This window comes from Topomyia yanbarensis, chromosome 2 (assembly GCF_030247195.1).
Source record: "Topomyia yanbarensis strain Yona2022 chromosome 2, ASM3024719v1, whole genome shotgun sequence".
NCBI classification, from domain to species: domain Eukaryota; kingdom Metazoa; phylum Arthropoda; class Insecta; order Diptera; family Culicidae; genus Topomyia; species Topomyia yanbarensis.
The window spans coordinates 121,126,323-121,197,852 of record NC_080671.1 but is presented as its reverse complement, the minus strand read 5'-3'; the positions used below and the strand labels follow the sequence as shown (position 1 = coordinate 121,197,852).

Below are 71,530 nucleotides of genomic sequence, written 5' to 3'. Positions count from 1 at the left end.
TTTGTATAGGAGTTTCAAAGTAGAACTGGAACTGAAACATTCACATCCCCAGCAGAGCGTTTTGTTTTATAATTTCGAACAGTTTTGTTTTAAAATTTAAAACTGTTATACGACGCTGTTCTATTTGTTACTCTTTTTAAAACACGTTCAGAACTGTGTTTTAAATACATGCAAAGCTTTCAGCACAGACATATAGACCCGATAGGCTGGGGTAAAATAAATTTGAATGCAGTAACGCTGAAGGCAGGGCGAGACATGAATTTTAAACTGAATAGAACATCCGCTGAAACTACTGCTGCCCGGATAGAATTTTACAATAGCATTCCCTACAAACAATCATAAAACAATAAATATTATAGTTATTACTGTTTCAACATTGTTCGATGCCAAGTTCTCACAGTAGATTTACAATAAAATTTCATGTAACAATACATTTCACTGTTCGGCAAAAAACTGATACAGTGCGTTCACATTAAATTTTACTGTTTTCGAGAAAAAAATGTATGGAGAAAAATTTATTTTTTTGATGTTAAGATACATAACTACCCCCCTTTTTCACTGTAAAAGTCTATTTTACATTGAAATTTACTGTAAAAACGTTAAAGTTTATTGTTTTTGTATTGTAGCATAACACTAAAACTTACTGTAAATTATTGTAAAATTACTGTACTGTCACAGTGAAAATCATGGTTTAGTTACTGTACATTTCTATTCGGGTGGGGACAGCAAGTTCTAGTTCTAAAATTTTCAGTTGTATATTATAGAACTGTCAAAATTATGAATCTAGAACTGAAGCACTCCTGAACATGCTCTAAGAACTTTGTTTTTCCAAAAATGATCTAGACTGTCTTTTGAAAAGGGCCAAACTTTCTTTACCAGTGATTTTCACAAAATTAGTAAAATTTTTGAATAAAATTATTGTCTATCCCCAGATAAACTAGCATTTCGTCGATTTGTTGCTATAAGTTTCACACATGAGTACGAACGCAACAAAAATAAACGTCAAATCGTTTTTTAGCTTGCACTAATGCAAAGTGAATCTCCTCATTCGACTGTTGTCGTGCACAGAGCTTCAGTGCGATTCTTCGATAAAATCAGAAATTCTTTTGTCAATCGTTCTACATATCGGTATGGAATCTGAATCTGAAGAACAGCTATTGAGTCCAGATCGCCTCGTTTCGAAGCGCCCTGCGAAGTCGCCTGCTTTCGGAGTAGACAAACGCTTGAAAATTAAAAGCAGGAATGAGTTGAAACTCATAGTGAAAAGAGCACGTGGGGACGTGGACGATTTCTTCTTCGGAAAGCTTTCGTTGGAGCTGAGTACTCTCCAGCTATCAATCCCAATTGACGATCCGCAGCCGAGATTTTACGGTTCTGGATATACTTTTGGTATCGCATGGTTTTATGCCATTGACGTCATGAGCTTTGATTGGCTTAAATCAGCTCTTTGCATCTTGAAAGAAGAAAGCGTTGTACCAGAATTCAACATTATTCCGCACACACCTTTACCATCATTACGTAGAGCAATCATACACCTCGATTGGGAAATAGAGATGCATTCGTGTCTCTACAAACGATTTCACGATTGAATAAAAACCTTTCAACTAAGTTCTGGAAGGTCGTGAAGATCTTTCCAATAGAAAATAGGATGCACTCAATTATTCTAGCCATCGATGAAAAATCTGTGGCCCAAATTGAGCAACAATCAAATCAAATTTATTATTCTTTGTCACAAATTCGAGTTAAAATTTACCCTAAAGCTAAACAATCCTGATTCTGTAATGCACCATTCAATATATTGTGAATTAAAGATTCTTATATCACAATCTACTTTGATAACTGCTATCATTCAATATGACGGAAAATATGCTGACCTAAATGGAAAATTAAGCAACTGTTCACATAGTTGTACGCAACATTTTGGTAGTGCGATGTCTAGTGTAGAAAAACTCTACACGCCACCGAAAAACTACCTAAAATTCAGTACTTTTGACTCAATCTCGTGGTATCGTGCAGGAAGGTAAAATTAGGTAAACCGTGTTGAAGGTACTTTCCATTTAATTACGGCAAAAATAATAACTCAACCTTGAGTTTAATTTACTTAAATTTAAGTTGAATTTACCTAATTTTGAGTATCCCCCAAACAACTTAAAAGTACCTTACTGCACGGAAGACCTCGACTGAGTCGAATCTTTCGTTTTGTTTTTGACAACAATAATAAGTGCGAAAGCGACGCACAGCTCAAAAGTACCTAAATTTAAGTTAAAAGAACTTATTCTGTAGGTTATTTTACGGTTGCGTGTAGTAAGAGAACTGCGGAGAGAAAGACAGCATTTTTGGCAACGTATGCCCCGGCATTGTATGGCAACACGTCCAATGTTATAAGGATAGGCAATGTTCGATTGGATTCGTTTTTTGACAGCTAAACGCGAATCCAATCGATCCAAAATGGAGTCTCCGTAGTTCTCTTTCTAGAGTTTTTCTAGTCTAGTGCTAGTAACGCAGCTTTGCTTCCACTTTTGAGGGTTTACATTTTTAAAAAAACATTCGGTTGCCAATTTCCATTGGCTTGGGAACGTCGGTCGGTTCCTTGAGAGTGGTTTTCTGCTTTTCGGGGGCAGAAATGCCTCATATTTTAATGTTTGTGTTGTGATTTCCTTGCACTTGTTTTTCACCTTTCCTCTCTTCTGCTTCCTAATCCCTTTCCTCATTTCCCCACGGGAAAATGATGAGAGGATACGGCAAGGCACAAATCTCCGAATAATCTGGGGAACGTGCCGTTTAAGCCAATCTAAACTGATTCCTGATTCCTTTCACACATGAGTGCGAACGAAACAAAAATAAACGTCAAATCGTTTTTTCGCTTGCACTAATGCAAAGTGACTAGGCGCATGATTCGGCGCACGGCTTGGCGGCGCATGGCTGATATGTCACGATGTGGATTTTAGAAAAGATTCGTAATATTGAAAAAAGTCTTCATCGACACATACACTGAAACAAATCGATTTTAAAAATTTAAAGTCGATTTACAAAAAAAAACATTTTTAATTTGGATGAAATTTTGTTCCAAGATAGGTAATTATGTTCCCTACCTATCGTCAAAAATTCAATTTGGGCACTTTTAAGGAAAAAAAGTTATTTGAAAAATTATTTTATCTTGTCCAAACTGATTTTTTTCAGTGTATTTTTATCGAAAACTAAACCAATGAAAGCCATAATCATCTCAGAATGGACTCTGAACTATGGTCTCTAGGGTCATGATTCTGGACTCTGGAATCTGCACTCGGGACTCTGGATTCTGGACTTTTGGCTGTCCCCTCGGGACTGGGTTCTGGTCTCTGGACTATGGACACTGAACTTTAGATTCTGAACTCTTCACTCTCATCGCTGGATGATGGACTCTTGGCGCTGGCCTCGAGTTTCTGTACTTTGCACTCTGGACTCTGAACCATGGGCTCTGGTATCTGGGGTCTTGATCCTTCACTCTGGAGTCTGAACTCTACAGAGTCTATAGACTCTGGACTCTGATCTTTTGGCTCTGCACTCGGGTCTCTGAATTCTGGACTGTGGGCTCTCTCCACGGGACTCTGGTCTGTGGACTCTGAACTCTTGTCTCAGGAATCTCGTCTCTGGACTCTGAGCTCTAGATTCTGGATTTTGAACTCTGGATGCTGCACTCTTCACGCTGGGTTCTGGAGTCTGGACTCTCGCCTCGAGATTCTGTATTATGGGCTCTGGATTCTAGCCTGTGGGCTCTGGATTCTGGTCTTAGAGCTCTGGATTCTGGTATCAGAACTCTGAACTGTGAATTCTGGACTCTAAACTCTGGACTATACACTCTGCACTCGGGACTCTGGATTCTAGACTCCGGACTCTAGGATCTTTCCTCGGGACTTTGGCTTCTGGTCTCTGGACTCTAGGTTTTGGACTCTGGGCTCTGGCATCGGAATTCTGAACTTTGGGCTCTGAAGTCTGAACTCTGCGCTCTGGACTCTGAATTCTGCACTCGGAACTCTGGATTCTGGACTCTGAGCACTGTCTTCGAAGCTATGAGTTCTGATCGCCGCGCTATCGTCTCTGGACTCTGCATTCTCGACACTGAACTCTGGATTTTGGACTCTACACGCAGAAAAAAGATTTGTAGCTTCAATAATAATATGGATTAAATTCAATAAATAAAATTATTGGTCGGGAGACAAATTTATTTATTGAATTCAATAAAATTATTGTTCACTTCTTATTGTTCAGTTCTTTAACAATTTTTTCTATTGAAGCTAAAAGAAAATTATTGAAACTAAAAACGTTTTTATTGAAAGCAAAAATTTATGGTCGTTCTAATAAAAAAATATTTTCGAAACAATAATTTTGTTGGCTAAGTGATAAAAACAAAATTATTGGATTCAATAACACATATTTTAGGTTTAAACAGGTTAATTTTTTCTGCGAAGATAGATTCGCCTCAGTATTTTGGGTTAAGGACTCGCGTCTCTGGATTCTGGTCTCTCTCCTCGGGACTCTGGGCTATGGAATCTGGAGTTTGGGTTCTCTCCTCGGGATTCTGGGTTCTGGTCTCTGGGCTATGGACCCTGAATAAAAATACGCTGGAAAAAATTCAGTTTGGTCAAGGAAAAGTGTTTTTCAGATAACTTTTTTTCGTTGAAAGTGCCCAACTTGAATTTTCGACGGTAGGTAGGGAACATAATTACCTATCTTGGAACAAAATTTTATCCAAATCAAAGATGGGGTATTTTATAAATCGACTTTAAAAATTTTAAATCGATTTTGTTCAGTGTAGGAGTCGATGAAGAATTTTTTCAATATTTTTATTCAAAAATTTGACTATTTTTGTGAAAATCATTTGTTGTAGGTTTGGGCATTTTGAGACTATATCCATTTGAAAACAAAAAATGGTAAAGAAAGTTTGACCCTTTTCAAAAAACAGTCTAGTCTTCATGTACAGCAAGTTTCATTGAAATCTGCAAGGATGCTGCCAACTCTGAATACGATTTAACGCGAAATTCTTCACGTAATTTTTTTTATCTTCACCTTCTTCCTTTTGCTCTAAAAATATGACAAGCGCACTCACACATAGACAAATGTGCCTTTTTTTGGTCAAATGCAGCCAGTCCATTAGGCAATCCATGAGACGTTTCGGATCAGCTGATTATTTCTTGTTTACTTATTCTGACGTTACTCCGAGGGGTGCGACGTCCGACAATATCGTTGATTCGATCCAACATCAAACGAGTCGGACTAACAAAGTTGTTTGTCGGACGAGTTTTTCTGTTCGCAGGAGTAGACTTGTTGACAGAACCCACCGCTGAATTGTCAAACAAACGTCTAATGGATTGCCTAATTGAAGGGGGGCGTCTGGTGTAAATATTCAAACAGAAAGTTTTTTTGTTTTGCGATTTTGAAGACAAGGCAACAATGGATCTTTTGTGTCATGTTAAATGTGTACCATATGCCAACCATTGAATCAAACTTTGAAAAACCATTTTCAATATGGTTCGTTCAACAAAAGATTAACCACTGCCTGGTATAATATCGAACATAACCAGTGTCGTTTTTCCATGCTCGACCATACAAACAACGGGTCGTTAAGAACAGTCACCATACCAAAATATGCTGTTTTCCATATATATTTGGACAGCATACCATTCAAGAACTATACAGATAATGGTAACATGAATATTTTAGATCTAGCGATGCATAAAATATTAGGTGGAGAAAAAAACTTCTGAAGAGAGTTTCGTTGACACTAAGTGGACGTCATAATATTGTAAGACGAGGATTTTTGATCATGTTAAGCTACAGGTTTTTGGAGCAGCGTAAACAGATATTCGCATAACAAAGACCACCAGAGCAATGTTAACCTTTGGCGTAAAGGTACAACGTAGTTTACAAATCTCTAATATAGGATACACGGAATGTATTGGAAATGGTAAATAAAATGAGTATGGTAGTATAATAGTTGAATTATAATGGTGGAATATATCAGTAGTATTCCCAATATGGTGAGTATTATGTGAATAGTTTGGAAATGGTTCCGAAGATTTCGGGAATGGTATTTATTTATACGGGTAGCTAATACCCATCGCGCGTTGCTGCGACTTTCGACAAAATAGGAGGAAAACACAATTTGATCCAAAGCGCTATCTGGCGGGCAGATAATTCCCAACCAATAGCACACAAACACGCTCCATAACAAATGCCTCCTATGTATGTGAACAAATTGGAGGCAGAAGGTGACATTTATATTTTCGAACATAAGTGAACTGTGTAATCTATGCCTGGTGTATTTTTGCAATTACACTCATAGCCAGCATGGGAGCAAAATTCAGTTTGTATTGTCCGTGCTTTTCCAAAGGAGACGCGACGATTACTTTACGTCGCAGCAAGATTCGTAGCGCTATTCGGCGCACGATTCGTCGCAATGTATTTCTTATGGGATGAATGACACTTTAATGAAAGGTGGTGCAATTTTGTGTAAAAACCTTATTGTAAATAAAACATACGAAAACCTGACACTTTAGAAGCACAGTTTTCAGCCAGTTTTATTGACAAATACAGGTAAAGTAAATAATTAGCACACATTAAACTTGGGTAATACATATTTTTCGACGTTTTTGAGCATTTATTATCAAATGCGCCAATTCAATTTGTCGCATTAAAATGAAAAAAAAAAACGTTATTAATCCACCTAACAGTGTGATGAGACATTTCTTATAACTCTTATCACTCTCTTCGGATATTATATCGTTTGAGAACATTTAGAACTTGATGCTTCGCGATGTTTTTGATAACACATACTACATGGGATAGTGGCAGGACTCAGAGAATCACTCAAATCAGCATAGGACAACATCAGTGCTAGAAATCTCAAACCAAATCAATGGGAAGGCGAAAAAATGGCCCATAAAATAGACATACAAACGAATTATTGCTAATGCTCTGTTAATAAAATATCTAAATTCCTCAATCAATGCATTGTGGTGGGAAAACTGATTTTTCTAAAGGGGTTATGTATATTGTACTGAGCCAAAAAAAAATCGATTTGTTTTAATCGATTTAAAGTTTATACTTTACTCAAATTTCCAACGCGACTGAGAATTAAGAAATCAACGCTTTTTCTTGAAAAAACCCACCATTCAAAGAAAATCAACAGAGCATATTTTTAGACTTGGTTTTATTTCCTATTTAAGAACTATTGTGTTTTTTACATCCTAGATTGCATGATTCAGTGATCGAAACCCAAAACTTCATGAAGTATTTGAAATTATTAAATTAAAATTTGTGTTTGCTATTGAAATTGACAAAATGATTGTATATATAGTATATAGTCCCTTTGGCGATTGTTTACTTTTTTGGTCCCACCTATCAGCATTGAAGTATCGCCCTTACGTTTTTTTACAATACCAATTTTACAATTGGTGGGGGTTTGGTGAAAATCGATCTTAATGTCTAAACGGCATAATTCCGAAACCGTAATTTTTGAAATTTTAAAATTATGCAGAATTAATTTTTCAGAAAATAGTAACAAGCAAAAAAGTACCAAAGTCCAAAAAAATCAATTTTTGTCAAACGTAATTTTTTCGAGTTTACATCAAATCTCAATGTTTCATGCATTATAATGTCATTTGGCATCAAAAATACAAATTTGATTTTGAAAATTTTTCATTTCAGTTTATATTGGAATTTGCTGTGTGATTGCACTCTTCAACTCGTAACTCCGGATCCGGAAGTCCAATCAATAAAAAAAATCAATTACAGCCGATGGGAAGATTGTACCTTTCATTTGAGACTAACTTTGTGCAAATCGATCCAGCCATCTCTGATTAACAGAGGTCATATTTTTTTTTCCACATACACACATACTCACACATACATACAGACATGCATACACACACAGACATTTTCCGATCTCGACGAACTGAGTCGATTAGCATATGACACTCGGCCCTCCCGGTCGGGATTAGATCGACGAATTTTAGAGTGAATGAGAAAGGCAAAAACATTTTTAGCAAATGTTGAAATTTATGCATTTTTTGGTGAGCAGTTCTATGTTTCATAGACATTAAATCAATTTTAACTTCGCTTCCTATTAAATAAAGACCCTTATTACAGTACATCTCTACAAAAACGAGATCAATTTGAAAATAAATCTGAGGATTATGATTGATTACAGAACTCTGGAATTTTCTATTGGAATGTTTTCAGGCAGAAATTTGATATTGATGCTATTAGATAACTGTGAAATCAAGACCAAGAGATCAGTTACATATCAGGACCCCATTCCGACAATTTGTCAAAAGTCCTCATGATGTTTACAACAACAGGTTATAAATCTACGGATCAGATAATTGTTATTGTAATATTGAATTAAATCAGTCTGCATCAAGGGGTGAGTCGCTTAGAACAATGTGCCATACACACGGTATCACTTACGATAACACGATATAAGATTACGATTCACAGTGATACACGATCATTTCACTCGTTACCACAATGTGTGGCACACTGAGACACACTTCTGACAACTCAAAAACTGTCAACAAAGTGTAGTTAATTAATCATAGCAACCATTGCTTTTGTTTTACCGAACACCATGGTACATCGTGGCACATCGTTGCACATTGCGGCACAAGCTACCACGTTGTTTGTTTGTGAGCACAATTCGATTTGTGTTAAGCGACTCACCCCTTGGTCTGCATCAATAAATTTTCAACTTCAATCCAATATTTTTTTTGGGTGTGGGGGGGGGGGAGTTGTATGGTGTTAAACCCCAAAACCTTCTCTTGGCTACGCCGTTGCTTGGAGTTATTTATTTCGCTTTTCATCTTCCGATATGTTTCAGATCGATCCGATGGTTATAAGTTGGAAAAATTACAGTCAGAAGGTTCGCACAAATGAACATTTTTGTACTGATAAGTTATCAAGTTCCTTCCAGACAACTTGGAAGTGTTCGGTGATTATTTCTAGCGGTTGTAGATAGTAAAATGAAATACAAAATTCGTTTTATCGAAATAATGTTTGGCTTATTTCAATGGATTATTACTATATTGAACAATAAATAGGCGACAAAGAGTAATCAACAAACAACAAGCCATAACTTTTAAAGTATTCAAAATAGATATTTGAAGTCTTCAGTAAAGTTATTCGCAAAAGTAAGAGCTACAAATTTGCTGAAGGCATCATTTCGATATAATCACTTCCAAAAAAATTTGTGAAAATATCTCACTCATAGGGGGATTAATCAGCAAAAACACAATACCAAAAGAAAGGGCATATTGCCTCCATTAAATTCTCCGAAGATACTATTGACCTAAAATAAGCCGTTTTGGCGTTAATAATAGATTACATGTTTTTGGTCATATTTCTGGCTATGGGAAATGATAAAAATCTTTCGTCCGCATTTAATGTTAAATATCTCTTTTGATAATAGTCCGATTTCAACAATCTATAGCTTGTTCGAAAGGTATTCGTTAAAGCTGTCTAAAAACATATAAATTGTTAATCTATATTGTCAATTTCGGCAGATAATTCAAAAAAACTGCAAAAAACGCCATTTTTGCGCATTCAAACATTCATATCTTGGAAACTAAACATCAGAATCAAAAACAAATTAATAGCGTTCATACTGTTTTTTAGTTCTTTCATTTAAAATTGGTTTGGATAAGATCGGTTCAGCCATTGCTGAGAAACACGAATGAGAATTTGTCCGTTACATACACACACACACACACAGACACACACACACACACACAGACATTGTCCCAAATCGTCGAGCTGAGTCGATTGGTATATAAGACTCGGCCCTCCGGGCCTCGGAAAAAATCTTGAAAGTTTGAGCGAATTCTATACATTTCTTTTATAAGAAATGTAAAAAATGTATCAAATGGCTCGTTTCCAATGAAACGTACAATAACTGCACCAAAGATCGATCGATTAGACGAAAGACCGAAGCATACTTTCCAGCGCATTGACTAGGTGTCATTATAAAACCTCTCCAGTGCGATGAAACTATGTAAGGTTTTCACGCTTCTAATTCTGCTATTACTCGATGGATTTATTTATACTCCAGTCGTTTCAGAAACGCCTGATTTAAATATTGGTAAAAATTTATTATCTGTGCGATTAAAGTATGTAAAATTGAAAAGTTCACGAAAAAAAGAAAATTACCATTCATGAAGTAGCTTTTTCAGGCAGAGCCGTCAGCAGGATGCGTCTAAGTGGCTCTATCAAATATGAGAGGTTATAAATAGAGGTGCCACCATGCGGTGCTAGCATGCCAAACGAGCAACATCATGACTATATCGTCTGGATGCTACTATAAACGGTACACGCTATGGAATTTTTCTGGTACTAGTCCCACTTGCACCCGTTTCCTCGCTGTATGCAAAGTTTATCGTGCGCTCTTCACCCTGCTATTCGATTTGAAACTTTGCATAAATGTTGGAGTATAGAAGTGTGCGAGTTTTGTACACACGACGATTTGCTACGTGGGTAGGATAGGTTGGGTTTGAGTTTAGTTCAACACTGCAGGGTACGATGTGTGTGCGCTGCTTGTGATTTTAGGTGGGTACAAATTAATTTCTTTTTGTGTTTGTATGTGCGTTGGGTTCACTATACAGGTAATGAGCCATAATGCGTTTTATAAGCCATCTGACAGCATGCTCCTCTAGGTTTTTCGAAAGCACGGGCGAGCCCAATTGGGTTTGTGCCTACTGAAAGTCGGGGATTATTTGGAGATTTCGGTGGACGAGCAGATTCAGTTATGTTAGAGCAGTTTCAGTTTTGTTTTCAAAAAGTTGTGTACCTAATCTATAGCGATACTTAGGAAGCGAAGTAATATTTTCGTCACAGAAAGTACCATCAAAGGTGTATTTCATAAGACAGAATCTCCCCAAAAGCGTGTTTCGCTACTTGTGGAAAAACACATTAAAAATGGAATTTTCGCCGGATTTAAATTCTTGACACTAATCTAAGAGCGTGTAGGATTGTATAAGGCCAATTCGGTGCATTTTGTTCCTAAGTACAAAAATTTTGTCTCCAAAAATTTCGATGCAGAATAGTAGACACCAACGCTAACATTCTGGAAATTTCTCAATCGCTAGAAACCGGTTCAATTCGCTAAGTGTCACTCTTCGTAAGTTCCATTCCATTACGCCTGAAAACTTTCCTGTTCTACCCCTAGTGAAAAATTAAACAGGTGTACGAAACTTACGAAAATTTCAGTTCCTTTTGCACGGGTTGAATCCTGCGTCGTTTTCGCGTCAGGTTGGCAGTAGGAAAAAAAGGCTTGACGCTATTAAATTTTAAACAACTTTCACTCTCCTACAAACCACCCGCACGTAAACTATGTGGATGCTCAAGCTGGCTTGTGTGGCTGTCGTAGGCCTTCCCATCCTACGAAGTCGAAGCACTTTCGATCTTGCACATGACTCCGTTTGAGCCGGGAGGCGCCAAGCGGCTTATACGCAATCGAGAAGCTTCGGATTCCCTTTCCATTTCGCATCGTGGTTTACTGCTTTTATCAATACAATATTTATCTTTTCTACTCGGTGCCTTGTATGCCTAACGAAACGTGCTGAAGGTTGAACTGTGTGCTGTATGCTATTTTGAGGAATTCTTTGTGGGTGTTTCGTGTTCAAAGAGGAATTGGAGAGTAAAAATGTTAACAATTAATGCAGTAGCTAATGGTATATTTGGGGAAATTGAACATATTTTATGTTTTTGTTCTTTAAGCGTTTTATATATTTTTAAATAATAAATTTACATACTTTAAAAAACAGTAAAAATTATTACAATTTATATATCTTTAAGTACAAACTACCACTCGTCCACATCGAGCTATCAGTTGCTGGAATCGCATTGCAATCCTTCGGTCCCAGCTATCTAGTCCGAATGTATTTTGGTTAAACGAATCAGGTGACAGAGCAAATCAACGGCAGCATTGAAAACTTTACACCGCCACACTATGGGATAGAAATCAAGTAGGGTGCGGGCATAGCGCAGTTGGTAAATCGATTGCATTGTACGCAGCTCAGTAGGCTGTTAAAATTTGGATGCTTTTGGCAGTGTAATTTGCTGTTAATAGATTTTTAATTTGCAAGTCATCTGAACTACAAAGTTAACCCTTCCATGCCCATGTGGTTTAGAAACAACAATGTTTTCATCTATTATTTCAGGTAAAATCAAGTAGGGTTAATGGCAGGGGCTATTACTTTTCATTCGATCACCAATGGGTCTGGGTTATTTCGGCGACTGGTTTCTTTGATTATTTAATATTAAAGGTGAATTGGTATTGAAATTTAGTTTTATTGAAGGATCTATAATGATAAAGTATAGTGTCAATGTTCAATAATTTTGCTGCATATAAAAAAACTGAGATTTTGTTTAACAAATATATATATTTTAATGTTGCAACTACTTCGTAGATTGCAGACTGATGACTCTCATTTCCAGCCAGACTACTTGAGGAGCATTGTTTGGGAATAACAATTGATCCAGTTTAAACTCTGGGTAATCGTTTATCGAGATTGTTTCATCGAAAACAACTTGAACTCCGGACAGCCGGCTGTCGGGAGTGTTGTCGACAATGTAAAACGGACCGTAAACAATGAGTTTAAAAGTGGTATTGTGGAACATTCATAAATTATGTAACGCAAAGATTACCCAACACTAACTAACTCTCTGTCATATTACTACGTTAGTTTTCCCCTTGGTCTAATACAAATCAAATGATTTTAGTTTTTTCTTCATTTTGTAGAAGCACATTAATGCTGCTACTCGCAAAAGTGTTCATGTTCTATGGAATTTCCTATATACATGGCTCAATCGTGCGTAAAATGGCCGATTGCGTCAAAGCACCTGACGTGCTCCCCTCCCATTTATGTCACAATTAGTCATATCTCTTCCTCCTAATAGCGTGGCAGAATTTATAAATGGTCCTTATTGGTCACAAGCGTTGCCAATGAAGACGCGAAACAGAAAAATATAAATGCTGCGTTTCTAAACGATATTAACATCATGCACGAATCATACACCCCTCGTTTCCAAATAGTACGTACCTATTCTTAGCTAGTATAATTGACTGATGAGTTAATGGACTTAAATTAAACCATTAAATATGACCATAAAACATTTGTTTTATTTTTTTTGTTGAAATGATTGCTGCAAATTGGTAATTGGATTTGAATTGATCTTGCGAATTGTCAATTTTCCACCCTCATACATAATTCAAGTCATTCACTCAGACAAAACCATGCGTATTTCCCACACTCATTAAAGACCCAGTGGATTCGTTTCCTAGTTGGTCAAATAAACACTAAACAAACAAATAAATTAGTTTGCTCAGTCTAAAGAAATGTCAGCTCGATTGGCATCAACCGGCGGATACGTGTTCCCGTACAATGCTATCAAATGAAAGTACATTTAAAATTACATATGACAAAATATGTGCAATTCAGAATATAACGAAATGAAGATTGCTTAATTATTTGCATTTAAAAAAAGATCGGAAAAAATTAGTTGCATAACCAAGGTGGTTCATCTACAAAGATAGCACTGCTGATGAATCACTATATAAATTGGTGATAAGGGACGCGGACGAAAATAGCTGACCACCGCCAGTTCGTCGCTGTTGTGCTATCTTATGACAAGCGCCATTTAGCACTTTTCGAGAAAAACGATTTTTAAAGTTTAAGATTGAATATCTTAAAATTTATAAATGCTACAAGCTTTTCGGAGAAGACATTCGACGCTTCTATCTTTTCTGAAGTAATCTCTCGATTTGTGTGATGATCGGTTGACTACACTTACAGTTTTTGCTTAAAATGTAAACCAAAGTCGCTCGCATACGTGTCATAGGTGTGTATTCATGATAAAATATGTAAGACGTGTCACAAATGTGCATAGAAGAGTTCAGATAAAAATGAATCATAACTGATTTGTAAAATTATGCGTTATAGATAGCTATGTCCAATATTATACTTTTCCATGCGATAGCAACAATATCAGGTTACAAAATGATAGTATTGGAACACAAAGTTTTCCCAGTTTTCCTCCTTTATTCGGGAAAAACAATAAACAAAAGATGGTTCCATTAACAATTTAGAGACAATATATATCAAACAATGTTTGTGTTGATAGGCGACTAGACGAAACAAATAGTCTTCTTGCATAATCCATCACTACATTTTGGTATACTTTCTAAAACTAGTGGAAATTTCAATAGGAAATTTGTTCAATAATGTTGAAAATATAAGCCAACCATTCCCAGAAAAAACTATGGTAGGAAAAGTTTTGCTCCCGAGACAAGAACCTAGCTAATTGTTATGGTTTATCTGCATAGAAATTACCTATGTCATGAGAGACATCTATTGGCTTGCTATAAGCTTTTTGGCTTATAGCAAGCCAACAAACTGGGTATGTTGTCTGATATTTCTTTGTCATAAGATAGCACAACTCGATCACTCGAGAAACTGGCGCTTGTCATAATCGTGTTTCGCTATATCTCAGTAACCCAGCAGAATTTCAAACTTTATAGAGATTTTAAAATTTAGTAACCTGGCATATCTAACTCAGTTCACCCCAAAATGGCGTTTGTCATAAGATAGCACAACAGCGACGAAATGTCCGCTTCGGGTGGCTTTAACTAAAGAAGCCACTGCTACGGATTGCTGCAGGACTGTGCGTGCGATGGTTCAGTAGGGACGCGGGGAAAAACCTTTTTGCTTTTAGATCTGTTCAACTTTTTCCTTGGGCGCATTACGGAAGGTTGCATAGGGAACTAGTTTCGGGTGGGTTTCAAGGATAAATGTATGCTGTAAGGTTGGTTTGAAAGTTTTTGTTTTGGAGTTTGTTTTTTTTGTGAATACAGTGATCGACATTCGTTTAGTTGCACCCAAAATGCCATGATAATATTTTTTCACTAAGGTACTTTTTGTCATAGTGTGATTGATGCACTTACATAAAGGGTGAGTTGATAACGACACTAAACGAATCGTTAGTCTCGTTTTTTAAAAAGAACCAACCTAAATGTTAGAACCTATAAATATATGAGCCACAGTTTTTTCTCAAAGTCAGATGTGTGTAAGACACAGCAGAACACACGTGCGTGGTAGGTGTTCCGCTCACTGAGAAGCTGCATCGGAATAATTTGTTTGTTTCGTGCGAGTTAGTAGGAAGGATTTGCTTGTCCGGATTCTTAACACATCTCGTGACGGGGGCAATTTTGAGAGCGCTTTTCGTGGCTACTGCTAGCTTTCCTTCTAGAACCTAACAAAGCGGGCTACCGGCGGCGAAATGATTGTGGCTTCTACGACGTTCAAACGTAAACTGGAGAATTTTTGCTGTAGACAGTTGGTTTTACCTGCCTCAACGATGCTGCATCGTCAAATGGGAGGAGCTAACAATAAAATAAAATTTATGCTCGTTGAACGTACGCACTTAGTTGAGCTCGGTAATTTTCCGCACAGCTTGTATAATTACTCAGTAAATGTTTATACTGATAACTCGGAAAAGTTTTTTTTTATTTCGATGATAGAGGTTTTAACCTTAAGGTTCGTTCTAAATTTAACTAACATTGACTTGATTTGGCTAACTGTTCATTTTACTTCCCTTGTTTATTTTACCCACAATTCCGCTAACAAAAATAATTTAAATGAAATGTTAGGAATGTTTTCTTTCAAAAGGGTAAAAAACTGTAATTTTTCGAGTGCTACTTCAAAAGTTATAGCATTTAATATATTTTTCTTCATATTTTCCCATAGTGCCAATGTCAAAAGCTTCAAGCGAAGTGGTCGGAAATCGAAAATTGTCCAAATCTCGACAAACATATGATTGCGGCTGTCAAACCGTTACTGGTTGAACACAGTTCACAGCAGTTAATGAAAAAGAAAACGGTTGTTCCACTCAATAATGACGGAAACTTAGTCTATTTTCTGCTTCTGCCCGAGTTGGATCTACAAACGAGCAAAGTGAACGGCAACTAGCATTCACTTGATTAATTTGTGCACTCTGCATTGTATCAAAAACAAAAGAAACATTCTATTTATTTTTACCAGCATTGGTGAAATTGGCGTAATAACGTTGTTCAGACTAAACTTCGTTTTTCGTGAGGTGGAATATTTTTTGACGGTAGAACTGGAGGTTAGTCTTACAACGGTCACTTATATTCAGATTTATCACATGCGCTATTCAGTATTGATATCATTTGCAAAACAACTTTCAACATGGAATAACGACTCCCGTGTGTATAAACGGTAATAATTCGATTGTGATTCTCATCAGCTTAAACAGAACATTTGTTCTTGCGGGACATCAAATTCCAACCTTTAGACAGCAAACCCAAGAATTTCGAGTTAAAAATCGATCTGTCAACACTTTAGAAGAATAGCATTTTCTTTGTGATCTGAAATGGAAGCTGCCTTACAAAATACTTTTTGTGAATTTGTTTTGATTTTTTTATGCGACGGTGCGGTTAAAATACTCTTTACCCCAATTTCATATTTTTAGGATATCATAATTAATTTGATTTTTTTAACGAAAACATCAAATTTATCGTTTGAAACTAAAAAAGATAAATATTCTGTTGTTGAGTCACACAGAGAAGTAAAAAAGGGCGCGCATAAAAAATGTCAACTACTGTTGTTAGAATAGAGGCAGTGGAATGTATCTGAAACAAGAAGTTGCTCAGTGCTTTTTACCAAAACCATGCGATTAATTATTAATGTCGGTTGAATTAGGGTTAAAGTTATCTTTGGAACATTTCAAGCCTATTCTTTTCGTGTGGTGTTTTCAACGATTAACCTTTGCAGAAGTGATATTTCATTTCCTTTCCTTAACGACTATAATTAGGTGATGTCTTCGACATATTTTTGTAGTAAATTTCATCGAAGACACTAATACTGCACAGATCAATACAAAGTTAACTGTGGCTTCCTGATAATGGCAGAAAAATGCTATTTAATACGATATTATAACGAGAAAAGTATTAACAGCATCTTGGTCCCTGTAGTTAATGGGAGGAAACAATTAGAATTAAAGAGCAATTCAATATATACTCGTCCATTTTGAAGATATCCCGCCTAATTTTTTTTTTCGATTATAGAGGTTTTAACCTTAAGGTCATTCACCTCTTCGGGTTTAAAAAATCTCTTATGTCTTATCTCTTAATTTCTAATCCTATGTGCGGGGTCGGGACTCGAACCCAGGTGCGCTGCGCACAAGGCAATTGATTTACCAACTACGCTACGCCCACCCCCTCTAAAAGTTTTGTATCCCATTACAGATCGAACAGTATGGTCTCTCAAACTCTACTGTTGTTTGAACTGCTTACTTTCGGAACACGTGTATTCTACTTATTCTGATCCATTGGCGACAACAAAATTGAAGTGTTCCAAACAGAAGTTTAGAGAAGTTTAGTTTGCAACAATGGAGGTGGCGTCGTGCGGTTCTACTTTGGATATGCGGATACCTGGCACACCTTAGTTTTTCTAAATTTTCTAACAGACGCAATTTTAAAAATTTTATTATACTTTTGAAATTTGTAGAGGCATATCTTTTAACCATGCTGCATATGCATACCTAAAATAAATCACGGGACGACAAAAGTGATTAAAAGCTCGTAAAATAAAACTGCTCGACAAAATAAAACATCCTGAGCGTACTTAGACCACATATCATTTTATCGGAAAGTAGAATGTGATGAAAAATGGCGTTTTCCCCGGATCGGTTTTCATGAGCATTTGAAGATTTTCGTGTCTTTAAACAGGTTGTTCATAATATGATTCTCAACAACTTTATTGACGTTATCAAACCTCAAAATATTTTTAGTTTATTCTTCATAAATTCTTCATTCTAGAAGAATTAATCAACAAAATATTTGTTTTCGAAAGATGCGCACTATTATGTTGTAAAACTTCTTCGAAGAAACTAAACCTCCAAAGTTGACGGGTGCGAAATTATGTGATCTTGACCGTAGAAAAGAATTGATTTTGAACATTTCAGTATTCTTGACTTCAAAAGTGTATAACTTGAGAAGGTGACCTTCTGTACAAGTTACGCCATGAAATTAGCACTGAAACAAATGTACGCCATATATAGTCACTAGCTTCATTTTATTATTTTACGAATTTTTTAATCCCATTGGCTATTTTATAATTTATAATCCAAAGAATCTTGAAATACTCTTAGAAACCGATTCTGACTTACCAGAGATTAACGGAAAACGCCATTTTTCATCACTTTCCTATCCTCTATCCGAAAAAAGAACGATATCAACCCTCTCAAGTTGTTTGATTTAGACGAATAATGGTAGAAATGTTATAGAGACCCTTTAAACCCTCTGATAAGAGTATGCATTTATGATATTTAAATAAAAGTAAATAACGTTGGTTATTTTTCATTTATGTTAGCTCATATTTGTCATAAATAATACTTACATGTTGACGATTTATCTATGTTAATATGATAAAAGCAGCTTGAGTTTAATTTTTTTGCTAATTTGATTATTTTTTCAATTTTAAAAACGAACGGTTCGACCTGTTATGTAAAGAATCGCACAATCTAATCCATTCCTATATGTTTTTAATCAGTTGTTCGTGGAGAGCTTCATTATTGTAAAAGCAACACCAATGTTTTTGTCTTTCTCCTACATAAAGGCTATACAATCACTCTGAAAATCGACAGTTTAAACGAGGTCCGGAGGGCTGAGTTTCTTATACCATTCAACTCAGTTCGTCGAGTTCGCCAAATGTCTGTGTGTGCGTTTTTAGTAAGGTTTAAAAAGCTTCAAAAGCCTGGCCTGTAGTGTATTGGCACTGTGTGGGTCTCACGACTCACGTTCGTGCCTAACCACTAAAAACATTCCTTACTCTTGACGCCCTTCTTGCCCCATTACATCATAGTAATACTTCGTGGGGGCTCGTTGTGCTTTCGTCACACCTCTTTCTTCTGCTCTATCTCGGAGTCTCTCTTGGTTTATGAAATAGCTCTTCGGGAGCCGGTTAGGTGCTGATTCTTTGAGTCATGTTTCCGTGAGTCATTCAGCTCCCGGCCTTATCACGATCTACTTGGATAGTCCCGACGCTGAGCTCGCTGTACTCCGACCGATAGTTCCCCGACGGAGGAATTTCCTCCGACACCGATACCCGCTTCCTTGAGCCATTAAGCTCCTAGCTATATCGAGCTCAACTCAGATATTATCCTACTGCGACTATGAGTTCCCCGAAAACGGCGGGAAACTCATAGTCGCAGTCGTTTCTTTCGTTACCGGTTTTCGCTTCGTGAGGCACTGTGAGTACTGTGTCTGTATGAAAAGTACTAGGTTCCCATAGGCTGCAATTGAATTTCATTGAATTCAGACTTACGATTCCGGAGTTACGGGCTAAAGAATACGGTCACGCATGAAATTCGGAATCGGAAATAGCATATAAATCGGAATTAGCATGTTATCTAAAAGATGCAAAACTTCATAAAATGTGTTCCAAGTTGCTTGGATTTATAGCTTTAGCTCTCTGGTGCCCCATAAAATCCACATTTACCACTTTGGACACTTTCACGAAACCGGAAGCTTCGGGAAGGCAGTTAGTTTCTGAATTGAAGTCACAATTTCCTTCTCAGAAATATCTGACTCGATTTTCTTAAATATCCCAAGTGAAAGCTACAGCATTCAAATTGCCTGCTATTAAATTCAATTGGAATCGGACTTCTGGTTCCTGTGTAGCACGTTGAAGTATGCAGCCACATGCGAAATTCCCATATAAACTGGTATAATGATTATATAAATAATGCAGAATTAATTAAAATGAATTCTAAATTAATTAAAATTGTTGGCCCAGATCACTAATAGCAAATAAAAGTCTCTTTGATCACATTAAGAACTGTTGAGGATTCCGGAAATTTGAGGAAATGGCCGAGTTCCGCAATTAGATTCACACCTGTTTCTCATATATTACTGACTCGATTCTCACAATCTTAAATGGCTGATGTAGTATTCATATTGATTGCTACCGAATTTTATTTAAACAGAGTGTTTGTTCCGGAGTTAGGGTAAAAGAATTCGATCACACATGACTTTCCCAATTAAACCTTTTTGCCTTTCTGCTACAGAAAGGTTATGCAATCGCTCTGAAAATCGACTTTGTAACAGAGGCCCGGAGGGTCGAAACTCTTATACCATTCGACTAACTGCATCGAGCTCCGCAAATATATGTGTGTTTTTATGTATGTGACCAACATTGGCCCATCGATTACTCGGAGATGACCCAACAAATTCTCTCAATCTTAGTCTCAAATAAAAGGTATAGGATGCTATTGAATTTAATTCTTTTACTCCCCAACATATCGCACAACCATCCCCTCAACAACCCCCCCACCCATGAAACGCACTCAGATTTCTCTTCATAACACTCCCCTCAGACTACCACCCCATCTCATCTCATACAGACCCATAACTCTCTCATTCCCATCACTTTCACTCACCATGCATACCAAAATAAGCTAATGGTGGTGGCTCTGGGTTGCAGGTTTTTCATCTCCTCACATACCCACCCTTGCATGCCAAAATAAGTTAGCAAGAAGACACCATTGAACTAATGCTGATTAAGCTAATTAAGTATGGTATATTTTTGTTACAAGTATTTCAGCCTCGACACGTAGCTCAACAAGTTCGTGGATGGCAAGCCATTGTATATTGTCGCTGTTGTACTATCTTATGACAAACGTCATTTTGGGGTAAACTGAGTTAGACATGGCTCACTCCACGCGAAGTGATCAAGCCACGTGTAATCGACCTTCACGGATTGGAACCAAATTTGGAGGAATTGATCATCTAGAGCCAATATATAAAACCCAAATTTTTGTATCAATTGACCCACCCCTCGGGTCATGGGAGCACCCCCCGTTTTGGCAAATTACTAAAACCGCGAAGTTGTTCCCTTCAAAACGGTATATCTCAGAATGTGCTCATATTATATTGAGATGATAGGTGTTTTTATGTAAAAATGCCTGAGGAACGCGATGGCATTAGAATTTTCAAAATTGAAATATATGTATTGAGAGAAAAATTAACTTTTAATATTTAACTGAAAAAATCGCATAGTTTGCAGCACTGCCGCCAAAAATTCATATTTTTTCTAGACTCCTTGAACAATTTTTTTCGAAAACCTTCTTGCGGTTTGATTCTAGAGAAATTAGAACCGGTGATATGATCAAAAGAAAATCAAGGGTTTTGGCAATTTACCAAAACGGGGGGAGTTCCCATGACCCGAGGGGTGGTTCAATTGGCACAAATTTTGGGTTTTTGTATATTGGCCCTAAATGAACAATTCCTCCAAATTTGGTTCAAATCCTTGAAGGTCGATTTCAAGTTTGCATCTTTTTTGATCACTTCGCGTGGAGTAAGTATGCCACATTACTTGTCCAAAAGATTTTAGAGAACTTTGACATTCTGCTTGGTTACTAAGATATAGCGAGAAACGTGTTGAGAAATTATGAGTTTTTTTGCTTAAAATGACTGTGTCTGGGGATTGGCACAAATTACCTTGATGTATTAGATGTTTTTCTATCTGAGAGACAAAATTACATTATAATTTTCAAAATAAAAAAACAGAATTATGAGAAAAATGCAGTTAAATTTTTAAATTGGAAATATGGCATATTTGGCAACACTGTAACTAAAAATTACTTTTTTTAGATTCCCTGACTCATTTCCTTCAAAACGTGTATCACCGATTGGTTATAAACCAAATTAGGCCAATGATATTTGTTGACTACGCCCCGTCAACAACTACCGCTTCGTTACCCCCACTAAATGTTGCGCCACTGCACGCCGCACCCGACCTGATGAAAGGATCGGGAGCAACCTGAAGGACGTAAATATAAACAAATCGCCATCGTAAATCTACTCTATACTATATTCTACTGCTATATAAAAATCAAAAGTGAACTAAACTATTGCCTAAATTGAATTTCTGCGTTAAAATTATAAATCTACTACTATTGCTAGTGCTATTGTTCAATCTACTTAGTGAATAACCTAGTAAATAGCAACATAAGCTAGGTAAGACATAGTGTTTGGGGAAAATAATGTATTCTAATTTCTGCTCGTTTATGCTACCTTATTCTAGACGAAAACAGTGAAGTAGTGATCATAACCGCGTTCATTTGACTAAAAGCTATTATTGGCATAGGTCAGTGTAAGCATTGAGGTAAGACTTTATACATAAATTCGACTGGGATAACAACATCAATCATATACAACATACAGGGTACGATCGTTCGGAATAGACAGTGTTGCCAGAGAATTTTAGCCGAAGCTAGATCGCTAAAAGTATGTAGAAAAGTTGTTGAATTATTGAACACTGAATTAGAAATTACATTTTGCAGGAATTTTATAATTGCATTCTACCACGGAATAAATTGTTTTATTTAGATCCAGCTTCGTTGTCTCCGCAACAGTTTATAAAATTCTTTTAAATGTCGAAGAAATCGTCAAGGTCTGTACCCAACATGCAGGTTCCAGCACCCGGGCATACAGGAGGAGCCGGAAGTAATTTCGTTGCACTGACGGCGGCGAGAAATGTGGCCAGCATGCCCACTGGTTATTTCCTCCGCCCTCCTAGCGTCGGAAGACAGGTAAATGTTGACGTTGCCAATAATATTCAATCCCGAGGATACGGGCAAATCAATGCAGTCAATGTCGGACAGCGTAACATTGGTTCGGCGAATAGTGTTAGGCGAAATCCGTTACGCGAAACTCGAAGAGTTCGGGAATATCAGTGCCAGTTGTGTCAAGAGCGTGATAATGAAGAAATGGTGCAGTGTGATGGCTGCGATAAGTGGTTTCACTTTGTATGTGTGCAGGTTACGGAGGACATCGCTAACGTCAGTTGGGTTTGCCCGTTCTGCAAGACCACATTCGTCCCCCCCACCAGTTCCACCAAGCGAAAGACCGAACAGCATCAAAACCATCCAACGGGAAACAGGACGCCATCGGTTGGATCCAAGAGCAAGGTTGGATCTGCTCGAAGTGAAACAAGGCGGTTGAGGGAACTCGAACTTCGAAGGCTCGAGGAAGAGTTCGAAATGGAGAAGCGGTTTCTTGAACAAAGGTACAAGGTTCTAAAGGAATACGGTAGCGAATCATCGTCAGTGGCGGAGATCAATGAATCAGACCACGCGGCGAAAGTAGAGGAGTGGTTAGCTGAAACGGAACGTGCCGGCGAAGCTGAAGATTCCGGATTAGATGCAGAGGAGGCAAATGGGCACATACCGAACGTCTCGGATAAGCTCGAGGAGCACCAAGCTCTGGATGTCGTCCAGCAGATTCGGAATCCATCAACTATTCATACCAAGCAGCGTGATGCGCGCTCCCAGGTATGTCTTCAGGCGCAGTTGGCACAACAGCAAGATCAAGTGGTTCAGCCGTTCGTATCTCCATCGGCACAAGATGCACAGCAGCACCAGGGCCTTATGTACCAGCTTCGATTGACTTCAACTCGTTCTGGTCCATTTGCCCATCAGCAACGTAACAGCAGAGCGACGGTCATGCCTCCTTCAATCCCAGAAGCTTCCTTCCAGCAGCCAACACGAGAGCTGCCAGCTCTAGAGTTCGCCCAAATGAGCATCCACGCCCGACCGATGTTTCCAGCGGAATTAGGCGATGGCTTCCCGCAACATGCGTCGCATCATTCTTCACGGAATCGACCTCAGACAAATCCAAGGCCGGCGTTCATCTCTTCGACGATGTCCGGTATCCGGATAGGTCACAATACCGCAACTCGTACTCAGCCGCAAATTGATAGCCAAGCGACGGATATACCTTCTGCAATTCCAGCAGCATACTTCCACCAGCCAGCACGAGAGCTGCCAGCTCTCCAGTTCGCCCAAATGAACGTTCAAGCTAGACCGTCATGCCCAGCGGAATTTGGTGATGGCTTCTCGCATCGACCACAGACCATGAATCCAAGACCGGCGTTCATCCCTTCGACGAATCCCGGTATCCAGACCATGAATCCAAGACCGGCGTTCATCCCCTCGACGAATCCCGGTATCCAGACGGGGCACAATACCTTCATTCCAGGTCAGCAATCAACACCGATACGACCTGATCACTCGCAACAAGGTGAAGTAGCGACGATCCCCTACGAGACAGTGTGCGTTCTCAACCGAAGTCAGATTGCGGCGCGTCAGGCGGTTTCAAGAGATCTGCCCGAGTTTGACGGTACATTGGAGGACTGGCCGCTATTCTACGCCATGTTTAACTCGTCTACGCAGATGTGCGGATTCACAAACGAGGAGAACATGTTAAGACTGCGGAAGTGCCTGAAAGGAAAGGCATTGGATGCTGTTAGATGCGAGTTACTTCACCCGTCGAATGTAGCGGATATACTGTCTACACTTAAGATGCTCTTTGGACGATCAGAAGCGATCATTCTATCCATCGTTAAAAGAATCAGAAGTCTTCCATCACCGAACATGGAGAAGCTCGAAACGGTAGTCAATTTTGCATTGACAGTGAAGAACATGATCGCGACGGTCCGAGCGTGTGAAGTTGAAGATTTTATTTTCAACGCGTCTCTCCGGTATGAGCTAGTGGAACGTCTGCCGGCATCTCTGAAGCTGGACTGGGCGAGAATTGCTCGTGGTATCCCAAACCCAAATCTCGCCGACTTCAGTGCATGGTTATATACCGTAGCGGAAGATGCTAGCACGGTGATGCCTACTTCAGGTCATGATCAGCGAAGTCGAAATGTCAAGAAGGACGGGTACCTAAATTTTCATTCCGAATCGGACTCAAGCGACGCGAAACCATCTGAGTTACTCAGTGAACCAATACGGGTTGTAACAGATCCCGAGAAAAACCTGTGTGTGGTGTGCAAGGGCAACTGTTCGACGGTTTCACGGTGTAACAGATTTGAGGGTTTCAGCTACGATTCGAAGTGGGCAACAGTTAAGGAATGCAAGCTATGCCGAAAGTGTCTTCGCAAACACAACGGCTCCTGCAAACAGCAAAAACAATGCGGCATAAATGGGTGCATATACTTGCACCATCCTTTACTCCACAATCAGAATAGCCACCAGGATAAGGCGTCAACATCAAAGCTACCGATGTTTCCTTCTGAACCGAAACACCCGGAACAAAGTTGTAATCTGCATCAAGGACAGTCGGCAGTATTATTTCGCATTCTCCCTGTCATACTGTATGGACCGGAGAAGGAGGTGAAGACTTATGCATTTATCGACGATGGATCCGAGCTAACTTTGATGGAACAAAGCCTGGCAGAAGAGCTTGGTGTCGAAGGACCTAGAAAGCCCCTGTGCTTGAAGTGGACGGGTGGTACGCGGAAGGTAGAGAATAAATCGCAGCAGGTGAATCTACGAATCTCTGGGGCAAGAAGCTCGACGAAGTATGAACTTTCAGGGATTAACACGATCTCCTCTCTACAAATACGACCGCAAACATTGCTAACTTCTGTTCTACAGGAGAAATACGCGCATCTGTCTGGGCTTCCACTTGAGGACTACCACGACGTCAGTCCACGAATTCTAATTGGCTTGGACCATGCCAATCTCGGGTACGGAATGAAGAGTCGCGAAGGTGATCGAAACGAACCGATCGCGGTGAAGACTCGTTTGGGATGGACGGTTTACGGTAACTGCACCGGGAAGGAAGAAATCGGTAATCACGTGAACTTCCACGGCGTCCAAAGGTGCGACTGTACACAGGAGTATGATGATGGCCTGCACAGAATAATGAAATCATACTTTGCGTTGGATAGCATGGGAGTTATCAAACCGAACAAACTTCTCCTCTCTCAGGAAGATCAGCGTGCCCATACGTTGTTAGAGTCCCTCACCCGTTCAACAAATAAGCACTACGAGTGTGGTTTACTCTGGAAATACGATCACGTCCGACTTCCGGACAGCGAAGCGATGGCTTTTAGGCGATGGAAGTGTCTAGAAACCCGATTGAGCAAGGATCAAATATTAGCAGACTATCTTGAGACGAAGATCCAGGAACACGTCAGTAAGGGCTACGTAAGGAAGTTGACTCCAGAAGAACTACAAGTACGTCATGCACGAATCTGGTACCTTCCTATCTTCGTAGTTGCTAACCCGAACAAACCGGGTAAGTTTCGTCTGGTGTGGGATGCCGCAGCAACCGCTTTCGGCGTTTCCCTAAATTCAGTCCTGTTGAAGGGTCCAGACCAGCTGACTTCGCTTCTTTCAGTACTGATTCGCTTCCGTGAGTTCAAGGTAGCAGTGAGCGGTGACATCAAAGAGATGTTTCACCAAGTTCGAATGCGAGACGAAGATCAGCACTGCCAACGTTTCTTTTGGAAAAATAGCAATGAGTCTGAGCCGAGCGTGTACGTCGTTCAGGTAATGACCTTCGGGGCATGTTGCTCGCCAAGTACTGCGCAACATGTAAAGAACACCAACGCAAAACGATTCGAGCAAGAGTACCCAGAAGCAGTGGACGCTATCATCAAGCAGCATTACGTTGATGACATGCTCGTAAGCACGGAGACGGAAGAAGAGGCAGTGAAACTGGCTCAGAATGTGAAAAAGATCCACGAGCAAGCAGGATTTGAAATACGCAACTGGATATCTAACTCTGGTACGGTAATAGCGACATTGAAGGAGGTAACGGCGAAGGAGAAAAATCTTAACATCGGCGACGAAACTACAACAGAAAAGGTGCTCGGAATGTGGTGGAACACTTCAACCGATTGCTTCACATACAAAGTTTCGTCCCGCTATGATCAAGTTCTGCTATCAGGTTGTCGTCGACCAACGAAACGTGAAGTTCTACGCACACTGATGATGATATATGACCCTTTGGGGTTGATTGCACATCTATTAATGTTCCTGAAGGTTCTTCTTCAGGAAATTTGGAGAACATCAGTCGGCTGGGATGACCAAATCGAAGACGCACAGTTCGAGAAGTGGCTGACATGGCTCGCGGTCTTTCCGAAGATGGGACTGGTGGAAGTTCCACGATGTTACCGGACATTGACAACGGTAAGGGCTAAAGCAGAGATGCACACGTTCGTGGATGCAAGCGAGAACGGCTTTGCAGCGGTCGTATATCTAAGATTCCAAGAACGGGATGCTATCGAATGCTCATTAGTAGGAGCAAAAACTAGAGTAGCACCCCTTAAATTCTTGTCCATCCCAAAGTCCGAACTTCAAGCAGCTCTACTCGGCGTTCGATTAGCGGATACAATACTGGCCTCTCTTTCTATCAAGATCAGCAAGCGATACTTTTGGACAGATTCCAAAGATGTATTATGCTGGTTGAGATCCGACCATCGCCGATATAGCCAGTTTGTAGCATTCCGCGTCAGTGAAATCTTGGAGTCGACCGACGTTAATGATTGGCGATGGATTCCGACGAAACTGAACGTCGCCGATGAAGGAACAAAGTGGACCCGAGTTCCCGATTTATCAACGGCCAGTCGTTGGTTTCGTGGTCCAGAATTGCTTCGACAAGACGGAGACGCCTGGCCCGAAATCCCTAATCTCGGAAAACCGACGACAACAGAGCTTCGTCCGCATCTACTTCTTCATGCACCAACGGTGGACCCGGTCGTTAATCCGCAAAAATGCTCCAAATGGGTTCCACTCCTACGTCGCGTAGCATTCATATTCAGATATATCGGTAACTTGCAGCGATCTTCGAGACGAGAACGATGTTTTGCTGGACCGCTGACACAGGAAGAACTGACTAAAGCGGAAAACTATTTGTACCGCCAAGCACAGTCAGAGAATTACGCCGATGAGATCGCAACGTTGACTGAGAGTTACTTCTCGAAAGGAGAGCAAAAAAAGATAATCAGAAATAACCTGCTCTTTCGCGGCGCCTTCCTGGACGAAAACGGTGTTGCTCGCGTCCGGGGTCGAACAAAGGCATGTTTATTCATTGATCGTGATGCTGCTGAACCCATTATTCTTCCTCGGAAACACCACATCACCCAACTGATCATCGCCGACACACACGAGCGCTTCAACCATCAAAACCACGAGACAATCGTCAACGAAGTCTTGCAGCGCTACCGTATTCCTCGGCTGAAAGCAACGTATCATGCAATCCGGAGAAACTGTCAACGATGCAAAAATGATCGAGCGAAACCACAACCTCCAGCGATGGCTGACCTTCCGCAGTCACGTTTGGCTGCATTTAGCCGCCCGTTTACCTACATGGGGGTGGATTATTTCGGTCCAATACTGGTCCTGGTAGGACGACATTCGGAAAAACGGTGGGGGGTTCTCGCCACCTGTCTAACTACTCGCGCCATTCACTTGCAGATAGCTTACACACTGACTACCGACTCTTGTATTATGGCAATTCGAAATGTCATGGCTAGGAGGGGTGTCCCAGCAGTCATCTACAGCGATCGGGGAACTAATTTCCAGTCTACAAGCAAGCTGCTCAAGGCAGCAATCCAGCAGCTCGATCACGACAGACTGGCAAGCGAGTTTACATCAAGCCGCACTCAGTGGGCTTTCAACCCACCGGTTTCACCAATATGGGAGGAGCATGGGAACGGTTGATACGTAGTGTGAAGTCTAACTTGGCTAAGCTTCAGCCCAGTAGGCTACCCACCGACGAAGTGCTGCAAAATGCCTTGATCGAAGTCGAGAACGTCGTGAACTCAAGACCACTGACTAGCATTCCCATAGATGACGATGAATCGCCCGTCCTAACACCTAACCATTTCTTACTAGGATCAGCAAACGGTTTGAGGTCGTGGGTTCCCTTCGACGACAGCCATGTGTACAGAAAGAACTGTTGGATCCAGTCACAGGTCATGGCAGACAGGTTCTGGAAGCAATGGGTCCACGACTATCTGCCTACGATCACACGAAGAACCAAGTGGTTCACTCCGTCGAAGCCTATTACGGTCGGTGACGTCGTAATAATCGTTGACTCAAAGTTCGAACGAAACTGCTGTCGTCGAAGGGAACCCACGACCTCAAACCGTTTGCTGATCCTAGTAAGAAATGATTAGGTGTTAGGACGGGCAATTCATCGTCATCTATGGGAATGCTAGTCAGTGGTCTTGAGTTCACGACGTTCTCGACTTCGATCAAGGCATTTTGCAGCACTTCGTCGGTGGGTAGCCTACTGGGCTGAAGCTTAGCCAAGTTAGACTTCACACTACGTATCAACCGTTCCCATGCTCCTCCCATATGTGGTGAAACCGGTGGGTTGAAAGCCCACTGAGTGCGGCTTGATGTAAACTCGCTTGCCAGTCTGTCGTGATCGAGCTGCTGGATTGCTGCCTTGAGCAGCTTGCTTGTAGACTGGAAATTAGTTCCCCGATCGCTGTAGATGACTGCTGGGACACCCCTCCTAGCCATGACATTTCGAATTGCCATAATACAAGAGTCGGTAGTCAGTGTGTAAGCTATCTGCAAGTGAATGGCGCGAGTAGTTAGACAGGTGGCGAGAACCCCCCACCGTTTTTCCGAATGTCGTCCTACCAGGACCAGTATTGGACCGAAATAATCCACCCCCATGTAGGTAAACGGGCGGCTAAATGCAGCCAAACGTGACTGCGGAAGGTCAGCCATCGCTGGAGGTTGTGGTTTCGCTCGATCATTTTTGCATCGTTGACAGTTTCTCCGGATTGCATGATACGTTGCTTTCAGCCGAGGAATACGGTAGCGCTGCAAGACTTCGTTGACGATTGTCTCGTGGTTTTGATGGTTGAAGCGCTCGTGTGTGTCGGCGATGATCAGTTGGGTGATGTGGTGTTTCCGAGGAAGAATAATGGGTTCAGCAGCATCACGATCAATGAATAAACATGCCTTTGTTCGACCCCGGACGCGAGCAACACCGTTTTCGTCCAGGAAGGCGCCGCGAAAGAGCAGGTTATTTCTGATTATCTTTTTTTGCTCTCCTTTCGAGAAGTAACTCTCAGTCAACGTTGCGATCTCATCGGCGTAATTCTCTGACTGTGCTTGGCGGTACAAATAGTTTTCCGCTTTAGTCAGTTCTTCCTGTGTCAGCGGTCCAGCAAAACATCGTTCTCGTCTCGAAGATCGCTGCAAGTTACCGATATATCTGAATATGAATGCTACGCGACGTAGGAGTGGAACCCATTTGGAGCATTTTTGCGGATTAACGACCGGGTCCACCGTTGGTGCATGAAGAAGTAGATGCGGACGAAGCTCTGTTGTCGTCGGTTTTCCGAGATTAGGGATTTCGGGCCAGGCGTCTCCGTCTTGTCGAAGCAATTCTGGACCACGAAACCAACGACTGGCCGTTGATAAATCGGGAACTCGGGTCCACTTTGTTCCTTCATCGGCGACGTTCAGTTTCGTCGGAATCCATCGCCAATCATTAACGTCGGTCGACTCCAAGATTTCACTGACGCGGAATGCTACAAACTGGCTATATCGGCGATGGTCGGATCTCAACCAGCATAATACATCTTTGGAATCTGTCCAAAAGTATCGCTTGCTGATCTTGATAGAAAGAGAGGCCAGTATTGTATCCGCTAATCGAACGCCGAGTAGAGCTGCTTGAAGTTCGGACTTTGGGATGGACAAGAATTTAAGGGGTGCTACTCTAGTTTTTGCTCCTACTAATGAGCATTCGATAGCATCCCGTTCTTGGAATCTTAGATATACGACCGCTGCAAAGCCGTTCTCGCTTGCATCCACGAACGTGTGCATCTCTGCTTTAGCCCTTACCGTTGTCAATGTCCGGTAACATCGTGGAACTTCCACCAGTCCCATCTTCGGAAAGACCGCGAGCCATGTCAGCCACTTCTCGAACTGTGCGTCTTCGATTTGGTCATCCCAGCCGACTGATGTTCTCCAAATTTCCTGAAGAAGAACCTTCAGGAACATTAATAGATGTGCAATCAACCCCAAAGGGTCATATATCATCATCAGTGTGCGTAGAACTTCACGTTTCGTTGGTCGACGACAACCTGATAGCAGAACTTGATCATAGCGGGACGAAACTTTGTATGTGAAGCAATCGGTTGAAGTGTTCCACCACATTCCGAGCACCTTTTCTGTTGTAGTTTCGTCGCCGATGTTAAGATTTTTCTCCTTCGCCGTTACCTCCTTCAATGTCGCTATTACCGTACCAGAGTTAGATATCCAGTTGCGTATTTCAAATCCTGCTTGCTCGTGGATCTTTTTCACATTCTGAGCCAGTTTCACTGCCTCTTCTTTTTTTTTTTTTTTTTTTTTTTTTTTTTTTTGGCCTAAAGGTAGAGTTATTGCTACGCAACAGGCTCCCGACGGACAGGTACGGCGGGCCACCGTACAAACAGCATCTGGTGGAATCTACGAACGCCCTGCAGTATCGTTAGCGGTACTCGACGTTGGCGTTATAGCGAATACGCTTCCAGATGATCCTTCGCGCATTCTGGGGGGAGTGTTGACTACGCCCCGTCAACAACTACCGCTTCGTTACCCCCACTAAATGTTGCGCCACTGCACGCCGCACCCGACCTGATGAAAGGATCGGGAGCAACCTGAAGGACGTAAATATAAACAAATCGCCATCGTAAATCTACTCTATACTATATTCTACTGCTATATAAAAATCAAAAGTGAATTAAACTATTGCCTAAATTGAATTTCTGCGTTAAAATTATAAATCTACTACTATTGCTAGTGCTATTGTTCAATCTACTTAGTGAATAACCTAGTAAATAGCAACATAAGCTAGGTAAGACATAGTGTTTGGTGAAAATAATGTATTCTAATTTCTGCTCGTTTATGCTACCTTATTCTAGACGAAAACAGTGAAGTAGTGATCATAACCGCGTTCATTTGACTAAAAGCTATTATTGGCATAGGTCAGTGTAAGCATTGAGGTAAGACTTTATACATAAATTCGACTGGGATAACAACATCAATCATATACAACATACAGGGTACGATCGTTCGGAATAGACAGTGTTGCCAGAGAATTTTAGCCGAAGCTAGATCGCTAAAAGTATGTAGAAAAGTTGTTGAATTATTGAACACTGAATTAGAAATTACATTTTGCAGGAATTTTATAATTGCATTCTACCACGGAATAAATTGTTTTATTTAGATCCAGCTTCGTTGTCTCCGCAACAATATTAATAAAATGCTTCATTTATATGGAAAAATTTCCATGCACGATTATGACACGTCATACAAATTTTGTCATCAATACACACCTACGACACATGTGAGTGCAACTTCTGTTTACATTTTTAGTAAAAACTCGTAATATAGTTAACCGATCTTCGTAATATTTGAGGGATGAATACAGAATAGATAGAAGCATCGATTGTACTTTCTGAATTGTTTCTATCATTTATTAGTTTCAAGATACTTCACGGTGTGTATAATAGAACAATATTATGGCAAAAAATAAGCATCGCTGAATTGTTCATTATTGGATGAAAGAAACTTTTACCTTTAATTTAAAACTAATTCGGAAATAATCCACCGAGGGATCCAGAACATTTTTTTTTTCAAGTTCAAATCTAAGTATCATGATTTATGAAACATACTATATTAGACAGTCCCAAAAAAAATCGATGTTCGAATAGTCATGGTGCTCAACCCTATAATGAAAAATAAGCATATTTTAAGCACTTTTGAAGAACAAATCAAGTTTCTAAAAAATCATCTATAGGTTCCGCAAATGCGATTTATGAAAAATGTCCTTTTTTGAGTAAAATTGTCGTATATAAGCGGTGTTCGCAATTCTTTCAAAATCCGAATATTTTTTAATGTCACAGATTTTTTTTCACAATTTTTGATCACAGTTTTTTTACAGATGGTAGATGTTTCGCATTTTGATGAAAATTTCAAAGATTTTCACATATTTTTGGAATTATTGTGATTTTTCACAGATTTTTCGGAAATTTATGACAGATTTTCACAGATTGTTTTCCTGTTTCAGCTATCACAGATGGTAAAAAGATATTTTTGACCGACACACATATTTCAAAGTGACATCCCTGTTTGTTAGCGGTTGCATGCGTAACCTGCATGATAGCAATCTCTGCTTTCATTGCGCAAAGACGAAAACTTTCTTAGCAACAAATTTACGCGGGTCGATGGAAATCACAACGAATGTTTATTATTTTCGTTCAATCAATTCATTGATTCATTTCCACGTCACGTGATTCATTTCCACTCAGCCTATCCTATTTTGATTCTGCTAATAGGTACATACTACAAAGCCTATTTATGAATAAATTCACTGCTTCTCGAAAAACCGTTGCAAAAACGCATCTAAGTCCATATATTTATAGTTTTGATATATGAATAAGACCACTGCATTCGCTGAATTTGTAGGCGTACTTTAGAAAATTTACAATAATGAAAGCTTGATCTATACATGAAATGTGATTAGATTGTCTAAAATTTGATTTTTCTTCACCGGTGTGGTTTTTACCACACACAATCGAAATTTTCTTTTCAATTTTTAAACCTGATCTTGTGCTATAAAGATTTAGTTCCAGATATTAGTTGGGTCACTGTTTTCTGCCTTCTTTCTTCAGATCTTCTCAAATAAGTTTAATCGGATTCGATCACCTGCTACAAATGAAATGACCTGATAACCAAGAAGGTTTGGATCAATATGTAACATTCGATGTTGATTGGTTGTGCTTATACTAGACGTACGAAATATGTTTGATTTATTATTACTATAAATGTACTAAGAAAATAAATATTTTACATTAAGTAGTATAGTCCTACGTCTACAGCTCGTGCAACCCCATAGGGCTGCCCCTTGTAGTTTTTCCATTAAACCAAGGGCATGTATTGAAAAGTACTATTCATTACAAAAGTTTTCGTGGATAAATATTGTGAAAATTCGATCGGGAGGCGAGATATAGCATTTTTAGTAAATGCTTTCAAACCATGAAACTTTGCGACATTTTTTAATTGATCAATATCTCAACCTTAACTTGCCCAGTGTAAGCATTTTGGGTGTCAAATAAAAAGGATTTCTCTTTATTTTACGATTTTTTTCCATATTTGGAATTCACCATCTTACTTTAAGTTATTGAGACATTTATGGAATTGTGCATGATCAACAACTTTCTCGAAGAAGAAGTGATAACTTTAATGATGTTATAACCTGTATAACATTCACGATTGATTGGATTTATTTATTAATGCTAATGTATGATAAGTCATGTAATAAAATACTCAAATTGAAACCATTTCATATGTTATCGAATACATATAACATGATTGGAGCTTTAGAAGAGTTATTTTGACCCTTTCTGTTTTTGGCGATAGTTAGCCACCTTAATTGTATTAAAAAAATGTTTGTCGACCCTCGATGGCTTATTTTTTTTTATTTTAATTATAGAGGTTTTAACCTTAAGGTCATTCGCCTCTTCGGGTTAGAAAAATCTCTTAGGAAAAATTTCTAACCCTATGTGCGGGGTCGGGACTCGAACCCAGGTGCGCTGCGTACAAGGCAATCGATTTACCAATACGCTACGCCCACTCCCTCGATGGCTTATTTTCAAACAAGTCGTAAATTAAAGGTATAAAGGTCTGCAATCGATGGCTTATTTTTTTTTATTTCAATTATAGAGGTTTTAACCTTAAGGTCATTCGCCTCTTCGGGTTAGAAAAATCTTTTAGGAAAAATTTCTAACCCTATGTGCGGGGTCGGGACTCGAACCCAGGTGCGCTGCGTACAAGGCAATCGATTTACCAATACGCTACGCCCACTCCCTCGATGGCTTATTTTCAAACAAGTCGTAAATTAAAGGTATAAAGGTCTGCTATCAAATAGCGAAAGATTCAGCGATGCTTATTTTTTTGTAATAAGGTCATTTTATATACACACCGTGACTCAATCTCCAACTTTAAAAATAGTTTTTCTCGAAATGTACTAAATGACGCTTGTCATAAGATAGCACAACAGCGACGATTTAGGTGTTCTAATAATGTAATCGACATTTCCACAATTATATTGAACATAACAGCCATGGAATTAGGGTGACCATATGTGGCGAGTAAAAAACCAGGACAGTCGAAAGGGGACTCCCTCCCCCCGATACCTATCAATCGACTGTGCCTTCTCCACAGGTTTTCGGCAGTTACAAAGATCTTGGGTCGGGCAGGTAGAGCTTCGGCAGTAAAAAAGTTCTTTGGGTCTGGGAGGAAGAGCTCTACCAGAAAATTTTTCGTAGGAATTCGATTACCGTGCTTTTTAGGATTTACACACACGCGAAGTTCTTGCTACACCACCACCAGCGTAAGTTTCATGCTGTTGTTGGAGAAATCGGAAATCCTGAATTGAGCAAATGAGACGAATTATTATGAGATCGTTTGTGCAGGAACAGGCGAGGAGTTTTCAGCACTAAATACACGTCATTGAAGCAAAGCAGAAACATCAACGGTCCTAAGTAGCCATGCCCATGCGCAAAGCCATGTAAATCACTTAGTCCGCTTTCACTCGGTTTATCGTTTTCGTCCATGCTGTCCTCTTGATGTTGTATGGGTTTTCACGATAACCTGGTTTGAATCGTTTGTGGGACCAACGGGTCACGATCGTGTATCCGTAGTTTTTGTCATTTACTTTATTGTCGGGGGTGCTGGCAGTTGATTGGTAAGTAGCATCACAATGATCGGACACGCTGTGTGTATATTCTGTTGTTCCAGCATTCGTTGGTGGCCGAGTTGCGACTCCGGTTGTTGGTGATTTAGTTATTGTTGTTGGGTTTGCTCGTAGTTGACGTTGTTTCATTAGAGGCTTTCGCACATGGCTTGGCACGTAGGGATCTGTCCTTCATATGTGCACAGCGTGATTTGAGATTTGCTTACACCTTCTATTTCGTATTGAATGTTCAGATATGAAGGAATAGGTTACGTAAATCGCATTCTCACGATACGAACACCATTGGATATACCGTAAAAAATCAGTTTTTTGTCAAATTTTGCTAGAAAGAGAAGTGAATCGATCGAAACTTTTTTACTTTATACTACATCATTTCAATAACATTCTGTAATTTTTTCATTCAAAAATATCAACTAGCGACTCGGTGACGAAGCTTTTTGTGGAACGTCTCTGGAAAAACACGATTTGCGGTGTTCACTGCCATTCAAAAACTACTGTATTTCAAATTTTACATACACATTCTATGTAAATAATGCCTAACCCCTACGTTGAGTTTTTGAGATAATTTTTCAATTAGGGGGGTTTTTTACTAATAAAATGGCGAAAACGCTGTTTTTCAGGAATAAAATCGCTGCTTTTCAAGAATAATTTCGCCATTTTATGAGTAGAAAGCCCCCTTAATTGAAAAATTATTTTTTTTACGTAGAATGTGTATCAGACTGCCCAGAAAAATAATAAATTTTTGAAAACTCAATCGGCCCACCCCTGAGTCGATTCCTAGTCCCACCAGGAGTGCTTGCTCCAAATTTGAAGCAAATCGGACAAGTCTAGCTACCGGACCAACGTGCTTGAAGTTTGTATGGGATTTTTCGACAATTTACATGGAGAAAACCCTCTTGCACACATTTTCGCCGCTAGGTGGTACTGTATACATCAGATTATCATCAAAAGTGAAACTTAAGAAGATAATTTTATTATCTACAACTTTGTTGAAGACTGCAAAGCGATCCGACTCCAATATGAAAAGTTATTAAACTTTTAACGAAGTGATGTCTGAGTCAGTTTTGCATGGGGCCTAGCAGTGCATGATAGTGTATTAGTACTAGGTTCTAACAAACTAAACATTTTTGTGGATTAATGGTTAGATTTAGCTGAACAGTATGTTCGGAAGAATTGTAGTACATAATACGAGTAATGTTTTGGTTAGAAAATTTTAGTTCAATCTGTGACCGCATAGATGGCGCCAACACTAACTTTTCAACGGAGAGAGATAGAATATCGAGATGTTTGGAAGAATTACTGCAATATTCTTGTTCTATAACTTTGTAGAAGACACTTAATTTCTATCTCCCTTCGTTGAAAAGTTAGTGTTGGCGCCATCTATGCGGTCACAGATTGAACTACAATTTTCTAACCAAAACATTACTCGTATTATATACTACAATTCTTCCGAACATACTGTTCAGCTAAATCTAACCATTATTCCATAAAAATGTTTAGTTTGTTAGAACCTAGTACTGATACACTACCATGCACTGCTAGGCCCCATGCAAAACTGACTCAGACATCACTTCGTTAAAAGTTTAATAACTTTTCCTATTGGAGTCAGATCGCTTTGCAGTCTTCAACAAAGTTGTAGATAATAAAATTATCTTCTTAAGTTTCACTTTTGGTGATAATCTGATGTATACAGTGCCACCTAGCGGCGAAAATGTGTGCAAGAGGGTTTTCTCCATGTAAATTGTCGAAAAATCCCACACAAACTTCAAGCACGTTGGTCCGGTAGCTAGACTTGTTCGATTTGGCTCAAATTTGGAGCAGACACTCCTGGTGGGACTAGGAATCGGCTCAGGGGTGGGCCGATGGGGGTCATTTTTTTTCTGTCACTCTAATGTGTATGCAAAATTTGAAATAAATCGGTCAAGTAGTTTTTGAATGGCAGTGAGCACCGCAAATCGTGTTTTTCCAGAGACGTTCCACAAAAAGCTTCGTCTCCTAGTCGGTAGTTGATATTTTTGAAAAAAAAATTACAGAATATTATTGAAATGATGTAGTATAATGTGCAAAAGTTTCGATCGATTCTCTTCCCCCTTCTTTCTAACAAAATTTGACAAAAAACTATTAATCCGCTATACCCGAGACTTTGCATGAATATTCTCAGATAATAATTCTTACAATTAAAGCAAAAAATCGATTTTTAAAGCTCACTGAAGAGGAGAGGGGATTGAATGATTTTCAAACTATGCGAGTAACTTATATCTGTTTTTGTTGCAATCTATTTATACAAAAAATATTTTCAAGTAATGAATTGTGTTATAGATTTAAAATTGCCAAAAAAGTGGTTTAAATAGATTTAAATTTTCGAATCAGATATCCTCTAAGCTTCAAACTGACATTCTACTTCTTTTTATCGAGCTTCTAGTACTATTGACATTTCATCGCCGTGCAACTCGGTACCTCCACTTCAAAAGACCCCCACTTGTCAACCTGCAGAATTTAATGAAATCAAATAGAAGACCGAGCGGATGTGTTCGCTCTCATAGTTCCGAACAAAGGTACCGAAACGTACAAAACTGCGTTCCGCAATTATCTCTTTCTAGTACGATACGAAGTTGTTTCTACCACTCCGTCACGCATATATGTATGTACCTAGAAGCAAAAAAGTACGGGAAATATATCTTAGCCTCTCTAAAGTTTATCCCGAGTTATAGGAAGAACAAAAAATATAGGCGCAATTCTACGAATAAAGATATATACTGCTAAGCAATGAATGATGACAATCTTAAGCAATGCCCAAAAATTAATGATAATTACTGTCATCTTCTAGTAATCGGGTTGCTATCACAAAATCTAATACCTCATCCTCTCAACTGCAGCTCCAAAACAACATTCCTCCTCATCTTGCTACACCGTCCAAGCCTAGCAAACTACGTGAAGCCTTTCTACTGGTGCTCTTGTTACACATTATTTCCTCCTCTAGAAATACGTTTCTCAATTTGAACCACCTCTCATCTCGCTATCGTGCGTTCTCGTCTCGTCATGTCGTTCAACCCCCCACATCCGTGCGAGCCAATCTGCCAGTCCACCTACCACCCAACCCCGGATTCCACCTGCTTGCATGCGATTCAGTCGTGACCTAAATAACACGCCTAGGATACGCACTATACAGCTGCACAGGCTATAATCATGACGGGCTGAAACTCTTCGCAAAAAGTAGCATCACTGCTGGGATGAGGAGAGTACATAAAAGCAAGCATAATACTCAATACTCATACATGTGCAACGAAAATTCCATCACGTATACCAGCACAGAATGCCGGCTAGTCCGAAGGACACCGTCGACAGTTTTTATGGGGATCGACGCCAGTACCGTCGTAGGCTGCAGGAAGCTTTATGATAATAACAATGATAAGCATGGAAAATTCTCAGTTGCCTCAACTCAATTTTGATCTGTACTTCTCGTGCGTAGTTGAGGGAAAAATGTGAATTTAATGAAGCATAGGATTCAGAGCTATGCAGATGATCTGGCCATGGAACTATTGTATATATATTCAAGATATATATTACACCCAGAGAATTAGTACTAGTAGAGAACAAGGACCCACAAAATAGGTGAACGTAACCAACTAATAGATAAAAATTACTTAGCATTAATCAATTTTTTTACAAATTGCTCAATTTGTGCAAATGGATGATTGGAACAAAATTAATAAAACAAAACAATCATTCTTCGGACAAAACCAGCCTAGAGGACGTGTGGCATCCGGGCGGGTTGAAGTATATCAGCCAAGAATTGATCCACTGGGTTCCTGCTCCCATGTCGTAAGAGGCGACTTAAAATAGGAGTCCTCAAGCCAAGGTGTTTCTCAGTGCCGAGCTGGTTGGCAGGGGGTGACTATTTGTTAAGGGTTTCAGCATAAAAAAAAACAATTTCATTGCGATTTTTTTTTTAATTAGGGTGAAGTGAATTGATCAAAACTTTTGTACATTATAATGGAACATTTCAATAACATTCTCTGATTTTTCCATGCGAAAATTTGGACAAGCGATTCGGTCACGAAACTTTTTGTAGAACGTGTCTGTAAAAACACGATTTGCGGTGTTAACTGCCATTCAAAAACTACTTAACCAATTTATTTAAAACTTTGCAGACACACTCTATGTAAAAAAATACCTAACGTTAAGTTTTCGAGATGATTTTTCAATTAAAAGTTTTTTTATTTATATCAAATAAAAAATGCTATTTCACGATTGACTTGTGCGCAGGTCACCTGGGTTCGAATCCCAACCGAACACATGGGGTTAGAGATTTTTCCAAAAGAGATTTCTCTAACCCGAAAAGAGGTGAATGACTCTAAGGTTAAAAACTCTACACGCCAAAAAATAATGAAATTTAAACGACATGTAAATCAATACGAATATAAACATACAAAGATTGAATCAAAAATTTGATTGAAAATTACGTTAAAATCAGTGCACTCAATTGGAGCATCAAAAAGCATACAATTTTACACTTTCATTCATGTAATATTACATGTCAAGCATTTTACAGCAATATTCGAATAAAAATACATTGAAGTGCATTTGTTTTCCATTTAATGAAACAGTATTTTTCAATCCACGTTTAGAATTATAATAAAATTCGTTGAAGAAAGCACAACAAGTCGTGTGTATTTGTGGTGGAACTTAATTTTACATTTATATTCATGCATGAAAATAAACTTAAAATTACAAAATAATTTTTTTTTCTGTGTATAATCAAAAAAATTAATTGACGCATGTTTTATATCCGACCTCACAACTCGCGATATTTGTGCTGAAATACGTTTATTTACCGCATAATGAATCATCACCTTCTGATGATTTTAAAAGGGTGTATCGTACTGTGGCAGAGATGGGTTTCCACTTATAATCGGCAGGCATGGGAAAATTCACTCATTCGTTTGATTCCATCTGATAGCCATTCATCCTTGGTTCAGCCGCACACAATCAGCATAGTGAGCATGGAGCAACGAATCATGAGAGAATGCGATGAATCCTCTCTCCACCACCATGTATGTGCAATCCGAATGGTCAGCGAATGCACTATGTGAGTGAGTGGTTAAAAAATACTAGTAACGAACCGAAACTTCTTGTTCGGCTTGGAAGCCTTTTGGTGATTATAAACCGGAGAATTACATGAAAATATAACACAGTTTGAATACTATTTCACATATGACTTCTATAATAATCGTTGCTGCACAGGTGAGGACTCGACGTCGCTTTTGGGAATGAATTGAGATAGTAGCGTCGCATTCGGAAAGCGGTAAAAATTGTGAAATTTAAAATTAACTCTTTTGAAAGGCTAACGCGATGTTTATAAACAAATTCACTATACCGCTGCAGAGCGTAATTTCCTCTCCCTTCGTAGTAGCAATCGCACAAGTGTTTATTATAGTATATTAAGAGTAATTAACGAAATTATAGTTTGTTTGCAGCTATTGTAAAGATTATATTGATTTGTATTTGTATTGTAGCTACACTAAATAGTTTTAAGTGTTGGATACGTTGTACATAAAAACGTATTGACTGCAAGAAATCGTATGTTGAGCATATTTTTTCATAACTAGCTCATCTAGATAATGCCGGATATCAATATTTTTTAAATATAATTTTGTTATACACTATTAATACTAAATATCATTTCGAAGCAAAACGCTCTTAAGAAAAATTTTCCAAAATATTTCCTTTCTTTTTTAAAAAAAAAATCTAGTAGTTGTAGTGAAAATACGCCCTTTTAATCAGTTACTCACAAATGAGGGATTCCATGAGAAACCGGCCGACCGCAAAATATGACCATCGGCGATTCGAACGAAACTCTGCAGGTGTGTTCGCTCCATGATATTCTCTGGCAATTGGAATATTTTGATACAAGGCTAATGTTTCAAAAGGGCGTAAACGATTCTACGTGTATAAATTTCAATTTTTTTGTTCGATTACTGTATTTTATACAGCAAAACTATCTGAGAACAAGTTACAGGGAATGAATACTTCTATCCGAAAAAATACACTGAAAAAAATGTTGCGTCATTTTAAAAAAAAAACAAAAATTTAAGTTTAAAATTCAAATTGCGGAAAAACCCATTTTTTTAAATTTTTTATATTTTGGAAACAAAAACCAGAAAAGAAACATTTTGAATGTAATTGCATGATGGATAAAAAATCTCCATCAACAATAATTTTTGTTTTTCAAAAGGCCCATTAAATTTCCTGTAACTTTCTCTTTGACATCAAAGCGATATTGTGTAACATTTGAAAGTTACATGAAAACAACCAAAATATGATTCAACTATATAGTTTAATCATCAGACCATATAGTTGAAATATATTTTGGTTGTTTTCATGTAACTTTCAAATGGTTTACAAAATCGCCTATTATTGTTGATGGAGAAACGCGAATAACTCATGAAAAGGTCGTAATAAAACAAAATAATTGTGTTGTTAAAACAAAAGTTAAAATATCTCGAGAACTACTACATTTTCGAAAATTTTTGTTGAGAGCATTTCGATTTAAAATGGCGTTTGGAATCATATTCAAAACAAAATTGTATTTTTGACTGCAAAGAATTATGAAAATATGTCAAAAGTTGTTGTTAGGAAAACTTTTTTGATGAAAGCTTCTCCATGATCCAAATACACTAAAAAAGTTGCTTTGACGTCTTTAAAACGAAAAACATTAAAATTTTGACATTTTATGATGGGGTAACGCGAATAACTTTTTAAAAGAGCATAATTACACGAATTAATTGTTTTTGAAGGAGCAAAATTCCAAATATCACGAAAACTATCGCATTTTGGAAGATTTTTGTTAAATGCATTTTGATTTTAAATGTTGCTTAGAATTATATTCTGTAATAAAATTACAATTTGTATGTCAATTAGTATGAAATTTAAAAACATGTACCAAGTTATTGTTAGAAAGACTTTTTTACCGAATTTTTCTCCATCATGCAATCACATTCAAAATGTTTTCTTTCTCTTTAAGTTTTTATTTCCAAAATATAAAAAATTTAAAAAAATGGGTTCTTTCGCAATTTAAATTTTTATTATAAATTTTTGTTTTATTGAAAAGTGACACAACATTTTTTCAGACAGAAGTATTCATTCCCTGTAACTCGTTCTCAGATAGTTTTGCTGTATAAAATACAGTAATCGAACAAAAAAAATTTTGAAATTCATTCCCGTAGAAACGTTTACGCCCTTTTGAAAAGTTGCATTTGAGTCAAAATAATCTTATTACCTGTGGAAAATATTTAGTCTTCCATGACGGAATCTAAGATTTTCGAACGAATCTTCATGGAATTTCTTCAAATACCAAACGCTAAAAACCATAATGCGTTTAAAATTCAATTAAATAAAAAAGATTTATAATATAATTGCATTGTGGAGAAAATAACACTAAATGATTTTATAACAAAAACTTGAAGCATATTTCAAAAATCTTTTAACTTTTTATTTTTATTTATTTTTTCTGTAAATAATTTAGTTTTAGAATGTCTTTCAAAATGGTTTTGCAATTTAAAATGCTCACGAAAAATTGGCCTTCAAAATGTAGATGTTTTTAAGTTATTTTAGATTTTCTTTCGACATAAAGTGATACTTCGTGAAATTACGACCTTTTCATAAGTTATTCACGTTTGTGCATCGAAACCAATATGTTTTTCAATATAAACATGAAATTTCACGTTAATACTCAGTTTCCAGACCAAGCATGATTTGTGTATTACTGTTTCGATATCCTTGCCTCAATAAAAATACAGAACTGTAACGTGACAGATTCTGGCTGTAACGTGACAGATCATTGAGAATACTCCATAAAATCGAAAAAAAAAAGTTTTTCTTCACGAAAACTATATTTCAAACTCTTCTTTGATTTCCAAGCTTAAAACTGTGTTCACGCAAATTTGGGGCCCAACGGAACAGACTTTTTCAATTTAGTCGGACAACCTCCAAACTCACTGCGAAAATTGTGTAACGTGACAGACGTATCAAAACGACAATAAAGCGAAGACTATTCATGATAGGAAATAACTTTCTGTAAGAAATATGTGCGGCTTAGTGACCTTAATAATGTGCAATTGTGATAGAATCTGATTTTATCGTTTTTGCAGACTTATGTTGTGAAATATGCGTAAACTTGTAACGTGACAGACAGAAGCCTTGACCATATAGTAATGCAGGAAATTGCCTATCATTTGCACGATCTGACATAGAAGAGGTGTTAGATGTAACTCTCTACTCTGACGATATTACACATGAGTTGGCAAACTAGCTCGTACCTTACGAGCTCGAACCGTCGTTATCTGATCATAAGTCTTTGATCATTTAAATGTCTACATGTAGCACCCTCTTGCGGTTATATTGCACAGCAATACATATCATAAGCAAGTAAAATCCTAATATCGGATGGAAAAATACGTCGTTACGTTGTTTACGTCAAATGTAATTTTTATTTTTTCTCTGAGTGTGTGTCATATTACAATTTTGAATAAGTGGTAGTTCAAAATTGGATTTAATTGTGTGAACTTTTCTAGAATGTAAAATCCTACTCATGTTGATCAAATCGTTCATATGTGCAGATCATTTCCACTCCTATTCGGATTTTTGGTGAATTGAAAATTGAGTCACTTCCCACAACATCGGGTGTGAATACTGACAGTTGCAAGAAGCATGCTGCTTCTAATCCCTTAAAAATGGATCAAATTTTGATAAAAATTGAAGAACAAAAGCGCACTCGCATAGGTGCTCTCTCGAACATTGCTTCGGCCAATGGTATAGTCTTCGAGTCTCAATACGTCAATCGAGTTCAAGCAAGGTTGGAGAAAGCTTACTTTTAGATTGCGCTGAAGGATGGTCTGTTAAATGATCTTCATGGGTGTCTCTTTTCAATCCCTCCTAACTGATTCATCCCCCGGTTTCAGTGGGCTTGGCTTAAGGTATGGTAATGTTTGGTTCTCTCCGGATAACGAACAAAGCTGCACCTTACCGAAACAGAAATTGGTGGAGATAAGTGGGAATGCAGGTGACTTCCGTCTGATTGTCGAACCATACAGTCTTCGTCAGAATAAGATATTCCTTGACATTCTGTGGAATCCCAAGGAATGTTTGAAGAGTACTGATGTTTTGATGAGGCTAATCCTGGTTCACGGGCAGTTTGCTGCGAAGTTCTGAGAACCAAGTCGATTACATAGCAAATACAGCAGTATTTTTGCTGCGGGGGTGACCGGGGCTGGTTGGCCAAAGGGGCAGGTTGGCCGAGTGTCCTTTATGAAAAGGCTATAATGCGCAGTAGCGATATCTATAAAGATTTAGGCCACCCATGTTCCGACGTAATTTCATGTGTTTTGGTGGTGTCGTTTGTACTGGAGCACGTTTGTTCTTTTTCTGTTACTGATGAGTAAATTTCTGTTTCTGTAAAGTAATATGTGTAACGCGAATCAATTTACATCCGATTTCCAAAAATTTGGTACCGCTGGAAAGGGTATTCAAAACCCAACAAAATGGTATAACGGTTAGCAGTGCAACCTCATATTTGTTTGTGTACATCGTGATTGGTTTCGAAAATATGCATTGGGGTAGGTTGGCCGAGTTTTGTGTGGGGCTGGTTGGCCGAGTTGTAAATCTAGCGACATTCCGGGAGTCGTAGCTAGTGCATTTCCATGCGCATGCACACCGAACAATATTCGAGCTGGTTTCCGAGTTTCTGGCGTCTGCCTTTTCAATCCTCAATTTTTTCCTCTTGAGAAGTTTCAGGGCAGATCGACCCAACCCCGAACAAAACTCGTCCATTAGCACAGAATCTGCTGCAGATGTAAGCCTCCCAGAAGACGTCAGACCTTTCCCCAAGGCAAGTGCACGATCTGATTCGAAGAAGCGGCAAGGTCGTAAACGCCGATCGACTCAAATTTCGACCGATTTCCCAATCAAAGCATCATTGGAGGAGGAGAAAAATGAAAGAAAATGTAAGCGTTCGCTGGCGGAGGAAAAAAGCAGCGAGAGCTGGTAAAAAGTTAACTAAAGCTGCCGAAACTAAGTCTACAAAGGTTAAAAAGACTAAAAAGTGAAGAGCGGATTTTATTTCCTTTACGTATATTCGAAAAATGATACATTTGATGTGTTTCACTTATTTTACCGAACTCGGCCAACCTACCCCAGCCCTGGGGTTGGTTGGCCGATTTTTTTTCCGCATTTGTTTGCTAATAACTTTTTCCCTGATTTTTTTATGGATGAAAACATACGTATGTGCTCAGGGTTGTACCTTCATGATAGCGCAAACCGTTTTTCAAAAAGTCTAACCAGAATGAGTACAGAAATTCCGAAAGCAAAACTCGGCCAACCAGCCCCGGTCTCCCCTATTTATCACCCTTAGGAATTTCTGGTGAAAAAGGGGTAAAAACTTAATTATGGTTTCCATAAAGTCACGGCGAAAGTTTATAAGCCTAAATCGGTTTAATACTACGTTCACACTACAGAGTTAGAACATGTTATAATAATTAGCAAAAAGAAATATATCATCAAGATAGCGTTGAAACATATGTTTTAACTCGTAGTGTGAACGTAGTATAAGCCGAGTTTGAATGGCAATATCTCATCGGGGATTTTGTCGTTTTGTTATCTCAATATCCCTTTGGGGGTGTTGATATATCCGCTCATCGAGAAGTGTCTTTTATTCACTTGGGAATCAAAAATACGTAAAAAATCCGTATTGTTTCAGGAACCATGAATCAGTAGCAACTGGCTCAAATGGCACGTTCCCCATGGTGATCAGAGATTTGTGCCTTGCCATGATTTGCTTTTTCATAATTTCCCTGAAGGGAAGGATTGTGGAAGCGGTATGGTTAGGGGTAAGGAAAATAACGACACAGAACAATTAAAACAGAGCATTCTGCACTCCCGGAAGGATCTACAGGTGCTACAAATGCAGGAACAAAACTTCCAACCCCTGGAGGGACTTAGATTTTTCGTTTAAGCGGTGAGCCCAAGGGGATATTGAGATAATAGAACGACAACACCCCCGAAGAGATATTGTCATTCAAATATGGTTTAAACTATACCACACACTGGACTAGGAACAATAGCATATCCTTGAATTCCAGCACTACATCAGGGTAGTTACATATCAAATGATATGACGTTCCGTAATCGGATTCACAATGATCATACGAATAATGCTCAGCGGACTGAATAGTGCCATGTGATAATTGAGCTCCTGTTTTAAGTCGTCTCTTACAATAAGGGGGAGGAACCCAGTGGATAAATTCTTGGTTGAGAAACTTCAACCCGCCGGATGCCACACGGCCTCTAGGCTGGTCTTGTCCGGAGAAAGATAATAGACTGTTATCAATTTCTTATCGGACCCAAGCCGGATCACCTTGGTTCGATTTGATAAATACGAAAAACTGACAACTAATGCGTACGACAATTTCATTTGTTATAAGCTGGCAATTGACTTAAAAAGTAGGAAAGCTGTACCATTCCGAAAATGAAATCTCACATGAACTTTTTAATGCAATATTGCAACTAAGCCAAACCTGATCGTATAGTCATTGCTCATAGACACGGGGATATTGATGTGAACGCTGTCTTTTTAATGCACGTGTTTTAGATTGTTTTGCAACACGAATATTTTTGACTAAACAAATTTGTTGAACGTGATCAGGACAGTATGCCTGACGTGATGGAACTGGATAAAGTCTGAAGATTAAACTCCTTTTTCACCTTCAGTAAATGTTACACACTCAATCCAATACAAAACAATCGGAAATCAATGATCAACGTATTTAGCTAGATCACCACGTTTTGCTGCTGAGTCTCACGCATCTCAATAGATCACCACTACAAGAATAAACATAATGATATTTCTGTTATCCAGACAATTCACACAAGATAAAAGTAACTGTTTTTTGTCGTTCGCTTCGCGCTGGAACGAACGGAAGTAGAACGTTGAATGGGCATTGTGACTGCCGTTCAATTATCGTCATTAGTGCCTTGATTAGTGTAGATTATTAGGGTCGGTGAACTGATTGCAATGGGTCTGAAATTTTACTGTACATTAAGGATCGTGAGGGTCTGCCGCAGTAGTTGGCCTTTCGTAGATTAACTCATAGTCAAACTAAGTGACAAAGTTATCCAATATTTACCGAAACATCCAAATAGCACGCTATTCTCCATAGATCATTGCTCTTTATCTGAAATAAGATGTCAGACAGAATATGACCTGCACTGGAGAACATCTCTACTATACCCTAATCTTTCCATCAGAACCTATCCCATTAATGCCGCAAAACTTTCGCAATTAGTACAACACCAGTGCCCCACATTTTCCCATATCGCAAATAAATCTCTTACGCGCGTTTGCTTTAAAATGCAATTTTGTCATTATTTAGCAATGGAACACAAACGTTTCACAGAACACACCCTGGAAAGCCATTTATCTGAAATCTGCGAACGGGGAAAACTTTTATCATTCCAGCATCTTTGGCGGAGCGACTGTGCGCTTTCTGCCTCTCCCGGGTGCTATAAAGGCATAGTTTTCTCGTAATGCCAAAACGGTCTACACGGACCGATAAATCAAGAGCGCGGAAAAACAATATCGAAGGCAGTATACCATCGACCAACTCGTCCCCACGCACCCATAGGAAGTTTTTCCTTCGCTCGCCCCACACTCTGACAAATACTTAGATGAAAAACGCAGCGGGTGGTAAACTGCTTGCGAGGCACGGCTGTTGACGGTGAAGGGCGCAAAAAATGAACACGACAGCAAATAACAGGCTTCAGCCCATGGTGCCAACGTCGACCGACCCATCTTGCGAATCCCCCATCGACCGGGACAAGACAAATAGAAACCAGCAGAGAAGGAAACGTTCGCCGAAGGAAACGAAATTCTCAAGGATGTATTTTCTTCCGATCGCATCAACTCCTCCTGCTGTTGCCGGTGCTGGATGTGTGTCCCGGCGCACAAAACCGTCCCACAAAAGAATGCTTTCACTTTCGCTATGCTTGCCAGCCAACCTTCAGCAACAGCGAGTAGCAACCACCCATCGATTGCCGTTTCCTTCCGCTCCGTTGCTGGTTCTGGTCGGTTTCGGCCTTCAAACTGTGGATGCGGGTGGCGTCACCGTGGTGGTACTGCGGCGCTTAATGGAAGCGGTATGACGGTCTGTGGCCCCGGGGGAAGAACGAAAGACTCACTAAACTACTTTTCCCTTCACTTTCACTGGGAAACTTCTTATCATTTCTTTTCCCAGCTTCAGGCTACCAGCCACCGCCACCGCCGCACCATTCCCAAGACATCTAGCTCTGCTAGCCCTGCACTTTGCGTTCGTCTTCCTCGATGGCGCTATGGGGAAACGATTCTTCAGTATTTTAGAATAGGACGGGTTGCTGGTACTGTGGGTCATTGTCAAAAAAAATCTGAATGTACTGGTCAATAGTTTAGAACAATAATATTTATAATTGGTGATTGATGATTAGTGTCCTTATTGAATCTACAATATGTCAAATAAAAAATAGTGACTTCATGCAAGGCAAATTGCTTGCGAGAAAAATGTTTAACCTTTACTTAGCGTAGTTGTCAACACATGTGATTTCTCGCGATTGATTGAATCAGGTTTTTGGATTTGAGCCGCGTTAATGTTTACAAAATCCATATAAAAATGACAGCTTCGAGCGAACCTAGAGCGACTCTGATCCAAAACCGAAATCAGCATAAAGTTTCACGCAAAATCTAGCGCCCTCAATTCATTGGAAATTTTATTCACCTACCAAAGCATTCATTTGTTATATGTTATCAGATTGAAGACCGAAATGGGCATCTCTCACATTTTAGAGCAAAGGTGCACTGCGTAATCTAAGCTTAGTGCAAATTTAGCTTTCGATTGAAGTTGAATTCAGCTTCCAATTGAAGTTGAATTTAAACCGGAAATAATTGTTTGACAGGCGCTGCACCGAAGTAAAGAGTGACAAAGAAAACAACAGAAACGAACGTATGTACAATTCCATTTCCTCGTCCTTGTCAAAAGTTTAATCTGACAACCCTTCAATCCGCAAGTTTTTCCGCCAAGAACGAATTTTTCTCACACAACATTCCTGTTTTCCCAGCTATTTTTACCTTGCCCGTCCCATGCTACCCTCTATCGCATCACTATAGGGCTTCGTATCGCCCGGCTCCGTCGTTCTACTTTCGCTTTCCGTTGGCTCTGTTTTTTCACGTAAACATCACTATCATCCATCGCCGAAAACCTGCGGCATACCGGTTCTGTGCCGAAAACTGAAAATTCGTCTCCCCCAATCAACCGTTCCACTCAAAAACTCTCAAAGTCCTCCAGCTTTCCTATCGGAAAAGCATCCCATCCCACTGCACTTCAACTCTCCTAGTCACATTTGGCAGAATGCGAGAGAAGCACATCCTTCACCTAAGCAGACTGTGCGTTGGTTGCGTCGTGTCGGTTACCTAATAGAGCAATGGAGTGGGGAGAGATAGAAAGTTTTGTACATAAAAGTAGTTTTTTTGCTTTTACCATGGTTGCTCGGGGTTTAAATTTAAGCGCCATGTCGTTACGGTTTTTGCTCAATTGTAGGATGAATATAGAGCAACCGGGAACAGACGGCAGGCAGGATGAAAATTGTGCGTGCTGCGTAGAGAGCTTTTTACCCCTCATCCACTTTATGCTTTATGTATTTCCGTCGGTACTCTGCGTGCTTCTCCGCCGCCGCTTGCTGTTCAGCTTGGGCCACGGAAGCGTCTTTTCCCCAATGCTGTTTTTAGTTGCCTGCAAAAAAGTACAAGCAGTTTTTCGCATTGTATGTATGCGTGCTCTTGCACATAGCCCAAGACTGAGTTTTGAGCTGGAAAGCTTGTTGTGTGCCCACCTCCTGTTTCCACTGAATAGCAGCCATCAGCCGGTGGAAAGTATGTTTTTGGGGAACCAGTACGGACACACGGAGCTAACTGCAAAAAGAGTATCTAGTCACCGGCAGAGCTGGATTGGTTCCGATGACTTTCAAAGGACATTCATTGCGTATCTGGAAAAATGATTTATATGAAGGCTTCCCGAAGAAGTAGTACTGAGAGTAGGGCATTGCAAAAAAAACTTTTTTTTTTAATTCTCAAAGGCCCCCCCTCTCATATTGTGACAAATGTCAAAGTAAGCTCAGATGCCAAATTTCACATCATTTGGACAATTTTAGACCCCCGCCCACTTCGCTTGAAATTTTTTGAAATTGGTACTATGGGAAAATATGGAGGAAAAATACATTAAATGCTATAACTTTTGAAGCAGCAATCAGAAAATTACAATTCATACCTCTTTTGAAAGGAAATAATCTAAGTATTTGAATGAAGATATATTTGTTTCTTGAAAAACACGGGAAAGTGGGGTACCGGGTCATTTTGGCCCCAAAATCCTCTATTTTTAAGGATTTTTCTGCTCCGTGATGCAAATCATACATTATTTTGTAGTTTTTCTATTGTGAAAAAAGCTCAGAAATCGAACGGAACTCTTTTGACCTTAGTTCGAATACGAGAAGTTGGGGTTATAGGGCTTTTTGTCAGTCATATTAAATTTTATCATTTTCTCATGCATATATCTCTATTATTCTTCAATCAATTTTCATAAAATGTAACTTATCGAACGTGTAAAATTCTGAGGAATAAAACAAAAATAAAAACGTTAAAGGTAAAATTCAGGAACATCAAACTTTTTGATATTTACTCTACAAATCTCATTTTTTTCATTATTTGTCCTAATACCTCAACTTCCCCTATTTTTCCAGGAATGAAGCTTTTCTCATGTGATCCCTAAGTATATTTTACACTAAAAGTAGTAAATTAAATAAGAATTTTGTTGTTAAATGGAGTTAATATGTGCGATTTTAGGATAAAAATATGAAATCGACACTATATGTCAGATAATTTGATGTTCCTGAATTTTACCGGTAACGAATCTATTTTTGTTATAATCCTAAGGATTTTCCACGTTCAACAAGGTATAGTTTATGAAAATTGAGTGAAGAATAATAGAGATATATTCACGAGAAAATGATGAAGTTTAATATGAATCTCAAAAGGCCATTTAACCCCAACTTCTCGTATTCGGACAAAGGTCAAAAGGGTTCCGTTCGATTTTTGAGATTTTTTTACATTAGAAAAACTACAAAATATGTATGATTTTCATCACGGAGCAGAAAAATCATTAAAGATAGGGGATTTTGGGGCCAAAATGACCCAGTACCCCACTTTCCCGTATTTTTTTAAGTAACAGTTATATCTTCATTCAAATACTTAGATTATTTCCTTTCAAAAGAGGTATAAATTGTAATTTTCTGATTGCTACTTCAAAAGTTATAGCATTTATTGTATTTTTCTTCCATATTTTCCCATAGTACCAATTTTAAAAAATTTCAAGCGAAGTGGGCGGGGGTCTAAAATTGTCCAAATGATGTGAAATTTGGCATCTGAGCTAACTTTGACATTTGTCACAATATGAGAGGGGGGGCCTTTGAGAATTCAAAAAAAAATTTTTTTTGCAATGCCCTAACTGAGAGCTACAAAACTATACACAATTTGCATCTGTGACCAGAAATGAAAAAATCTTAGTTTGGAAACTATCACCTACTAAGTTCTGCTTTCTTTACTTCTATACCGCAAAACCGTGGAATAAATCCTTTGTTGGCGAATTTCTGTGCGCTTTTCGAAAAGGACAACCAATGCGTGCCTTACAATAAATATTTCAGGAATTCCGGGGAAGCACCAAGCAGACATATCGTCTGTTTATGGATTTAGGTGGGATATTTAATAAAAATGAATTGTTGTCTATATTCCAAAAACCAGTGACGTAGCCAGGGGGAGGGGAAGTTGAGGATAACCCCCCCCCACTCCCCGAAACCCAAATTATTTGGTTTGAAGGAAAATTTGAATTAATGCCGATTAAGTACTTTTTCAAGCAGATGTATCTAAGAAAAAGAGACTCTCTTTCTTACTTTCTCTTTTGATAATTATGGCGCCATTAGAACACTTATCCATTATTTTGTTATACGAATGTTGATTGTTTGTGCCAGCGTATTATCTAAAGAGTATAGGGCAAATGACAATGATAGAAGAGAATGTATCGAATGAGAGACTCTCATTGTTAGAAATTCTTATATTAATGTTCCAATAGTTCAACAATCTATTGTTTTAATCATCAGGAGAACTTTTGGAAATTTCTGGGAATACATTGATCCGGGAACTGATCGTTTAGTTTGGATACCATGTCATCTCAAATCCGGATAATAAACTGCTTCCGCTAAAAAACTCACATAGGAACTGATTTCAAAATAAAACACAAATCATAACTCTCAAATTGTTTTTAGGTTAATTTTAGAAGGTTGTACCGAAATTTAGATTAGGAACAATCTTTCAAAGGCAAAGTTAAGTTTTAATAGCTTGACTGTTTATAGAAAAAACTCAGCAAAAATGCATATTTTTGAAAATGTTACTTTTCGGTGGCACAGTAGAAAATGGCGAATGGCGTACACTCATGAACCACGACCTGCACAAAGGATACAAGCATACTGTCACTGGCAGGCTGATTAAGCACGGCGTACTGCAGTGGACTGGATATGTAGAACGAATGCCGGAATAGAGAACCAACAACAGTTATACTCAGCAGAGAACCTGAAAGAGGTTGTCGACTTCGGAGTACACGGAAAAAAATTGTTCCCAAAAACGTGAATAAAGTGCCATTTCATGTATACGTGAACTGATTCCTGATTTCTGGCGAATTAGTCACAACTCTCGATTCATAATTATGAACTAGTTCACAAGCCTATGAAATAACTTTTATATATTCGTGAACTAGTGCAGGACGTACCAGTCGAGCTAGTGTGATAATTGACAAAATCGAGAAATATTATTCATGTATGCATTAACTGATTTGTGATTCCTAGCGACTGACCAATCGTGCTTGTTAAATAGTTCACAAAATCATGAAATCTTAGTCATTGAAACGTGAGCTGATTCATGATTGCTAATATAATAGTCACACCTGACCATGTGTGGCCGTGAATTAATTCACAAAGTCAAAAAAAATTCTTTAATGTGTTCGTGGACTAGTTCATGATTACTAGTCTAATTTTCGCGACTGACCATTCATGCTTGTGAAATAGTTCACAAAATCATAAAATATTCATGGATTTGTGAACTGGTTCATGACTCGTAGTACATGATTCAGATCTATCTTGAGTGCTTGTGATATTTAGAAGACATCCGTAAACATTTTCTATTTCATACAACTCTACAGATGGTCTTGAAACTTTCACGTGAAGTATTTCACAAAATTTGGGTTTTGTCGTGAAATGTCATATATTTATGTAAAGCCTATAGCGACCAGTAATAGGGCAGTAGATATAAGAAAACTTTTAGGACCTCGAACATCATTATTTATTCGATAATGTTCAAAGTGATGTCTGGACAGAAAATGAAAACTGCATTGAGCATTAAAAATATATTGTAGAGCCACGAATCATGTTCTTGATGTAGTTCACACAACAAGATACCGCGAATCATTTACGGTTTTATGAACCAAACTCCGAGTAAAAAAATCCGATAGTAATTAAACATGAACAGTAGTCACATTACTGTACGTGTCAAATTCAAGCGAGAGCTCTAGAATAAAATATCACGATAACGTGCATATAAATTACGAAAAACGTGACTAGGATTCTGAAATCATGAACACAAATCACTCTACGTGTTACTAAAATATCACGATAACGTGAATAGAAATTACAGAAATCGTGACTGAGACCTGAAATCATGAACATAAGTCACGCTACTTTGCCAGAATAAATTCAACACGAATCTCGTGAATAAAATATCCCGAAAACGTTAATATAAATTACGAATATTGTGACTAAAATCCTGAAATCATGAACATAAATTGTGCTACTCTGCCAGAAAAATCCGATACGAGAACTACGAAAATCGCGACTAAGCTCCTGAAATCATCTCCATCGTTTTAAGGGGTTATATATGTTGAGATGCGAGAAATGACGAGATGAATTCGAAACACAAAAAATAAAACTTAATTTAAGTTAGGTTTTGTGCCCTTAATGAACAAAGTGGTTCAGTCCAATTTTCCCTTATGGAAATTTAAGATTGCATAATTAGTATAGGTACATCTTGTGTCCTCGAAATTTTCTTTTTGTTGAAAACGGGAACGATTTTTACAAAAAACCCACTATTTTAACATGAAAAAAATATTAAAATCAAATCGTTCAAGGACACGGCAGTTAAATTACGAACAATTTGAAAAAAAAGGTTTTGAGATCTGTTGCAAACTTTTTCGGCAATCATAGTCACCGCAAAATCGTTTTTGGAAAGCATGGTTTCGAGCTAATTGCGTTTAAAGTTTCAAATATAAGCTAAGCGCTTCCGTAAAGGAGCAAAATGAAAAACGCTATAACTTGGCGTCTAGTGCCTCGATCTCTATAAATAATTTGGGAATACACTCCTAAGAACCTAAACTTTTATATAGAGGAATATTTTTTTTCGATTTTTTTACTTACCTCAACATATGAAACCCCTTAATTGATATACTACAAACCAGTGTATCCCCAAAGTATAAACAAGAATCATAATAAAAACTAAACATATCCAGGGAGCACCCCAGTAGCCCAACCAAAAATTGCAATGTAACGCCATGTACATTTTTGCGCGAACTAGTTTTTTTTAAAAACACTCATAGTTTCATGAATACGACCATTATTATCCATAATTTCAGGTACTTGGTCACGATTATAGTAAATCGCTCAGTTCACGAAATCGCGATTTTTTGTTCATGAATTTATGAACGGATTTTTTCCGTGTAGATCCCATACTAGTTGGTTGGGTTTGCAATCAAGGAATATTCTCGTGCCCGCCACAGGAGACTGGCGACCCAAGATCGAGTAACCTGAAAATCTAAAATAATTAGGAATATCCGGATTTGCCGACCGCGCCCGTTAGTGATGATTATGTTATTTTGGAGAACGCTTAGATGTTAATAAATATAATAAAGAGAATAACTCCTTCCAAAATTGTTCATCAATAGTTTTTCTTGTTTTATCAACTTAAACAGTCGCGTCGCAACTGTCGAAATCGTGGATATTGTTTTCAATCTTGATGAAGTGGAATATTTTCTGAATATTATTATTTTTTATTTTAATTATAGAGGTTTTAACCTTAGGGTTAGTCGCCTCTTTTCGGGTTAGAGAAGTCTCTTTTGGAAAAATCTCTAACACTATGTACGTGGTTGGGAGTGGAACCCAGGAGAGCTGCGTACAAGGCAATCGATTTACCAACTACGCTATGCCCTTCTCCATTTTCTGAATATGTAACATTAAGTTTAGGCTTACGACAGTCGTCTTTATCCAGCTCCATCACCTATGCCATTCAGTACTGATATCAATTAACACGTTAGTCCAAGTAGAAGTTTCGTTTTTCAGAACAACCTAAAAGAGGTGGTTGAAAGTAAATATGTATCGTTTATATAGTAGACGAATAGAGATACTACTACACGATCCGACTCGCATACTTGCCTCAAGTTCATTAAAAATGCTCGTCGCAATACAAACGACTAAATGAGTCAAAATTTCTCAAAACTGGCCGCTCAAAATAGATAAGTGAGAACTAGGCCAATTCAGACCTAGAAAGGGTTTATGAACTATAGAAATGAAACGTGTCAAGCGATTTGCAATTACTTATTTTTTCCTGTAAGTCTGATCAGTTACGCACATTTTTTTCTGAAACGGCTTTTTAGATCTCTTACCATATTGTGTAGTATGAGCAGGGCAGGAAAATTTCGAAAAATGAATTGATTGCTGTTCGAAGCTTCACGAAGCACCTTCTCAAGCATACCACATGCAATCGATGAGTTTGACACAATCGCTGCGAACATTTAGGGGTAAAACTTATCTCTGCTCGGACGAAGCGAGCTTCGCATCTAGTTCGCTCTTTACAATGTTCGAAAAAGTTCACATTAACCTTAGAAGCACACATCGTCGAACACGAGGTAAGCTCTTGGCTCGTGGTTTTTGCGTTTTTGGAACATTTCCACCGAGTTTCGAAGCGATATTCGGTGAACACATATAAAGCGAATGCCTCGTTTATTTGAGAATCGCGAACATCGAAGTTTTATATCGCTTCAAGCATCAGCATCATGAGGCCACCGCGAACATGTACGCTACGTGACTATCTGTCTTAAAATCATAAACTTTAAATCTTATTTTGAGTATAAATAAAATGGATTATTTTAAGATTATAATTTAGGATTTAGGGATTAGGTGCGTCGCATACCTTACCAATTTATGAGCCACGAGTTTGAATGAGCGTAGTGGTAGTGAAATTCAAATTCTTTTTTTCGGAATACAATTATGTTTACTAGCTACTTTGATTGCAAACTCGTCTTTTCTTCTTCAATCGGAGTATATTTTCCCTGCCAAGGAGTTTAGGTGAAGATGTATAAAGTATGTTTAAGGGGGTAAGGGTTTCAGCGTGAAAAAATGTTTTTTGGTGAAATGACTCTTTTGGATGAAATGATACATTATAATGTACAAAAGTTTTGATCAATTCGCTTCGCCCAAATTTCTAAAAAAATCGCAAATAGTGTTTTTTAACGCTAAAACCATTACCCCTCTCTTAATAATCTCCCTATCTAAAACAAATTCTTCCTAAAAAGAACAATTTTCGGATGGAATCTCACTGCTGACGTCCGAGTTCAGTTAGACGGCGAACTTCAGTTATTTGTATCCACTGAGGGGTAGTTAGGCGTAGTCCGTTGGCCTTTGTTTTCAACTTGTTGCGGTTTCTAACGTTCTTGCGCAACATTCCTAAATCGGCTAGTCATATTCACTCAATAATATGCGATGATTTGGGTGTTAAACGTTATTTTTAATTTTACCAAATGAATTTATTAACAAATACCTACATACTTGAATCCATTATTATTGTCATTAATTGAATTATAATTTCTTGGCATCTGTACCAAACCAAGAGGAAAGCTTCCAAATGATTTTTATAATATTGTTTTATAAGTTTATTGGTTGATTACCTAATCACAAGAGACAAAATATTTATTTTCAAACATTTTCGACAGAATCTGTTCACTTAATAAATGAAGTGTCAAACTTATTACATGTTCCACTTTTATGAAATTTATTTCCTGACTCCTGTACATGTGTTTTGTGATAAATAATGAGAAGGATATTCCAACTTGTTTGTGTTGTATTTGTTAACTAATTACTGATGGAGAAACGCAAAGAACTTACAAACAATGTTCTAGTGATTTTTTTTGTTGGAAATCCAAAAACAATTCTGAAAAGGACAAAATTTGGTTTATCTTCTCCATGATGTAATCTTCCCTTATTTGACTTTTACTAATAAAAAATAAAAGAAAGAAATCTTTAGGGCCCCCCGTATTTTTTTTTTTGAATCAGTTATAGCCGAAATGCTTTATGTAAGGGAAATCTCGGAAAATGAGAAGCGAAATAAATAACTCCAAGTAGAATGAAAGTCGTTCTAAACTCGAACTTTTTCGAATACTGTCTTTCCATTATTATTCGCTTTTTGTCGCATTCCATATTTTGATATATTATTTTGAAGACCCATATTTAAGATCAATACAATAGTAATTCTTCAAAAGGGTTAATGAGACTTTTGTAAACAAACTTATTTCGCTCATTTTTCCGCTACAGAGTTGAATTTTATGAAAAATACACATGAATCAACATCTTTGCCCTTGGTAGAATCGATTTCAAATGTTTTCTGTGTTGAAATGATAACAAATTAAGAGAAATCAGCAAAACAAAAGTTTGTTCACAAATCTTATTAGCCCTATTCAAATGTTGATATGGAATAATAAAATCAATCAAGATCAATTTCGATTTTTTTTTTAATTTTGCGGTGGTGTAATCCCTTAAGTGGTTGATTTAACGGCTTCTTTCAAAATTTATCGAACCTACTCCCATTCGTTCATTCGTTAGAGTAGTTTATGTTAAAGAGAGTGTACTAAATTAATAGGAACACTTAAATTTATGAAGTTATGACCCTCGCTCCACAATGCAGTTTGCGACAGAATTGCTCAACTGAAAATAATTAAATGAAATGAATGAAAATAAACATTAGACTATAGCATTTTGTACGCATGCACTTCAGAGGTCCAAGGGTTACAATTTCTGTTCTAGTTCTCGGATCTCCAACACATTTTTTTCGATTTTTTGGCCCAGTTCTCAAGGGAAATCCAGTTTTTAACTTTTTGCATACATATTGCATTGAATGAAGAACTTAGATAATGTATTCATAAAGTATTAGTAATAATTCGATTGTCCGTTCATTTTAAAAGGCTATTTTCTATAACTTTACAACTGATTTAATTTCACTTTCAAAATTTCTCGAAACATCATGTTCTAAAAGTTCTCAACCGATATAATATTCGAAAACAGTTATAAAAATGTCTCATCACACTGGTAGATGAATTCAAAGCGTTTTTTTAAATAAGTGCACTAAAAAACATGCGCCCCTTAAAACATATTTCTGAATCAAAATGGTTTTACTATTAGTCGAAAACAAGATTTACAAAACGACCAGAACTGCCAAATATGAATCGGGAATGGTCGAGTTTATTGACATTCCCTATTTATTTCTAGGATTCATCATACACATCATGACGTTATTTATTTAACTGATAATCGATTTTTTCCTTTGAATGGATATCGATATCTTTATCCTCAAGAAACTGACATAACTGGATCCTCAAGAAACTGACATAGGAACATGACTAAGATAAGCGAGCCACTCAATACGTTGTGTACATTGTGTTTAACTTCATTTTCTAGCCCTAATTTATTTCATTTGAAAATTTATCCCCGCCCTGTCACGAAATCTTGATTTTATCCCTACTGGTAATATATCAGTAGGGTATCTTAAATAAACTTGTTACGTCACTTTTCAGTTAACCCCAGCATCCATAAGCTACACATTGTCACAATTATTTTTCACCTATTCCACCCTTAATACAAGGCCTCTGTCTAGAATATACTTTTTTTGCATAACTAGTAGGTAGGTATTTGAATAAAGAAAACTAATATCGTCCGGCGAACATGTTAGCGATGGCCCTCGCGATGCTAAATTGATATAATCCTTCGGTGTTCGCGATTCGGAAATACTTCGAGGTAATCTTTCTTTTGTGTTCGCGAACATCGCTTCGAAGCTCCGTGTAACTGTTTCAAAAATATCGATCACACGAACCAAGAGCTTAGCTCGTGTTCGTCGAAAACTACGCAAAAGCTTTTACATATCTTTCCGAACATCAATGAAATAAACAAGAAGCTTCCTTTGTCCTCGCCGAAGAGCATGCAAAAGTATCGCCCAAATGTCCGCAATTACGATGGTAAGCGATTGTGATGCGAAGCTTGTGAATACGAACCAGTAACGCAAAGCTTCGCGCTTTGAAAGTATTCGAACATAGGTTCGGTTCGAATATTTCCTGCCCTGAGTATGAGCTTCCGCACAAAAGTACATAAATGATCCGAATTAACCGAATTCTGGTCCAATTCGGACCATCCGTTTCATATAGATTTGATAATGATAACAATCCTATTTGTATTTTACCTAATTTTCAAACCGCGAAATAAAAAGTTTTTTCCGTATGTAAAATTTATAATAAACTATTTGGATTGGGAACTGTTGCAAATCGAACCAATAAAAGCGTCACCCCTTTTTGCATTTCTTAATAGGAAGCTATAGCAATTGCTCTGAAAATCGTACCTTTAACCGACGCCCGGAGGGCCGAGTGTTATATACCATTTGATTCACTTCTTCGAGTACGGTAAAGGTCTGTGTGTATGTGCGTCTTTGTGTTTGTATGTGATCAAAAATCTCACTCACTTTTCTTAGAGATGCCTAACCCGATTTTCACAAACTTAGTCTGAAATGAAAGGTACAACGTTCCCATCGGCTGCTATTGATTTGTTTTATTTCGATTATAGAGGTTTTAACCTTAACGTCATTCGCCTCTTCGGGTTAGAAAAATCTCTTATGAAAAATTTCTAACTCTATGTGCGGGGTCTGGACTCGAACCCAGATGAGCTGCGTACAAGGCAATTGATTTACCAACTACGCTATGCCCGCCCCTTGCTATTGAAATTCTAATGGATCCGATCTCCGGTTCCGGAATTACAGAGTGATGAGTACGATCACGCAGCAAATCCCGATAACGAATTCTGCGATGTAAAATTTTAAATTTTCTAAAATTTCACCAAACTACTTGGATTGGTAGTATAAGGGGACTAACAGTCATTCAAAGTCTCTTTGGCCACATTGGCCACCATCATCAGCCCCGGAAGCCCCAGCGGATGTATCCTAATTCATAATAACAGTCAAATCGGTTTCTCAGAGATGGCTTGACCGATTTGTTAAAACTTGGTCTCAAATAAAAGGTTTGTCATCTCCGTAAATAACTATTAAATTTCATCCTCATCTAACATCCGGTTCCGGAGTTACGGGTTGTGGTTGGCGGTCACATAGCAAATTCCGATTCAAACCGACACCGCAATAAATGCGAAAAAGGTAAAAAAATCGCTAAAATATGTGTCATACAACTTGTATTTGCAAAGGTCAGTCAACCGAAGTCTCGTTGACCACATCGATCACCATAGACGATTCCGGAAGTGTTCCGGAAAAGTTACGATCTATCGAAATTAACACACTCACATCAGTTTATCGGGGATGGCTGGGCCGATTTCTACAAACTTAATTCTAAACGAAATGTATATTATCGCCATAGACGTCTATAAAATTTCGTACGGAACGCTTATATGGTTCCGAAACATATGCTAAATCGTCCGTCGAATATTGATTTCTTTCCTTGTATATAGTTGTCATAGCATGTATAATAAAAATGTATTTTATTAATTTGAAAGTTGAATGTAAATAACGATGAAATCCTACTATTTATGATTGAGAAGGGCACAATTGCACCGCTAGGTGGATTAAAACAGGTTTTTTGCTATAAATCAAGATTTTGAGATTATACACAATTTGCAGTGTGTGGTAGACAAGAAAGAACAAGAAATTTAACGATGACGATATTGACGTGAACGATAAAAAGAGAACAAATGGTAACAAACAAATGGTTCCCTGTCGGAAAAAAAGTCTCCACGCGCAATAGCATATTGCGTGCACGAAATCTGGCAGACACTGAATAAAATTTGATTTAATTTATTTTATTCCACTGTACAAAAAATTAACTTCTGTTTTGAAGTTTTGAATGCTTTGCAGTGAATATTCATTTTAAAAATTTAATCATCAACTGAGAATCCAAACATTCAGTAACGTTTTAGAAATGTATGTTATTTTCAGCAGTTTTAACTGGTTCTCAAGATAAATGTTTCGGGTTTGCCGAATGTTTTGGTTTTAAGTTGGTTGTTTAATAATTGTTACAATAAAAATAAACTGAATAGTTTAAACTATTTTGTTATTGTTACTTTATTTGGATTTTATTTCCGGAGGGACTTAATGATTGAATGCATAAATAATAATTATGACTCGAGATAGTCACTGTAAATTACGCTAGAAAATGCAAGGTATTCAATCCAACATGTTCACAAGGTGTAGAAGACACCAAATCGGAGTGATTAGAAAGGTGTCATCATAAAAACCTGCTTGACAGGAATATTTCAGCGCCAAGTCCAAGTTTAGCTACTATCTACTCGAGAGAAAAGAGTGTTTAAACTTACCCAAAAATTTTTGATCTGGCAGACGATTTGTTGATGCGATGGAAGAGTTCAATTTCTGTTTAGTTTTCTTTTTGGTCTGGCGTCCTGTCACTATAAAAAAATCTGATGCATCACGCGAATTTTGTGAGTAATTAATTTCATGATATTTTAAATTTTAAATCGAAACTCCATATCATCATATCTCAGGTGCCCTTTCATACAATGTGTTTGGTCATGTTGTCAGATTATTGAGAAATTTGATAAAGTAGTATAACTAATCCTTAAAATAATATGGCCAATAAAATGCAAATATTGGATAAAACTGGACAATAGTTCAAAGAACTGGAAGATTTGCATATTTGTCTGTTTTGCTAAATCGTGTAGAAACTCTGAAAGAATCCAGTTAACACTGGAATGATGATATAGCTGGTCCTAATTCTACATTAGGGCACTCACGTATGTGTAGTTGTTCTGCATTTGTTCGAGCAAAAATCACTTCTAACCATTCCTAGGTTCTAATGCTGGTCCGTCGTGTGGGTTCTTCAGATTCTCCCGCTATTCGTTCGAGTGAAGCAAAAAAATCTCTAAGCAGCATTTACCAAAGAGCACGTCAAATAGTTTATATGCACAAATACATCTACTTGGTTGATTCGCCGATTGAATGGGAACTCAAAATGCTGGATGCTTTCTGCAGTGGGCTCATAGATACTTTTTACATTTGATGAACATATTTGGCACATATGTGAAGTTCCCAATATTGCCATTACACATTATACAAAGAATGAGAAATTAATAATAACTAATACTATGCGTATTTGCTGCAATGTTAGCCCACAGTCGCGATCGAGGCGCCTCCTCCAGAAGTTCGCCTGCAAATAAGCAAAAAAAAACAAAGTTACCTAATATTTCAAGGTCTAAAGGTGGTTGCACTTTTGCTGGACCGGAATACAACGACCTTTTCTATCCCCCGGGCTCAGTTCCTGTTGGCTGTTTTGGCAAGGCGCACATGCATACACCCATTCGCTAACATTAACGTCAACACAAAAACGACTTCATCATGTAGTTATTTCATAAGACGTGAAGGCGCATCAGGTTCGGTGGTAAACTGAAAAGAAGAGCGGATCAAATTTGTATCTTTTGATGTGTACAGTTTTTCCTTTAAAGGTGCTTCTCGGAATACTGTCACGTGTGATGAGGCATTTTTTAAATTTGTTAGTTCATTAGATTTAAATTTTGCAAATTATATTCAAATTAAAATGGTTTTAAACAGTTTTGCTGACTGTCATTCAGATAGAAAGGTGGCATATCGTTTGCAATTGATAAAAAGCGCAGCCGACCTGAAGCTCGGCCGTTGACCGGATAAGATAATTTTATTCCGAAACGAAAAAGTATAACGGAAGCAAATGTAAGCAAAGTAATAAATATTTAGTATGCGGAATATACGGACATGTATTAATTATACATTTCAATTCTGTGGAATATGAAGCAAGTAATAACAATGATCATCCACCAAATCATGCGTCAGATACCTACAACACTTTAGATGAAAAGAATTTGAGAAATATTTTTCACTTATGAATGACGTTATCCTTTCCGCAAGGCGCGAAAACAACAACATCGAAAACCTACCGTTGAGAAACGCGAATAGGTGTTGTGCCCTTGAAACGACCATACAAAAACGTGCGATTATCCTGCCTAAGCAGGATGTTTTTGTATGCATTTGTTGGATTGCTCATCTTAGCCGTTAGGGCTCCCTTTGTCCCGAACAAGGTGTTTACGCACTCTTATTCCTCCTAGTCTCAAATTTATTTGCTTGTTAACGAATAGCACAAGAACGCATAAAAAACAATCCTGTCCCAAATTGCAATCCGGACCGGATTTCGCTGGTGTTTCTGTTCTTGCGCTGCCTCGTGGGAAAATTTATTCTGCGATATTGTCAATGTCAGGCATCCTATTCCTTTGCTATAGCATAAGCATAGATAAATGTTTGTGCTGCAATCTTATAGCAAAGATGGAGTATGATTTGAACTCTTCAACAGCATATCTTTTTAAATATCAAATTATTTCTTAAATAGTGAAATACGGCGTAATTTCGCTAACGTTAATTGTAACATGTGTCAATGTAAAAATCTTCACGAAGAAATACTAAATATTGTTGTTTCTAGTAAAAATGCCGGTAGCCAATCCCTTGTTTAACCTGTCAAACAAGTAAATGTAGCCTTGCTGTAGTAAAGCATCGTGTCGAAATGGACGAGTTTAGGTTGTGTGTGAAAAAATATATTTGTCCAACATTTCAGCACCTTGTTCTTTGTGACAATATTGATTGTAAAAAATACGAACGTAATCCATTATTTGAATACTTCAGATTGTTCGTATGAAAAAACTGTATAATTTGTTCTTTGATGTCATACAACTATTTCTTCTTGTTTCCACGTGTTTAGGTTATTGAACTTGAATATTTTTATAATATACCACTTATCATATTTTTTTCATTTCCACTGGAAAGCTAAGAAAATTTTGAATAGACCTTTCTCGTCCGACCTAACCCCCTTCTTTCTTATTTTTAATCGAAAGATTACACATTTTTAAGAATATTTCCGTTAAAATGAGACTTTTTAGAGCTATCGTGATTTTTTAATGATTTTTTAAAGTTTGAAAAATGCAAGAATGTTAAATATTTTTTTCACCTTTGCTAGAATGGTGAGACTCAAAAAGTGTGTTTGGGCAGCACTGGTTTGTATATTTTTTCTTGAGTTCTTGGCAACGCGGCAAATGAAGTGGTGAGTCGCGGTACAAAATTCATTGGCAATGTAAACAAAATAAAGTGAACCTCTCGCTGTAGAGCATTGCATGAAAATGTTTAACCTCACCTATTTGACAGTTCAGAGAGTTTGTTTACATGGTCTTGAAATGTTTTGTTGATTCGATCATAGTATGAGAAACTTGGTTCGGTTCGATGCTAAATATTAACACCTTGTAAACTAGCTCGCTCAGTTGTAGTTTGTCATCATCATGCAATGTTCCGTTAAATTTGGCATTTCGACTTTTGTTGTAGATGATTTGTTGAAGTGAGCCATTTCTAGGCAAACATTTGAAAAAAGGCTTACTCCAAAATGCAAGTTGATAGTTGATGCAAAAATGGAAATTAAAAGTATTTTTTCTAATTTGATGCGAATTTGTTATACATTCCTAGCGTCATCTGCCCCTAGTTCTGTGCTCATATTAAATCCACATTTTGTGTGCAAACCCGAGCAAGGTATTTCATACAAAAACACATGCACATGTTCGCCTGTGCAACTTCACCATTTCTCATTCTCACTCTAATCAAAACTAGCGTGGATTCTTTTTGCCTTGTGCGAATCGTTCTCGTGTACGCACCCGGTGTACGTACACGGATGCTTGAACCAGAGTTTTTACACCGTTCGCTTGAGTTCGAGGCGAACCTGTACATCGAGACGAAGCATGTTTAAGGGTGAATGCGTGCACGAAATTTTGTACATAGTTACAAACCTGTCGATGTTCATGGGAGATCTTGTTCCAAGAGCAGATGTTCATGATAACTCTTGATCAAATTGTCTGAAACAGAAAATTAGTAAGATTTATAAAGCTTACACTTGTAGTTCTTCGATGAACCAAAAAAGAAAATAGAAAAAAGTTTTAATTTCGGAAAATGGCATCAAAAAAACTGAAAAAGCTTATATTTTAATGTTAAATTCGCTTACTTTTCTTCAAAATAATGTGGAGAATTTTTTTAATTCAGTTTTCCGTGGCTCATCGACTGGCTACACATATTATGCACTCTCATTAAAATATGAAGTCAATCAGTTGAAAAGTTTTTGAGTTATCGCGTCTGCCAATTTGAAAAATGCGGTTTCGTGAAAAATCCCTATTAAAGTCTGGTCATCAAATTAGATTTAACCTGAGACGAGACATGCAAATAGCAAAAAATCGAACGTCAAATGCAGCCAGTCTATTTAAACTATGTGAAGCAGAAAGAGAAGCTATGTGAGACGAACTATAGAATGAACAGAAAAAAAAGAAAACATCTATCGGCAAGTCACTTTTCAGGATTTAACTTATTTTTGCTACCTTTTGGTGTAATATCAGGCCTTAAAAGAATTTGCTTGCGTGTGGTATCCAAGTAGAAACAATATGCGCAATCATACGAAATAAAACTGTATCAAATTTTTAAATATTATAATGAATTTGACCAAAACTTTTTCTCAATGTTTACGTTTGGCAGTTAGACCCTCTTCAAATTTTTGGGTAGAATTTAGTTTAGTTGTTGCAATCTATTTCATTTGGTTTGCTTTTTTGCTGAATCACAACGTTAGTCACAAAACATTTTGACCATCTTTGGTAATTGATGACCATTACAATTCATTCTAGGTCCGCTCCAGTTGCAGCTGTTTCGTCCCGTCCGGCACCGAGTCAACCGATGGTCCAGCCTGCGACGCGCTCGGCTGTTGCTACGTCAATGGCAGCCACCAACCAGGGACTTGGATTAAGGCAAAAATATCAGGCACGCCAGGTGGTGTTTGCCGTCGGACATTCCCCTAACCAGAATATTTAGCGGTTTCGATTTGAAGGAGGCAGCCACAGAAGCACAGACTGCTTTGGTTCAGCAATACGCCCCGGCAGGACGATGCTCGTGGAACATCACGCAGTTCCGGTCCTGTGCACAAGAACAGGCCGATTTGACCCTGTGCGAAGGTTTCAAAGAGTCGCTCAGGCATTAGTAGCAGAGTCCTTGCACCTACAGCTTGTCGAGTGAGCAATTCCGACGAAACCACACCGTTCGCACCAAGTTGGATCACAAGAATAAGTGCGACGTCGAAAAGACTTCCCGAGAGCTACAAGCAATGCTACAAGATTAAATAGCAGGGTGTTTTTAAAGTGACCATAGTATAACGTAGCGGATTTAGACAGATTTATCCCGCAGAATAAGATAGCAAAATTACCCAGTAAGAGCAGATAGCCGAAGTGAAGAAACACACATCTACAGAGGCAAGCAATAACGGAACGCAGCGTTATATCCACAACATTCTAATGACTTATCCTTCCAAAAAAGTGAATAAAATCTACTCTATCTAAGGAACAAACGTTTTGACTATGCAGTTTATCATTCGCTGCCTAATTATTCCCTGCCAATTTGAACAAGACAACAATTGCAGATAGCTTTATTGCGGTGCCAAAATGATGCCAACTCGGGATGGAATATAACAAATAATTTCACCTTCCCAATATTCTTCCGGAATGTACAATCCTCTCCATTCTTATCAATCCCTCAAACTCCTTATCGTCAGTACTGAGCACTGTTTTGCACTTGCCGGCTTCATCAACGACAATGCGATAATCGGTGAAACTTTTGCTTCAATGTAACTTGAACACGAATAATAAATTGCTGAACTTGTTACCTATAAAGTTCAGGTAAACTTCATCTTAAAAATGAGTTATCAATCAGGTCATATTGTTAGGACTTATCCCATGATCGAACAAACAACTGTGTACAAATCCTTATCCATCATCCAGAAATCAATCGTTTTATAAACCAAAGCTTGATCTTGTGATTCAGCATATGCCAACGGGGTTTCCATCCAGCGTTGATTGGTCAGTGTATGAACCAGGTTCCCAATGTTCCAATCCTTATCCTTCTTCAGTTGATTTTCTTCAAAGAGCATCGAAAGTATTCACCCAAGTGGAATCAAAAATTTTGCAAGTCCATGTAAACAAACTCCTCTGAACTGTCAGAATAGTTAGGTTATACACTTTCGTGCAGTGTTCTATGTTTTTGACAGGTATATGAATGAATTATTTTAGCATCAGTGATGCCAGGTCTATTTAAACAATAGCTTGCAGTAAAAATATAAAAGTCTGCAGATTTCCGCAAAAATCTTCAATAAATTTGACATAGAAATGCAGTGTGTTGATATTTTCAATGATCAGAAACGTTGAAGGCTGGGTAAAATTAGCTGGCTTAGGCTTTGTTCTGCTAAATATTCGTAATCTGCAAAAATCTGCAGCTAAACTGCAAAATCCGCAGATTTAGTAATATATATGCAGATCTGGCATCGTTTTAGTATTCCCCACAGGAAATTCATCCAAATGGTGTAAAAATACGGGGAAACAAGGCAAGATAGGTATTCAGAATATGGGGTTAAATGAGCAGCTCGCACAATTTTTGATTTTTTCAATAGTTAGAGGTACCAAATCATCGCGGCAATATGCAGTAACGCATCGGGGATAAAAAAGGAAGCATTCTAGCATATAAAAATTTTTGACGAGAAAGGTCTATTGAAAGATGTACTAATATCTTACGGTTGAGCGAATTTAGTACTCTTTTAGAAGTAAATTAGTTCCAAGTTAGTGCATTATTAGCGTTTTTGCTAATTTTCTTCGAAATAGTAAATAACCAACATCACCTTTATTAGAATCGAAATGATGCATCTTAGCAAGTTCAACAATTCCTTCTTTGAGTCCATATCAGAATTTTGTTTTCGACGCAAAATCAGTTTAATCACATCATTGCATATGCACAAACGACGATTGTTGATGCACTGCATTTGGGACGACGTCATGTTGTATCTATCATTAAATTGCAGCAAAATAAGAGATTGGGATAAAGTGTCAAAAACAAGTTGTAAAAAATTTTAAGGGGCATCATACGAATGTTAATTAGTAATAAGACAAATTCTAAAACTCATATAAAAACAATAATTCTATACTACTTTACTGGTTAAACGTCACTTAGTACACTCAACTAAAAGGTACATAATTTGGCAGGAAATTTTCTCAGCTTTCCGATGAAATCTTGGTAATAAGGATATAAAGCATATTTTTTAGGATAGATTATTTTAAGCACTTACAAGCCGACTATAGAAAAAATTTCAATGAAAGGAGAAGAGATATGAATATTATATTGAAGAATAGATTATAGATCGTTTTGGATTTCGACATTTGCATAATAAGTATTGTCATGTTCATGTCATGTTTTGGCTACTTCACCACTTAAAGGATACTTAAATCCATTAACTGAAACATATGAGAACTTTATTCAATAGGAAATTTTCTCACCGTTCCAATGGAAGTAAAAAAAATGAAATACAAGATACACTTATTAAGTTAAAGGCATTTAAAGATATAAATAGGTGAAATAGAGAAAAAAGTTCAATAACTCTGTAACGGTTGTGATTTGATAGTATGTGTAGAACGACTTTTTCCCCAGATATGAACTTCTATCACCCCTCGAGAGATTCATTACCATGAAAGAAACAACCTTTATATAAGGTATTTTTTGAGACGAACATTGAAGGCTAGAACCAAAGACATGAGTTTCCGGACGGGATCGATTCCTGATTGCGTGGGAATGAGTGTTGGTAAATAGCACTGTAAATTGCGTCTATAAATTCGTGAGTGCTATTGATTTGATCATCGAACCGTTTTAATGCATGCGAGATCGCGGGCGTAGGTAAGTGCGCGTGAATAATCACGATTTGCATGGTCCTATGCATGGCCAGATTTGTAGTATCGTAAAGGGCACAAGCGTTTTATGTTAACGTATAGATCGTGTGGGAATTTTTATTTTGCATATGTTTGCAAGTGTATATCGCATGTAAAAATTCGTTTATATAATTGTGTTGCCGCTTATTTATATATATTGTTTATATAATTGTGTATATAATTGAGTAATTCACGTGGACTTTTAAATATTCGCGTTTGCTGTCGTTCTGATGTTTAATTTTGAGTGTACGGTTTGAACGAACCGAAAAAGTGAGATCCCTCTCCTCGCTGGAGTCCAACTACAGCGTCCTGTGATTTGAGATTTTTGTATAGTGTATTTTAGATTAGCAGCTCCCGTTTATATGTAGCTATAGCTTATAGTATAGCGCGTTTACAGATTCGTAAGTGCTAACACGTGAAGAACATTCACGGATATCCACGAGATCGAGGATATCCGTGAATGATCATGTTTGCGACCGGGTTTATATTATCGTCAAAGTATCGAGCGTGTGTATGTTAACCCCGCTAGCCACCCCATGAGAGAACAAATGGCTGCATACCCTAGTAACAGTTAAGGTTTTAAGATAGTTTTATAGCCACTCACAAAACTTAGATTGTACTTGTAGCGTGCTATAAAACTTAATTTGTTACTTGGGTAGCTTCGTCGATCACGAAACTGGGCCAGGAAGGCTATCGAGCCTTCGAAGATCAAGAGCTGGAACGCGTTTCACCATGGTATATCGCCAGATGTCGCCACCTCCGAGCTTTGGAGGAGAGTTAACGCCCTCAGCGGGAAAAGAAGACAAGTCGATATCTCCCTCGAAGTAAACGGAACCAGAACAGTCGAACCCTTCCCACCGGACTGCGGACATTACTTCAACAGAGCATTCTTCGGAATAGAATTAACGGTGACACTTGCTACCACCCACGGCAACTCCGCGGCACTAGAAGATGTCGGCAATCCTATGCTACAGCATGATCCACCCGTGGCTAGTAGAGCGCTGTTGGAATGTTTGAATTGGCCTCTGGAATGGCCAATCCATCCCAAACTCGTGAAAAACTGCCCTTGTTATCCCCATACCAAAGAAGGGTAACACTCTCCGTATGGCGAAAGACTTCCGGCCGATTAGCCTGCTTCTCTGCGTTGCGAAAACTATGAAGCGAATGGTCAACAAACGGCTTATGACCTACCTCGAAGAAAACTCCTATATTGACCAGCGCCAATTCGCATTCCGCGAGGGAGGAGGAACTGGAGCCCACCTCGGAGCCTATGGAGAAATCTTCCGGCAGGCCCTGGCGGACGATCTGCATGCCGACATAGCAATATTGGACATCGTCAAGGCCCACAGGTATCCGTCCTAGCCGTCTCTTTATTCCTCGTCAGCATGAACTTCCTCTTTGCATCTTTGACATGGGGTGTTTAAATTTCCGTCTACGCCGACGACATCATAATCGTCTTAGTGGGAGGATCGACGGCTCGAGTGTGGATAAATGCTCCAAACCGCAGTAAACTCCATCGGAAAATGGGCTGAAGCAGTGGGGTTCAACATAGCCGCCTCCAAATGCTCAGTATCACACTGTTGCAATCCCATCACCTAACCACTAACAGGCCGGTCAAACTCAGAAATACACTTATCCCTTTCC

At 38.3% G+C, this 71,530-nt stretch overlaps 2 protein-coding genes across 2 annotated transcripts; one reads left to right on the top strand and one right to left on the bottom strand.

The window, feature by feature from the left end:
* The first annotated feature begins 22,821 nt into the window (after positions 1-22,821).
* On the top strand, positions 22,822-28,569 carry LOC131679698 (uncharacterized). Its single transcript, XM_058960434.1, has one exon. It carries the CDS (start codon positions 22,822-22,824, stop codon positions 28,567-28,569), a length of 5,748 nt encoding a protein of 1,915 aa, XP_058816417.1.
* Positions 28,570-28,914: 345 nt separating this feature from the next.
* LOC131679697 (uncharacterized) lies at positions 28,915-30,762 on the bottom strand. Its single transcript, XM_058960433.1, has one exon. It carries the CDS (start codon positions 30,760-30,762, stop codon positions 28,915-28,917), a length of 1,848 nt encoding a protein of 615 aa, XP_058816416.1.
* Between the last annotated feature and the right edge of the window lie 40,768 nt (positions 30,763-71,530).

Coding starts and splice junctions, on each gene's coding strand:
- LOC131679698 (XM_058960434.1), top strand. CDS start 22,822: ATGGTGCAGTGTGATGGCTGCGATAAGTGGTTTCACTTTGTATGTGTG.
- LOC131679697 (XM_058960433.1), bottom strand. CDS start 30,762: ATGGGACTGGTGGAAGTTCCACGATGTTACCGGACATTGACAACGGTA.